Consider the following 72,089-nt stretch of genomic DNA (forward strand, 5'->3'; position numbering starts at 1 on the left):
GTAGATAGATCAGGGAACTAAGGAATTCTAGTGTTAGTCTCCGGTAAGTGACGAAATGTCTACGGATAGGAGAGGATTCCCACCCAATCTGACTCAACAAATACATGACACTTTGTCTTAGTCCAAGGGCAGTCATTGCCCAGTCATCAGCATACAGGCTAGGTAGCATCTCTCTCGTGGCTAGTTCCTCAAACTTTTGTTTCTGAGCTTTCCCTCTGAATTTGATACCCATACGATCAATTTGTCCCATCAGGTTAGTGTTAGCTAGAGAAAAAGAAAACAAGAGTTTTAGTCAGGATTTGGCCAAATGCCGAAAGAAGAAGAGAATTTTTTTTGGTAAATTAAAATAAACTAAGAAAGAATACTAAATAAAATTTAAAAGAATAATTAAGGAAGAAATGAAAATATAAATATTGGTGGGTTGTCTCCCACTAAGCGCTTTGTTTAATGTCGCAAGCTCGACATTAAAACTATCAAATATAATCTATAAATTCTGGAGGCATTTCGTCTAAGTGCAAGACTTGCGAATCTTCATTGTTTTCTGCATAGTGATAATGTTTTAGACGTTGCCCGTTTACGGTAAATGGTTCCATAGATTCGCCTTTAATTTCTACCGCTCCACTGGGAAAGACCTTGGTGATTTGAAAAGGACCTGACCATCTAGATCGTAGTTTTCCTGGGAATAACTTTAGCCTAGAGTTAAATAAAAGAACTGTATCGCCTTGTTTGAAGATTTTCCTTGATATGCGATTGTCATGCCATTGTTTTGTTCGCTCTTTGTAGATTCTGGCATTTTCGTAAGCGTCTCTTCTGAGTTCCTCTAATTCGCTTATATCAAGGATTCTCTTTTCACCGGCGGCTTTATAGTTTAAATTTAGATTTTTAATAGCCCAATAGGCTTTATGTTCTAATTCTACCGGGAGGTGGCAGGATTTTCCATAAATGAGCTTAAATGGAGTTGTCCCTATGGGAGTTTTGTAAGCAGTTCGATAAGCCCATAAAGCTTTTGGTAATTTCAACGACCAGTCTTTCCTTGAGGTGGCGTCTGTTTTTTCTAATATTTGTTTAATCTCTCTGTTAGACACTTCCGCTTGCCCACTGGTTTGAGGGTGGTAAGGTGTCGTTACTCTATGTCTTACGCCATACTTAAACAGTAGTTTTTCGAGTACCTTGGATATGAAATGCGATCCACCATCACTGACTACTATTCTTGGGACACCAAACCTTGGAAATATTATATTCTTAAAGAGTCTAGTTACTACTCGTGTGTCGTTTGTTGGAGAAGCTATAGCTTCAATCCATTTCGATACGTAGTCAACTGCCACGAGTATGTATTTGTTACCGAAAGAGGATGGAAAAGGTCCCATGAAGTCTATTCCCCACACGTCGAAAATCTCTACTTCCAAAACGCCCTTTTGTGGCATCTCGTCACGTCTAGATATGTTTCCTGTGCGTTGACATCTGTCACATTTCTTAATAGCTGCATGTACATCCTTCCATATATTTGGCCAATAAAAACCGGCTTGTAGGATTTTGGAGCAGGTCTTGGATGTACTTGCATGTCCACCATAAGGGGCGGAGTGACAGTGTTGGATTATATTTTCTACCTCTTCTTCGGGTATACACCGACGGAAAATACCATCGGGGCCTCTTTTGAAAAGTAATGGGTCATCCCAGTAATAGTGTTTTATGTCATAGAAGAATCGTTTCTTCTGCTGGTAGGATAAAGTAGGTGGAACTATTCCGGCAGCTAAATAATTGACGAGATCAGCGTACCACGGTGTAACAGATATAGCTAAGGTGGTTTCTACCTGTTTATCAGCGTTATTTTCTTCCAAAGTAGCTATAAGTTTATCGTACGAGAAATCATCGTTAATTGATGTTCTTTCCGTTTCAAGGTTCTCGAGTCTAGAGAGGTGATCTGCTACTACGTTTTCAGTTCCTTTCTTGTCTTTGATTTCCAAATCGAACTCTTGTAGCAACAGGATCCACCTTAGGAGTCTAGGTTTAGCATCTTTTTTTGTTAAGAGGTATTTGATAGCAGCGTGGTCAGTGTAGACGATTATTTTGGCTCCGACCAAGTAAGAACGAAATTTATCTAGCGCAAATACTACTGCTAGAAGTTCTTTCTCGGTTGTGGCGTAATTCATTTGTGCTTCATCCAGAGTTCTACTTGCGTAATATATAACGTGAAGCTTTTTATCCTTTCGTTGTCCTAAAACAGCACCTACAGTGTAATCACTGGCATCACACATTATTTCGAATGGTTCATTCCAAACTGGTGTCTGCATTATGGGCGCGGAGATCAGTGCTTGTTTAAGCGTTTGAAATGCTTCTAAACAGTTATTGTCGAATATGAATTCAGCATCCTTCATCAATAGCCCGGTTAAAGGTTTAGTTATTTTAGAGAAGTCTTTAATGAATCGTCGGTAAAAACTGGCATGTCCTAAGAAGCTTCGTACTTCTCTCACAGTTTTTGGGGGTTGAAGGTTTTCAATCACCTCTATTTTGGCTTTGTCTACTTCAATTCCTCTGTTCGAGATGATGTGTCCTAAAACAATTCCTTCTTGTACCATAAAGTGGCATTTTTCCCAATTAAGTACTAGGTTTACTTTTACACATCGCTCTAGAACTCTTTCTAGGTTTTCAAGGCATTCTTCAAAGCTTTGTCCGCATACGGAAAAGTCATCCATAAATACTTCCATGATGTTTTCGAGAAAATCGGCGAATATTGCCATCATGCACCTTTGGAAGGTTGCAGGAGCATTACACAAGCCAAACGGCATTCGTCTATAAGCGAAGGTACCAAAAGGACATGTGAATGTTGTCTTTTCTTGGTCATCAGGATGAATTGGTATTTGAAAGAAGCCTGAATAACCGTCTAGATAGTAGAAATGAGAGTGTTTTGCTAATCGTTCTAACATCTGGTCAATGAATGGTAAAGGGAAATGATCTTTTCGGGTTGCTTTGTTTAGTTTCCTATAGTCAATGCACATTCTCCATCCCGATTCGATTCGTTTGGTTATAGTTTCTCCTTTTTCATTTTCAATAACTGTTACACCTCCTTTCTTTGGTACTACGTGTACAGAACTAACCCATTTGCTATCAGATATAGGATATATGATACCTGCCTCTAATAACTTGGTTATTTCCTTCTTCACTACCTCACTCAGGATCGGGTTTAGTCTCCTCTGGTGTTCCCTAGAAGTTTTACAGTCTTCTTCTAGCATGATGCGGTGCATACAGATAGAAGGACTTATTCCTTTAAGATCGGTGATGTTGTATCCTAGTGCGGTTGGATATTTTCTTAAGATATGCAGGAGTTTTTCTGTTTCGAGTCTTCCTAGGTCTGCATTAACTATCACTGGTCGTTCAAGTTCTAAGTCTAGGAATTCATATCTTAGATTTTGGGAAGTGTTTTTAGGTCTAGGGTTGGTTTCTTAAGGCATTGCGTAGGATCTGGTGTTATTGCTAGACATTGGTTAAGTTTGTCTTCTACAAGATAGTCAGATGATTTGTCTTTTTCTAACTCTGTTTCTTTTATGCATTTATCGATGATATCCATGAAGTAACATGTATCTTCTATTGCAGGTGCTTTCAAAAATTGGGAAAGAATGAACTCAATTTTCTCTTCTCCTACTTCGAAGGTGAGTCGTCCTCGTTTTACGTCTATGATCGCACCGGCGGTTGCTAAGAACGGTCTTCCTAGTATGATGGGTGTAACTTCATCTTCTCTAATGTCCATAATTATAAAATCGGTTGGAATGTAGAATTGACCTATGCGCACGGGAACGTTTTCAAGAATTCCTACAGGATATCTGACGGAACGATCTGCTAGTTGCACAGACATTTTAGTTGGTCTTAGTTCTCCCATTTCCAGTTTCTTGCATATGGATAAAGGCATAACACTAACACCGGCTCCTAAATCGCATAAGGCTTTGTCAATGACAAATTTTCCTATGTGACAGGGTATAGAGAAACTACCTGGGTCTTTAAGTTTAGGAGGCATATTCTGGATTATAGCGCTACATTCAGCGGTGAGTGTGACAGTTTCGCTATCTTCAAGTTTCCTTTTATTAGAAACAATTTCCTTTAAGAATTTAGCATATGAGGGCATCTGCGTAATAGCTTCGGTAAACGGAATTGTGACGTTTAATTGTTTTAGTAGGTCAACAAATTTTTTAAATTGGCCCGCATCTTTGGTTTTAATAAGCCTTTGAGGGTAAGGGATAGGTGGTTTATAGGGTGCTGGAGGTACATAAGGTTCTTTCTTTTCTACGGTTTCCTTATTACTCTCTTCCTTTTCCTCAGGTTCACTTTCCTCAGTTGACTTTTCAGAGTTTTGGTTTTCTACCCTTGGATCAGACGGTCCTTCCACTTCCGTTCCACTTCTCAGTATAATTGCATGAGCGTGGCTTCTCGGGTTAGGTTGGGGCTGTCCAGGAAATGTACCAGTTGGGGCAGCAGTAGGTGCTTGTTGTTGAGCTACTTGTGATATTTGCGTTTCCAGCATTTTGTTATGGGTAGCCAGGGCATCTACTTTACTTGCTAGTTGTTTAATTTGTTCGCCAGTGTGTACATTCTGGTTTAAGAAATCCTTATTGGTTTGCTGTTGAGAAGCTATAAAATTTTCCATCATAATTTCCAAGTTGGATTTCCTAGGGGCGTTATTGTTAGGTGTAGATGGGATCGGCTTTTGATATCCCGGAGGTATAGCTGGGGCTTGATTTGGAGATTGTCCAGGTGCGTATAAAGCATTATTACTCTTATATGAAAAATTTGGATGATTCTTCCAATTTGAGTTATAGGTATGCGAGTAGGGACTTCCTTGAGCATAGTTTACTTGCTCCGCTTGGATTCCTGTTAGGAGTTGACAATCTGCAGGAGTGTGACCTTGGATTCCACAGACTTCGCAATTCTGAGTTATGGCAACCACAGTGGCTGGAGGTGATACATTTAAACTTTCAATTTTCTGGACCAGAGCATCCACTTTTGCATTAACATGATCAAGGTTACTTATCTCGTACATGCCAGTTTTCGTTTGAGGTTTTTCCACCATTGTTCGTTCGCTTCCCCACTGATAGTGGTTTTGGGCCATGCTTTCGATAAGTTGGTAAGCATCAGCATAAGGTTTGTTCATTAGTGCACCACCTGCGGCGGCGTCTATTGTTAACCTCGTGTTGTACAAGAGACCATTATAGAAGGTATGAATTACTAACCAGTCCTCTAAACCATGGTATGGACAAAGTCTCATCACGTCTTTGTATCTTTCCCATGCTTCGAAAAGAGACTCGTTATCTTTCTGTTTAAATCCATTTATCTGGGCTCTCAACATAGCTGTTTTGCTTGGCGGAAAATATCGGGCAAGAAAGACTTTCTTCAACTTGTTCCATGTGGTGACTGAGTTGGAAGGAAGAGACTGAAGCCATCTTCTAGCGCTATCTCTTAACGAGAAAGGAAAAAGACGAAGTCGAATTGCCTCTGAAGTGACACCATTAGCTTTAACAATATCAACGTATTGAACAAATACGGATAAATGAAGGTTTGGATCCTCGGTAGGATTTCCAGAGAATTGGTTCTGTTGCACTGCCTGCAACAGTGAAGGTTTAAGTTCGAAGTTGTTTGCTTCGATTGCGGGTGGAGCAATACTCGAATGCGGCTCATCTTGCGATGGAGCGGCGTAATCTCGAAGAGCACGAGCTGGTTCTGCCATCTCGGGTATTGAAGGGAAAATATTTTTGAAATCAGGGATTTCGCTAGGAGGGAGATTGTTTGCAGCACGATATTCCCGAATTTGTCGTAAGACTCAGAGATATAGTTCGATATCGTTGATTCGTAAGTAGTACGACTCGCCTTGTGAGCGAGTGTGTGGCATACAAATCAACGAAAGAAAGAAAAGAAAAAGAAAAGCCTTAGTCTCTACAGCGTAACAGAAGAGTTACGATATCGACTTAATAAAAGTCCCCGGCAACGGCGCCAAAAACTTGATCGCGACTTTATGAGTCGAATTTAGGGTACAAACTGCAAGTGCACAGTTCTATCGCGTAGTTTTGAAAGATATCGATCCCACAGGGACTTATGAATCGATATACCGTTTTCTAAGGTTACTTCGTAAAGCTAAGGCGGGTAATACTTTGATTGTTTGGGGAAAAGTTAAAACTAAAAATAGGATCTAAATTAAATATCAACTAAACGGATATCGGTATGTAGTTCGTCGTAATTAGGGAATCAATTCTTTGTTGGTTTCTTGGTTTTAAAATAAATCTTTTCAGTTGACACTATTGATTAAAAGTCTTATCTCAAACTCTCGCTCTGTTGAATAAACTATGATTTTATATTAACGTAGTTGTCACTTATTTGTTAAGTCAAAAACCACTTTTTGAAAACAATAGACTCCGTAGAAACTCTTTTTAAGAAAACACTAATCGTTTAAACACCCTTGTCTCAAACTCTCGCTCTGTTGACTTAGGTTATACAATTAAATTCAAATGCTTAACTCTCGTCCTCACATTCAACCTTTAAAAATACTTTTTGAAAAAGATTAGAATTTAATTTACTCTAAAAATTGCTTTCGCCCTGATCTAGAATTAATGTTCAATTTACACTGTCCAGTTAAAAACTCAAACTCTCGTTCTATTGATTTTAACTTCTTTATGTCTTTTACTTTCGTACAAAAACCTTGTTATTAAACCTGTAAGTTGAGACCGTAAAAAGAGTGATTTTATTCTAAACTTAATTAAACCAACTTAGTTGTGATTCCTTTATTCCGCTTACTCTACATACCGATACCTAAATAAATTAGCCAAACATGCTAAACAGATCTAAATAATTATCATGCATACACAGGTTCATCTCAGGCAAATAATATAAATCAACAATAAAGCAGGGCATGTATAAATTCAAACAATAATTAAAGAACCTGAGTAATTAATAGCAGTCTTGAACATCCACCACAGACTGGTTGGATTGTTGTTCTTGAGTTCTTCAATCAGACAGAAAAATAAAAGTGAAGGAATAAAAATCTAGGGTCTAACGTAAGGTTAGATCTAGTGAAAGGTACACAATAGTTTCCGGTTTAGAAACTATTGTGCGAAAATTAATTAATTGCTGGAAAAGAAAATAGAAATTGCAAAGGAAAAAAAAATAAAGACTGTAAAAATAATGCTGTAAAATATGCTTGCACTGCTGGAAGAGAAAAGCGCGGAAAAGAGAAACGGCCGAGGAAGCAAAAAAAAAAGGAAGGACGTAGGGTTTTGCCAAAAGCTACTATTTATATTAGTCACTTTTGTAACTGCTTCCAAAGGTTTTCCGTGTACATAGCCTTCACGTTGCAAACGGTCAAGCGTAACAATAGGCCTCAACGTCTTTGTTGCGCTTCTGGAGCCAAAAATATAGGAGAATGGTGTGACGTCCGTCACACCATGTGTTACGCTCGTAACACAAGTGGGCAGAGCGTGACGCTCGTCACAGCCTGTGTGACGCTCATCACAGGCGTAGCGCCTGTGCTTTTTGGGCTGGGCTTTGGCTTTTGATATTTGCTTCTTTTCATTCCTTTTTCACCTCCTTTTCTTCCTTTTTCACTTCCTTTTCAAATAAGCTACCTGAGACAAATAGAAAGAAAATACCGAGTAATATCGCGTAAAATGAAATAAACTGAAGTAAATAATAATATAATTTAATTAAATCGAGTCCTAGAATGTGATATTATTTCATGTTATCACCACCTCTCAAATATCCGTTGATGATGCAATCCAAAACTTTATCATCAAGCTGAATTAGTTTGATTTATGCAATATACAAAGCTTTGGCGACATTCGAATAAGAGTAAGTTTCAATTTTCCTACAATAGACTTGAAATTCTAGTTATCAGACTTTAGATGTCACACGGGTTGTTATGACATCCAATTCTGCACAGACAGGAATTATGCAGAACTTAAATGTAAGTGCAGTAAATAACACAAGTAATTGTTTACCCAATTCAGTCCAACATGACCTACATCTGGGGGCTACCAAGCCAGGGAGGAAATCCACTATTAGTAGTATCAATTCAAAGCTAAACTCACCCGTTTACAACTTATCACTTAATCCCTACCCAATGCAATTTCAATCTTAACCTAAGATCAGAGTTCCTACTCACTCCCCCTCAATCACCTCAGTGATTACTATCTTTAAACACTATTAAAGACAAGTTGAAGTCACACTTCAAAAACTCTTGATTGTGCTTCACAACTTTAATCAAGATACACAGCACTCACGCTTAAAAGCTTTGAGTGACACAACACTTACAACTCAATGAACACCCTATACCAAAACAATCATCAACGTGATGATGACTTGGCTTACAAGATATGTCTAATACAAGACTCACAAAAATACAACAGTGAAGTATGATGGACACACTTAATCTTCACGCCTCAAAATCCCCGAGACTGAATGAAGGAACGCCTTCCTTTTTATATTGCAGTACCTGGGCTTTTGCACATGTATTCTCCTGAATTTAAGGTCACACGAGTTCCCATAAATTCAACATTTAGGTTACTAACAAATAGGCTATTTGTTAGGTTCATTAAATGTAACTTGGTTGTTGATTTCCTGGATTTTCTCTAAGCTGTTGACTTCCTGAAGAATAGCCCAAGAAAAGCTGAAACAGAAAACTGAACAACCTACAATATAGCATACGCTGTCAGGAATGAATGTCACGACATTCAGCTTGACATCAAGGTCCATATACTGAGTCTGTTTTTCCAGAAAACAGACTGTACAATTTTGCTGACCTGTACATGATCAAAATGACCATACTACAGTAACAGCTTACATTAATAAATGTTAAAGTGTCCAACTTAACATTTACACATTTGGCCTTAAGTTAGTTCTGTTAATCTCTCGAAGAACTAACTAAGTTACATACTGAAGTATAGCAGAACACCACTCTATCTAATTTTCAGTAGCTGCTGTTAATGATGAATGTCATAACATCCAATTTGACATTCAGTCAGTAGGCCTTATGCCAGGTCTGGTCTTCCCTTGATAACCAGACTGGAAATACATACTAAGTTCTAACAGAACACCAGCTGTTCTATTCCTTAGTATTTGTTGATAGGTATGAATGTCACAGCATCCAGTTTGACATTCAATAATTCCTGTGTTAGCTAGTCCTGCAGTAACTACAATGTAGTCACACATACATGTCATGACATCAGCCAAGACATTAGTAACCAACTAGTGTTTTACCATATAATGCAGCCAATTAAGCACCTACAAACTCCCCCTTTGGCAAATTTTTGGCTAAAACACTTTGATCCCCATAACAGAGTTCATAGCAGCGGAATCACACACCTAGCAGGAAATAAGCCTAGCTAATACACTCAGAGTGGCAGCACACTCACACACATGGAAGTTAAATAAAAACTTCACAAAGCAGCTAAACTTCAACACACAACAGCTGCAGGGGAGGGAATCTGTCATGAGAGTCTGTTGTAGAGACCCACTCTGTTTGTCAGGGGTTTATTACTCCCCCTTTTTGTCAAAAATGTTGCCAAAGCCAACAACATAACCAGAGAATAATGACAGAGTTACAGGCTTGGTTTTACTTCACAGTTTCAACCAAGTTTAGCATCCACTTGATCTTGCTTCACAGCTTTGATCAAGTAATCACCCACTTTTGCTTCACAGTAGGTACCACCATATCAGATGCCATAATTTTGTTTCTGACATCCAGAACCACTCCTGCATGGACAACATCCTTGAACTCCTGCAGGTACATTGGCCTTCTCACAGTAGGGTGTCTCCTTACCCTCTTGTATCCACCCTTGTTGCAAGTAGTATAGCTATGATCTGTTGACCAATCATAGCCTAGTACAAATTGTTTAATAGGCAGAGATATTAAACAATTTATCCCAAACATCAATGGTTGCTATAAGGTCTCAGAGAGACATATTCCCAGTTTGCTCCTTAAGTTTTCAAACTGAGTAGCATCCAGAGCCTTTGTAAATATGTCAGCCAATTGAAGGTCCGTGGCTACATGTTCCAAAGTGATCACCTTGTCTTCCACCAGATCTCTGATGAAGTGGTGCCTAATGTCAATATGTTTGGTCCGGCTGTGTTGGATGGGATTCTTGGAGATATTGATGGCACTGAGATTATCACAGAATAATGTCATGACATTTTGAGTGACATTGTACTCAGTGAGCATCTGTTTCATCCAAACCAGTTGGGAACAACTGCTACCAGCAGCTATGTATTCAGCCTCTGCAGTGGACAGAGAGACACAATTCTGCTTCTTGCTGAACCACGATATGAGGTTGTCTCCTAAGAAGAAACATCCACCTGATGTGCTTTTTCTGTCATCAGCACACCCAGCCCAGTCAGCATCACAGTACCCAGATAGGACAGGCTCAGAACCATGTGAATACAGCATCCCATAGTCACACGTCCCATTGATGTACTTGAGAATCCTTTTGACTTGATTCAAGTGGCTCACCTTAGGCTCTGCTTGGTATCTAGCACATACTCCAACTGCATAAGAAATGTCAGGTCTACTTGCAGTTAGGTAAAGTAGGCTTCCTATCATGCTTCTATACAAGCATTGATCAACACCAGGGCCTCCTTCGTCTTTGGTTAACTTCAGATGAGTAGGCGCAGGAGTCCTCTTGTGCCTAGCATTATCCATACCAAACTTCTTAACTATGTTCTTGGCATACTTGCTTTGGGAGAGAAACATAGAGTCCTCCATTTGGTTTACTTGCATTCCAAGGAAATAGGTCAGTTCTCCAACTAAACTCATTTCAAACTCGGATTGCATCTGGTGAACAAATTATTGAACCATTTGTTCTGACATTCCACCAAAGACTATATCATCCACATAGATTTGAGCTATCATGATTTTGCCGTCTTCATCCTTCACAAATAAGGTTTTATCTATTCCACCTTTTCTGTATCCATTTGAGGTCAGAAATTCGTTCAACCTTTCATACCATGCTCTAGGTGCTTGTTTCAACCCATACAAGGCTTTCCTCAGCCTGTATACATGCTTAGGTTGGTTAGGATCACAGAACCCTTTAGGTTGTTCCACAAAGACTTCTTCATTCAAGTAGCCATTCAGGAATGCACTCTTCACATCCATTTGGAATAACTTAAACTTCAGGATGCATGATACCCCTAACAGCAATCTGATGGACTCAAGCCTAGCCACAGGAGCAAATGTTTCATCAAAATCTACCCCTTCAACTTGAGTGTATCCTTGAGCTACTAGTCTTGCTTTATTCCTATTAATTACTCCTTTCTCATCAGATTTGTTTTTTTAGATCCACTTGGTACCAATGATGTTGGTCCCTTCAGGTCTTGGAACTAGCTCCCATACTTCATTCCTTTTGAACTGCTCAAGTTCCTCTTGCATGGCATTGATCCAGTACTCGTCAGTCAGGGCTTCTTTCACATTCTTTGGTTCAACTTTGGATACAAAGCAGGAATTTGAGCTTATTCCCCGTGACCTGGTAGTCACACCACTGTTAGGATCCCCTATGATAAGATCCTTAGGGTGGTCTTTCTGAATTCTGATAGATGGCATTTTGGTGGTTGCATCTACTTCACATTCAGGAGGAGGTTCCTGTACTTCTTCAGACTTGACTTGAATGTCAGTTGAACTGTCAAGGAATGTTTCAACATCCTCTATGACATCGATCCCTTCCTCTTTATCATCCACAATAACATTTATGGATTCCATCAGGACATTGGTCCTGTAGTTCAACACTCTGTAGGCTCTGCTGTTGGTGGAGTATCCTAGAAATATACCCTCATCACTTTTGGGATCCAGCTTCCTTCTCTGTTCACGATCTGTGAGGATGTAGCATTTACTTCCAAAGATGTGAAAGTACTTCACAGTGGGTTTTCTGCCTTTCCATATTTCATACAGAGTGGAGGAGGTTCCTTTTCTCAAGGTGACTCTGTTGTGAACATAGCACGCGGTATTCATTGCTTCAGCCCAAAAGTGCATGGGGAGCTTCTTTGCATGAATCATTGCCCTGGCAGATTCTTGAATAGTTCTATTTTTTCTTTCAACTATTCCATTCTGCTGAGGGGTTATAGGGGAGGAGAACTCATGACTTATTCCTTCAGATGAGCAAAACTCATCAAACTTGGAATTCTTGAACTCCGTACCATGATCACTTCTAATCCTGACCACACAACTGGTCTTTTCCCTTTGAAGTCTTATGCACAGATCTTTGAAGACATCAAATGTATCTGACTTCTCTCTGATGAAGCTTATCCACGTGTATCTGGAATGGTCATCAACCACCACGTAGGCATATCTCTTTCCACCAAGACTTTCAACCTGCATAGGTCCCATTAAGTCTATATGCAACAGTTCCAGAACTCTGGAAGTTGTAGGATGTCCCAGCTTCGGATGTGACATCTTGGTTTGCTTGCCCACCTGGCATTCTCCACAGACTCTTCCTTCGTCAATAAGCAGCTTTGGGATCCCTCTGACTGCTTCCTTGGATATAATCTTCTTCATTCCCCGTAAGTGGAGATGTCCAAGTCGTCTATGCCACAGCTTCACCTCTTGTTCTTCCTTGGCTGAGGAGCACATTATGGAAAAGTTAGAGACTTGAGGTTCCCACAGATAACAGTTATCTTTGGACCTGGTTCCTCTCATAACTTCCTGAGTGTCACCATTTGTCACAATGCATAGCTCCTTAGTAAACTGAACATGGAACCCTTGATCACACAGCTGGCTTATGCTGATGAGGTTTGCAGTTAGTCCTCTTACTAACAACACATTATTCAGTTTTGGAACTCCAGAGCAGTCCAGCTTACCCACACCTTTTATTTTTCCTTTGGCACCATCACCAAAGGTCACATAGCTGGTAGTGTGAGGTTGAATATCTACCAGTAGATTTTCCATACCAGTCATATGTCTTGAGCATCCACTGTCAAAGTACCAGTCTTCTCTGGTAGAGGCCCTTAGAGCAGTGTGTGCTATCCTAGCATACCATTGTTGCTTCTTGATGGGAACATAATGCTTATATGGTTTATGCTTAGGCCTGACATGCGAGGCTTGGTTAGGGAAACCATGAATCCAGTAGCAAAAGGCTTTTATATGACCAAGTCTACCACAGTGGTGACACCTCCACGCCTGGTATTTCCTCTTCTGATGATCATTCATCCTAGTTCCTCGATGTTGAGACATTGGCTTTGACTTCTGCTTGACCTTCTGAACTTTAGCCTTTGGGCGTTTGTGTTCAACTGAGGATCTTTTCCCAAATCCTAGGCCAGATTTGGTTCCAGACTGCTGTCCCACCTTTAGAATCTCTTCCAAGGTGTCAGTTCCCTTATTCATCATTCTGATGGACTTAGTCATCTGATTCAGCTTTGAAGTCAGCAATGCTATCTCACCATTTAGACCCTCTATGATAGACAGTTGCTTCTGTCTCTCATCTTCCAGTTCCTTGATGAGTTTCTTCTGCTTTTCTCCTTGTGCACGCACTTCTGCACTGGTGGTACACAGCTTCTTATAGGCTGCAGCAAGTTCATCAAAGGTCAGTTCATCTGCACTTGAGTCATCATCAGATGCACAAACACTGGTTAGTGCAGTGACATGTTTGGCAGATTCTCCTTCAGATTCACTCTCAGAATCTCCTTCAGACCAAGTGATAGTTAGCCCCTTCTTTTGCATCTTGAGATAAGTAGGACATTCAGCTCTGACGTGTCCATACCCTTCACAACCATGACACTGGATTCCCTTGCCTTGGTTGAACTTTTCATCAGAAGTTGATCTTTTCCTGATGTCAGACGGGATGTTCTTGACATTAGGTCTCCCTCTTTGATCAATCTTCTTCACGAACTTGTTGAACTGCCTTCCAAGCATGGCTAAGGCTTCTGATATACTGTCATCACCTTCAGTATATTCTACTTCTGACTCTTCTTCAGCATTAGATACAAAAGCTACGCTTTTGTTCTTCTTTTCAGTATTCTCACACAAGCCCATTTCAAAGGTTTGGAGAGAACCAATGAGCTCATCTACCTTCATATTGCATATGTCCTGTGCCTCCTCTATGGCTGTGACCTTCATAGCAAACCTTTTAGGCAAGGACCTGAGAATCTTTCTTACAAGTTTCTCTTCAGCCATTTTCTCACCTAGTCCACCAGAGGTGTTTCCAATTTCAAGAATATTCATGTGAAAGTCATGAATAGTCTCATCCTCTTTCATCCTCAGATTTTCAAACTTGGTGGTCAGCATCTGAAGTTTGGACATCTTCACCTTGGAAGTACCTTCATGAGTTACCTTGAGGGTATCCCAAACTTCCTTAGCTAGTTCACAGTGGTGCACCAGCCTGAAGATGTTCTTACTGATTCCATTGAACAATGCATTCAAGGCCTTGGAATTTCCAAGAGCTAGTGCCTCTTGCTCCTTGTCCCACTCTTCTTCAGGAATCTGCTCACTGCCTCCATCTTCACCTGTCCTCATTGGATGTTCCCATCCTTTGTTGACAGCTCTCCAGACTTTGCTATCTAGAGACCTTAAGAAGGCTATCATACGAGGCTTCCACTCATCATAATTAGAGCCATCCAACATGGGTGGTCTATTTGAGTGTCTTATATCCTTGTCCATGGTACTAGAAAGTAACTTCCCTAGATCTCACCCAGAAATTCACAGGCAGGGTGCCTGCTCTGATGCCAATTGAAATTCTAGTTATCAGACTTTAGATGTCACACGGGTTGTTATGACATCCAATTCTGCACAGACAAGAATTATGCAGAACTTAAATGTAAGTGCAGTAAATAACACAAGTAATTGTTTACCCAGTTCAGTCCAACATGACCTACATCTGGGGGCTACCATGCCAGGGAGGAAATCCACTATTAGTAGTATCAATTCAAAGCTAAACTCACCCGTTTACAACTTATCACTTAATCCCTACCCAATGCAATTTCAATCTTAACCTAAGATCAGAGTTCCTACTCACTCCCCCTCAATCACCTCAGTGATTACTATCTTTAAACACTATTAAAGACAAGTTGAAGTCACACTTCAAAAACTCTTGATTGTGCTTCACAGCTTTAATCAAGATACACAGCACTCACGCTTAAAAGCTTTGAGTGACACAACACTTACAACTCAATGAACACCCTATACCAAAACAATCATCAACGTGATGATGGCTTGGCTTACAAGATATGTCTAATACAAGACTCACAAAAATACAGCAGTGAAGTATGATGGACACACTTAATCTTCACGCCTCAAAATCCCCGAGACTGAATGAAGGAACGCCTTCCTTTTTATATTGCAGTACCTGGGCTTTTGCACCTGTATTCTCCTGAATTTAAGGTCACACGAGTTCCCATAAATTCAACATTTAGGTTACTAACAAATAGGCTACTATTTAGGTTCATTAAATGTAACTTGGTTGTTGATTTCCTGGATTTTCTCTAAGCTGTTGACTTCCTGAAGAATAGCCCAAGAAAAGCTGAAACAGAAAACTGAACAACCTACAATATAGCATACGCTGTCAGGAATGAATGTCACGACATTCAGCTTGACATCAAGGTCCATATGCTGAGTCTGTTTTTCCAGAAAACAGACTGTACAATTTTGCTGACCTGTACATGATCAAAATGACCATACTACAGTAACAGCTTACATTAATAAATGTTAAAGTGTCCAACTTAACATTTACACATTTGGCCTTAAGTTAGTTCTGTTAATCTCTCGAAGAACTAACTAAGTTACATACTGAAGTATAGCAGAACACCACTCTGTCTAATTTTCAGTAGCTGCTGTTAATGATGAATGTCATAACATCCAATTTGACATTCAGTCAGTAGGCCTTATGCCAGGTCTGGTCTTCCCTTGATAACCAGACTGGAAATACATACTAAGTTCTAACAGAACACCAGCTGTTCTATTCCTTAGTATTTGTTGACAGGTATGAATGTCACAGCATCCAGTTTGACATTCAATAATTCCTGTGTTAGCTAGTCCTGCAGTAACTACAATGTAGTCACACATACATGTCATGACATCAGCCAAGACATTAGTAACCAGCTAGTGTTTTACCATATAATGCAGCCAATTAAGCACCTACAAGACTATCATCATTACTACAAATAAAACATTCTATGACAAAGCTTCCACCTTGTCCAACAATTAACCGATGTATATTTCCTAGTGTCACCATGTTTATTTTTTTTAAATACAACCTATTCCCCTGGTTTATCTACTAATCGAGGGAGTAGATATTTCAAAGAACTCGCTTCAAATCATATTTACTGCATTTTATGTTTTTTTTTATTCTTCAATTGGCTTAGGGAGCAAAACTTACATTTTTTTAGTTGACGTCTTACGCTCTTCCCTTTATTTATTCATTTTAAATTACGAAAGTACTATTTGTTGGATGAAAAAGAAATACTCATGATATAATCAAAAATATTGATTTTGTTAATTTTTTTACTTAAATGAGCATTGTTCTTTAATTTTTTTGTTTGTTTTTATGTTAGTGTTTTCCCTCGGTGATTTACCCAACCGAGAGGTAATATCATTTGCATGAGTTTTCCAAAATGACATTTTTCTATTTTATATATATTTTAAGTTAATTTATTCCCTCGGTTGTACCTTATTTCGTACATGAAAGTTATTTTGCATGAATACTTACATAACTGGACTGTAACTTTTAATTTACCTATCAATAGTCCTCAATTCATCTTCATTCTCTTAATAAAGACCTTAGGCGATTTTCATCTTCATCAAAACACTCTAAACTTAGATTCTATCATCTCTTTCAATACAACTGTTTCAACATTAACTCTTCCAACCAAAGTCCAACGAAGCTTCGCCATCACACTTTTGGTAGGTAACTCACTTTATCCTCTTAGGAATGTTAGTTTTGTTTTTTGAATTTCTTATTTCTTATATGTTATGTTTAGAGAGTTTATTCTGATTATGTTGATAAGAATAAGTTATTTTGATAGAAATTTTGTTTTTCTTGATAGTGTCACTGACCACTGGTTTGGTTTCAAGTAAAATGTTGACGTTGTTGATTTTGTTTCAAGTTAAATATTCCTAGGAAGTGTTGACGTTGTTGATGTTCAAAAGAGCATATGTACCATGAGTATAGTATAGTTATATGCATTAGTTTCCTTAGCAGATATATGTCAAAAGACTATATGTACCATGTTATTGTTGTTGTTGATTAGTGTTGCTTACAAAGAGATGAGAAATTTGACCAACACCTCTCTTATAACATTTTCTAATACTAAAAGTAAAATAAAAATTAGAGGTGCCACAATGATGGCCAAAGTGTCAAAATCCAACGAAAGTGGTGTTTGCTTCCTAGTTTATTTTTCTCCAATAACGGGTAAGGCTTATGGGGAACATGCTGATAGTTTTAGGAGTTACGTGTTGGTAAACGATAGAATCCAAGTTGTCATTTTGATAGATAATTGACACGAGGTATCTGATGAATTGAAATATTAATTATGATCTAATATTACATTATTTATTTTAAATATTATGCTTTGTTTTACAAGTTTATATGACTATTTATTTTTCTGGTTTAATATTAATATCAACTATTTTTTCTAAATGTAGGAAGTGTTTATTGTTCAGAACGATGATAAGCTGAAAAAAGAAACAAATTACATATGTTGGTGAGCGTTGGAGGGCCTTTAAGACACATCTCACAAATGATTATATTAAAAAAACAAAGCTTGAATTAGCGCTTTCATATGTGATGTATCCATTTATTGATAAAGATATGTGGGAGAAATTTGTCAAGTCTCACAGAACTCATGAATTTTTGGCTAAGAGGCAAAAAGGAAAGGGGATTAGGGAAAGAAATATATATCCATAGATTGTCTTAAGGAGGATATGATAAACTAGAATAGATAATGATTAAATAAAAAATAAAACAAATAAAACTAGAGATGAGAGATCCTTCTAGAAGCCTTAATCGTAACACATCTCCACCATCACACCATGAGAAATAAAAGAGGGCACATCAAAGACCAAGATGCAGCCTCACATCAGATGCTACATGCAAAGTTGCTAAAAAGATTGATAGATACCTACAAATGAATTCAAATGATCATATAATATTCTCTCGAAATATTCGCATTCATACAGAACCCTAAAAAATAATCAAATTGTCTCAAAATATTATCTAATGTTCTAATATGCATAATCCCATTGATATCAAATAAATTTTAATAGAAATTAAAGGTATTGTAAGAGTACAAAGAGAAGAAACAATAACATATATAATTTCTCTAGAAGCACATGAGAGGCACATTGATATCACACAACCTGCTTTAGAACATAATAAAGAATTATGTTGGAATATGGAAAAGAGAAGAAATAATAATAAAGTTCACAATTAAAAATGATGAGACATAGTTTATATGCCAAACAGACTCTTAAAATTTATTCTAAACATGCTCTGAATGAAACCGCTTAAGTCAGTGTTTTATCTTCTAGCAAGGTTAAAATGTGGACGGTTCGAGATTCGAGTGATTCCAACCCTTCAAATATCCAAATAACCTAGTTGATTTACAAATTAACAAGTACACAACAACAACTAAAAAATATAAAACATATAACAAACGATAAACATCTCTACGAATCCTTACATGACAACAACTAAACAATAAACCTGATGCATAATGCAACACCACCCCAACAAAAACCAGTGTAAAACATGTGTATGAAATAAATAAAACAACCATCTCTAATACCTACTGTAAGACCCCAATTTTGACCCTAATATCCCTCATGCTATCTCATCATTTGCATTGGCTTTGGGATCAAACCTTGACATCCTCCTTACCCCTCATTCATTGGGTTTGAATTGGGAGAGATCACAAAGCATATTTGATTGTATCATACTTTGTTTTTCATTATTTACTAACCAAAATGCCAAAAAACATGTCTATGTATAACTTTGTTTCTTTTGTAGGTAGTGTGTGCATCCACCAATGCCTCATCAAGCTCATATCTAGGGTTTGAGACCCTCAGTGTAAGGAGATCAATCAAGGAATGGTTCAAATTATTGGTGTAAGCCCTAGAGGCCAATAATTTTGATACTTGTATCGAATTATTTATTAATAATAAAAGGCTTTTTCTTTATTATGTTTGTTTAATAAAGTCCCTAGAATAGCTAGTCCGTTTAATGTATCAAGTGTGATTTAATCATGAGATCACATTAAACATAGGGACACTATTCTTAAAGTATCCGTAGTCGAGCTTTATTGTGAAATGGGATAACATTAAAGCATTAAGACTATTATGTATATATACTGATGATCACATCTCATGGATCATGGATAAGGAGTTATCAAGTCTTAAACATAGGTATGAATATTAAGAGTAATATTTATACTGGATTGACCCGCTATGAGAATACTATATAGAATGTTATGCAAAGTGTCATAAGTTATTCTCATGGTGATAATGGTGTATACTACCCTTCGACCTGAAACCACTATGGACCCTAGATGTAGAGCCGAGTGCCTTATTACTGATCAAACATTGTCCGTAACTGGATGACCATAAAGACAGTTGATGGGTACTCCACGAAGCATGCTAAGGGACATGAGTGACCTAGATGAAATTTGCCCATCCTGCGTAACAGGATAAATGTATATGGGCCTAATATTGAACTAGACAAGGATGACACGGTCTATGCCTTGTGTTCAATATAGACATAAGGGCAAAAGGGTAATTATACGCATAAGTATTATCACAGAAGGATTTTTCAGATCACATGACATTTTCGTGTCTTGGGTAGCAATGACGTGTTGCTAGATACCGCTCACTGTTTATTATGTTAAATACGTGATTTAATATAATTGCCAATGCCGCGAAAACCTACAGGGTCACACACAAAAGGACGGATTGATGAGAGATAGAGTAACTAAGGAATACCGCAATGTATGGTGCACTTAAGTGAATTATAGAACATCGTAAGGTACGGTGTACTTAAGTAGAATACGAAATATGATAAGGTACCACGCGCTTAAGTGATTTTGGCATATTATAAGATATGAGCCACATACACTTGAGTGGGCTTTTTAGCTTGCAGCCCACACAAGTGGTTCTATAAATAGAACCCTTGTGTAGAAGCATTTGTGCAGTTGCAATTTCGTTTCTCTCTCTCTCTCTCTCTCTCTCTCTCTCTCTCTCTCACTCTCACTCAAAGCCTTCATTCGTAGCAGCTAGCACTGAGATTGAAGGAATCCGTTCATGTGGACTGAGTAGAGGCGTTGTCATCGTTCAACGTTTGTGATCGCTTCGTAGACCTGCATCAAAGGTTACAATCGCCACAAGAGGTAACGATTCTATCACTGATCATGCCCATTTGTAAGGATCACTAAAGGAGAAATTTTAAATTCCGCTACGTTTTGGATCACTCTTCTCCTTCACAAATTGGTTCTATACATCATATATGGATCCCCATTATCTTCACTTATCATTTTGATCAAGAATTCATCAAGAGCTTGAAGCTTGTTTGCCTTGGAAGCCCTAATTCATCTGAGTATCTTGTGTGACTTCCTCAACAAGTTTCTTCAACAATTGATCAAATATTTCAAGGTATACTTTATATTACATCATATTATACATATATTATCCTCCATGAGTCTAAAAGATCAAGATTACTTCAAGTTTGCAAGTAGGTTCAAAGAGGTTGACCAGAGAAAGTCAACTGGTCAAAACTGGGGTTCCCTAGACCCTATCTCCTACAATATGTTTCATATGAAATTATTCCAAGAGTAAAGTTATTCCTTATTAAATTACAAACAACTTTCATGTTGAGGTCAAGAGCTAGTTTTTCTTGGAAAGTCATTTTTTATGGTGAAATATTATAGGTCATTTTGTTTGTGCCCTAGTTAGAAGGTCAACTTCCAAGGACCATAACTTGCTCAATTTTTATGATATTAATGCCATCTAAGTTTCATCCTCTCCAACTTTTATTGTTCGATAAACTTCAAATTCAATTTGGAAGGGCATGTTCCAAGAGGAAACATTATAGGTCATTATGGGCCATTACCATTGAACAGACAATTTTCCTCAACTTCTAAAATGAATAACCCCTTCATGAAAAATCCAAATGAGATCAAATATATGACTAAATTTAAGAGGTTTGAAAGAGATACAACTTTTATGAAGGAACTTCTTCCATTTGAAGCTCATAGCAAAAGTTGTTCAAGGTGGAAGAAGTGAACATTTGACTTTTAAATTTTTTTTAATTATGTTTTATTTCCCAAACTTTCACCTCAAAATTCATCATGATACAAACTTCAAATGGAAAAGTGTTCAACATGAAAGTTGTTCCCCTTGATCTCACCTTTCCAAAAACTCCAAAATCACTTCATTTGGACAAGGTTTGAATGACTTGCGCGTGGTTACTCTTCATGGTTCCATTTGGATGAATCTCATGGTCACTTCTCAATTTCGAATGCACAACTTCATGTCACACTTTCAGAATCACTCATGATCATTTTTGGACCTTTTGACATCATTTCATGGGCCTATCATACACCCATGCAAGCATGAACATGAGAATTGTTATTTTTGGCATTTGAATGGAAATCAATTACCAAACCTATAAATACATTGCCTCCTGCTCAGAATTGAGGTCACCTTGCCCAAGCTTTGCTCCTGTAACCTTCCCTTCACCATTAGAGGATAATCTTGAAGGTTTTCAAATTGAAAATCGAGTTTCAATTTCAATTCTGTTTTGAAGTTGAAACTCCAAGAATCCAAGCCATTTGAGCTCTCAATTCACCTCCTGCAATCAAGTGGAAGCAAGCTCAAGCCAATTGAGATCCATATCGAGATTCATCACTGCAAACAGAAGATGAAATTTGTCAAACTTTATCTCTTTGATTTCTCTCTCAATTCTTCACCATTCTCTTTGATTTTTGGTTGGCTGAAGTCCTACCAATGTAGGCAACATGATTGAGTTGCTTTAAGGTCAAATCGAAGTAACTCAGATCATGAACCTCAAATTTCAAATCCATGTATCTTTCAATATACTTGGAAATGAAAGAAATGGAGGTCAGATTCGTGCTTCTGAGCATTTTCCCATGAAATCATGTCCTTACTTTTTATTTTGGTGGTGGTTTATGGTGGACCAGTCCGATGAGGTCACCGGAAAAGATGGCCGAAGCTAGGGCTCCGGTGGTGTGTTGGCATTTTCTAGACCATCTAATCATGAATCCACGTTCTAATCCTGGCCTTTGCTTCTGAATACCACGCGTGTACACGCGTTGACTGGGGTGTTGGATGGAAGCGCGCGCTTGGCCATCAGATCTGCCACCCCAATTAATGAGGGACATCTGATGGCCCTTGTTTTTTTTAATTTCATTTTATTTTCTGATTTTTCATTTAATCCCTTTATTTTGTTTAAATCATATTAATTTCATTTTTAATCCAAAAAATATGGGACTTTCACAAAAAATATTTAAATATTTTTTTCTTCCATATTTTGAATTAAAATTATTTTTTTGTAATTTTGGTATTTTTCATTAATTAAATGTTTTAGTGTATCTTTTTAATTGTTTAAAAATACTTCTAAAAATTGTGAATTTTTTTGTCTAAGGTCCTTTGACCTTGTTTGACCTAGGATAAATCCCTTGGCCATTTATTTGGTGTTTTGAAGAAATTTTAGGTTTTGACCAAATAAAAATGCATTTTAATTCATTTTTTATTGATTTAATGTTTAAAAATATTGTTGAGCCATTTTATGGTCTTGTGATGTTTGACTTTTTGTTTGGACCTTGGTCATGGTTGATTTGACTTTTGTTGGATCAAAACCATTGAATTTAGGGGATTAATGAAATATACATTCCATCTCCCAAAATGGATGGATGATTTTGATTTGATGAAATTCCTCTCATGATCAATTTGTGTTTCTATCTTCCCCTCCCTCTTCATCTTCATCCCTATTATTTCCCATTCCCTCATTTGACTAATGAAATCTCTAATGTCTAAAGGCTAATTGGTTCATCAATGACCTTGTGTCAGATGAATCAATACAAGTATGACTGAGATAGGTCCCTCCCTTTTGGTTTTTTCTTTCAGTGTGTAGTATGTTTTAGGAGTTTGGTTCTTTGTACCAAAGATCTAACATGCATTAACACCTATATTTTTATTTCCCGACCTCATATAGTTATGACTTCTACATAAGTCCAATTACGATTGCTTAACATAGAGCTAAATTTGACCCTCAAGGCATATCATTCTAGTAAGTGAGGTTGTAAGTCTCCCATTCTTTATGGCATTGTATGGAGACTTTACCTTTTTTCCTTTCATGGGAGCTAGTGGCATACTTGTTGAATTATCCAAGTTGGAGCCTTTCTCATGGAAGATGTCTTGGTTTAAGGATTCATACTTGTGAATGAATGGTTGAGTGTTCTCCAAAGAATGACTTAATCAATTAAAAATCACCACTAATAATTGACTAACTTTTGACTAACATTTAGCTAACTCTTATTAATATTGGTTTACTTTCAAGTCATTTACTATTATGCAATTTAAATTCCAGTAATTTATCATCCATTTCCATTTACATTTCATATAACTTGTTTATGTTTATGTCATTTTCACTTTGCTCATTTGAGCCATATCTTATGATTGTATATATTGTTTATGTGTTTTGATTTTGTTTGTGGTCTTAGGACCTTAAAATACCTAATAACAACAAAAACCCTAAAAAAACATCTGGTGGACTGTTGAACTTTGATATGAACTTTTGGACTTAGGATTAGGCAACATTCCCTGTGCTAAAAGGACTTGGCAAATACCAACATCTTAAGACCAAGCTATTTTGAATTGTGCCTTAATCTGATACAAGACTTGGGGATCTCTTTGATTCATATGCTACTTTGTCTCTGTGCTTAATTATTATTTTGTTATTGCCTATGTCTAATGTTTTGTTCTGAGTTAATCAAGGAATATTTCATCTGATACATGGGAAGACAATGAAGACTACTAGCTATTGGAGTTGCTTGCTTGAATGGGCCATCTTTATTTGATGCCTTGATCTTCATGATGTCTGGTTATTGCTTATTGCTTATTGACTATTGCTTGATTAAAGTCCAAAGGAAAATGGATTGCTATATGACATTCTTGTCTGTTGGATTGCATCCCATTGGTCAGATCCTTTCAATCCTTAACTTTTAAATTTGTGCTTAGGATAACCTCCTCATCTCCCCCACTTCTTAAATTTCAAAACCTCTGCCTCTTTTCAAAAGCTTTTCTTTGCTTATGATTTCAAACTTAGACATGTTTTAATGATTAGAAACTTTGGCCTTATGCCATTGAATTTTTGAACTTCTTTTCTTAAATCAAATTTATAAATAAACTTAACCATCTTGACTTAAATTTCAAAAGACAAAAAATAACTAACAACTCCATTCAAACTTTTGGCCCTTTGTGCCCTTTCTTATTAAACTATTGTAAAAAGCAAATTCACCAATTTATTTGAAATTTTTACCACGAACTACGAGGTTTTGATCCCTCATTTTTATGTTGGTACATAGGCACAAGACCGAAGGTCTTGTCAAACACAAAAATATAATTAATGAATTCTTTTCTCATCCCCACACTTTATTTTTATCAAACATCATTTATACCAAAAACATATGCACATATAAAAAAGGGCTCCCTAGGAGTACCTAGGACAATTTGGGTGCTAACACCTTCCCTCTGTGTAACCAACCCCCTTACCTGTTATCTCTGGCATTTTATTAGTTTTGATTTGAAAACTTCTTATTTTTGGGTTTTGTTCGTACTTTTCCCTTTTCCTTTGGAAACAATAAAAACACGGTGGCGACTCTAGTTTTATTGACGTTAAGCTTATCCATAACTTGATGGTCATGAATTTACCGCTACACCTACTACTACTAATATATTGGAGAACATCACAACATCTTTTATTCAGATGTATGAAATAGATAAAAAACCAATTCTGATACCTTCTTGACCAAAAGTAGAAGAAAATGAAGGATAATAGGGTTTTGATATACTAACTTGTTGTGAGCTTTAATTTAGAAGCAGAAAAGCAGACTCGATATCCTCTCTAAATTCAAAAGCCTCTGCATTTTCTTTCTCATGATGATAAGCAGAAAAGCCCATAAGTAGAGAAGAAAACTCGATATCCTCTCCAAATTCAGAAGCCTCTGCGTTTTGTGTTGTGTTTTTCACTTTGTGGTTCCAACTTTTATTCTGTTTTCGTCTTTCCCAACCCTTTACGTTTTTCAATGTGTTTTCTTCTTCCCTATATTTCCCCAATTAATCGGCTAACGTAAAAAATTGGATGGCCAACAGTTATGAAACAATCGCACACCTAGAAACCCTAAAGATAATTAGGGGGTGATGGGTGGGAAACCATCACAACTTCAGTACAAGGGCGGTTGGAGTACCTAATGTCACGACCTTTATAAAGAGAGATTGTCTACCTTAAATGTATTTGGAGGGTTTAGGGGGATGACAGGTGAAACAAACATTGTAACTTAGGTTTTAAGGAGGTTGGGGTACCAACCGTCGCGACTTTTTTATTATTTTTTTAAAATAAAATGGCGGTTGTCCAAAACCGTCCTAGAAACCGCCACAATCGAAGAAGGAGACCAAATATCATGTAATCGTCGCAACCTATGTGTCATAAAACCCTAATTTTATTATAGTGTATGTAATTCAAGGAACATTTCTATGATTCAGATGCTTATAGGCGGACCCTTGACGAAGTAACTTTTCCTTGTCTTTCATTGGTTGAGACTCAATGCCTCTCTTCTAGGTTTCTACATTCAGAAGTGGATATTGTGGTTGTGGAAATTGATGGGTCCAATTGTTTGGGTCCTTATGGTTTCAATTTCTCAATCTATAAGAAATCCAAGGGATTAATCAAGGATGAGGTTTATATGATGTTTGACCATTTTTTTTAGAATGGCGTGCAAAGTAACAATTTGACATTATTTTTCCATCTCTCTTATCCCCGAAGGTTGAGTCACCTTTAGAGTTGGAATAGTTTAGACTAATTTTCCTTCTTGGGTCTCTGTATAACTTTATGGACATGTTGTTGGAAGTTATGTTCGCTAGGATTTTATGGAAACTTATCTCACCATAGCAATCGACTTTTATTCAAGGGAGGCAGTTGGTGGATGAAGAAATTGGTCAATATGAGGTGGTATATCTTGCTAAGGTGTCTAAGAATGAGTATATGTTGGTCTTTATTGAATTATATGTTGAGGAGATTTGGGTTTGATAATTGTTGAAAAACTTGGATTCATGCTTGCATTTTTATGGGTAGTCTCTTTGTATTGGTGAATAGATCATCTACCGAGGATATTAGTATTGAATATGGTTTGGATCAAGAAGATCCTTTGGCCCCCTTTCTTTTTCTTCTGGTGGTGGAGGGTCTTAGTGAAACCCTAAAAAGACTTGTGGTGTTGTAGTGGGAGACTTCAAAGTTTGTTATAGAGATTATAAGTTTTCTTGGGTTGGTTGTTTACTACATGAAGTTTATCAAAGGATTTTAGAAGTTAGCATTTACTTTAACTCATTTGAGTCGAAAAAGTCAAGCTTATGTTTGAATGTGCATTGTGGAAAGATTTTTCAAGAACTCAAGAAGAAGTTGATATTTGCGCTAGTTTTCATTTTTCCAAATCCAAGTGAATCCTTTGTTGTGCATTGTGATGCTTCTAAGATGGGTTTAGGTGGCGTTTTGATGCAGAATAGTCAGGTTGTGGCTTATGCTTCTAGATAGTTCAAAGTTCATGAGAGGAATTATCCCATGCATGATCTAAAGTTGGCAGACGTGGTGTTTGTGTTGAAAATTTGGAGGCATTATATGTTTGGCTCCATATTTGAAGTGTTCAGTGACCACATGAGTTTGAAGTACTTGTTCGATCAGAAAGAATTTGAATATGAGGCAGAGGAAATGGATCTAATTTCTGAATGATTGTGATTTTGACTTGATTTAGCATATGGGGAAAGCCAATGTTGTAGATGATAAGTTAAGTAGGAAGTAGTTGCATATGTCGATGTTGATGGTTCGAGAATTAGAACTGATAGTTTCGTATGTGAAGAGACTCCTAACAGTCTAAAGTTGGACATATTGAAGCTGACTAGTGATATCCTTGAAGAGATCAGAGAAGGTCGGAAAGTTGATTTGGTATTAGTTGACCGAATTGTGTTAATTAATAAAGGTAAATGTGGTCTGAGTATTCATATGTGCCCGAGCTTATAAGAAGTATTCTTGAGGAAGTTCATATAAGTGGTCTGAGTATTCATCTTGATGCCACTAAGATGTATCAGGATTTGAAGAATTTTTTTTGGTGGCCAAGAATGAAGAAGGAAGTAGCTGAGTTTGTTTATGCTTGTTTGACTGGTCAGAAGTCAAGGATTGAACATAAGAAGTCGTTAGGTCTGATGTAACCATTGAGCATCCCTGAGTAGAAATAGGATAGTATTTCAATGGATTTTGTGACAAGTTTTCTTAAGACGAAGAAGGGATGTGATTCCATTTGAGTTATTGTTGATAGACTGACTAAATCGGCTGATTTCATTCCGATTAAGATCAGTTATCCTTTGTAGAAGTTAGCTGAGTTGCATCTTAAGAAGATTGTTAGCTTGTACGGTGTTTTGTCGAGCATTGTTTCAGATAGAGATCTGAGGTTCACGTCGAGGTTTGACAGAGTTTACAGGAAGCTTTGGATACTAAGCTGAAGTTAAGTTATGTCTATCATCCACAGACGCATGGTCAAACAGAGAGAACCATTCAATCCCTAGAGGATTTATTGAGGGCTTATATGGTTGAACAATGAGGTACTTGGGATAGCTACTTTTTGTTGATTGAGTTCACTTACAATAAAAATTTCCATTCAAGTATCAGAATGGTGTCGTTTGAGGTGTTATATGGTAGGAGGTGTAAGACACATTTGTGTTGGTATGAATCAGGTGAGAGTGTGATGCTTGGACCAGAGGTTATGGAATAAACTTTTGAGAAGATCAAGATGATCCATGAGAAGATGAAAGCTTCACATAGTCATTAGAAGAGTTACCATGATAAGAGGAGGAAAGCACATGAGTTCCAAGAGGGAGATAATGTGTTTTTGCGAGTTACACCAGTAAATGATTGTGGTCGAGCTTTGAAGTCTCGAAAGCTCACGCCACATTTTTTGTTGGTCCATATCAGATCTTGCAGAGGATTACCTTTCCACCGCCACTTGCTAATCTTCATAATGTGCTTCATGTGTCTTAATTGAGAAGATACATTTTGGATCCGTCTCACGTGATCCAAGTGGACGATGTGCAAGTGAGAAAGAATCAGACTATTGAGGCATTTCCCATACAAATAAAGGATCATGAGGTGAAGCAGTTATGTGGTAAGTAGATTTCCTTGGTGAATATATTGTTGGAAGGAACCGCTGGTGGAAGTATGGCATGGGAGTTGGAGAGTCAGATGAAAGAGTTGTATTCAACTTTGTTTCCTTCAAATAATTTTTGAGGCAAAAGTTCTCTAAGTGAAGGAGAGTTGTAACACCCCAAAATTGGATTAAATTATTTAATCATATTTTAATTAATTAATTAATATTTAGTGTATTTTAATTAAATACATATGGTGATTTCTATGTGCATTAGGTGGTGTTTGGATGGATAATATTCTTTTATAAGATTTTGGATGGTAAGAATAATTCTATTTATTTAATTAAAATAATAGAGTTAGAATATTAGAAGAAATAATTAGGAATATATTATTGGTAATATTAAAATTAAATTAGAGTTAAGGAGGGTATTGTGGTGAATAGGAAAGTAAGTGAGCGCATATTGGGAAACATAACTTTAAGGATAATTAGGTTACTAATAAAAATATTAGTATAAAAGTTTTGGGATTATTCTATGTAAATGGAATTTTGGAGAAGGAAGAGGCTATGGCTAGGAGAACATCCATTGTTAGAGCTTGAACGTGTTTTGCTGAAAAATCCGAGGTAAGGAGAGATTACTCCTAATATGGTGTAGATTGCATGATTGGATAAAGGGAAATCCTTAATACCATTAAGATTTTTTCATAACTTTTTTCCTTTTGTTGAATGATTAATGAACATGAATGAAGTTCTGAAATAGTATGAATTGTATGATGTATTATATGATTTTCGTGCACTCTTTTATCATGGAATTTATATGCTCTTGTCAATGATGTTGGTATGAATTGGTGTTCATATGTGTGTGATGAATAAAGTATGTTGAAAGTCCATGATTAATATAATAAAATGTATGTTAATTGATGGATAAATTATGTGTTGTTATTAGACACCGTTTTCTTAATTGTTGTTGTTTGATTTGGTATGGGAAGTGAAAATCGGAGTTTTGAATCTAACTCCAAGGCCAAAATGCTGAATTTCTGTTCTGCTCCAGGGTGATGCGCATCACCCTCTTGACGACCAGATCATCATGGCTTTGGAGGCACTGACGAGCGTCAGCTGCCTGACAGGTAGACCGTCATGGTCCTTAGGTGTAATTTTGAGGGGCGAGCCTCGTGGTGATGATGTGTCATGGTGACGTGGACAGTGACGGGTGTCACCTAGGTGAAGGGTAGCCCACCATACTTTTAGAATGAGTGTTGTTTGCTCTGTTGCTTGGCATTGAATGCCGGTTTCGATGTTTGATGTTGTGATATGATTAGGCTACTATTTGGTCATTGTTTAGAGGTATTTAATGTTGTTTATCATGTTATGTTGAATTAATTGACTTGTTGTGTATGTAGAATGATGTTGTTCATAATGGTGATAATTGTGTGGTGATATTTTGCTGATAATGCATGTTGTTGAAAGTCATGCATCATGATGTACGGGTTTCAATCTAGTTTTTGTGTGCTTTGGTCCGATGGTGTGGATTCGGGAGCGAATAGTTGGTTCTATATGAGAATCGGTGAAACGTTACATATGGTGATAATAGCAAATTGGTGTGCTCTGGTACTATGGTGGGAATTCATGAGCGAGATGAACCAGTGTTGTCCATAATGGTACCACATGCATTGTAGAGTCATGGTGTTGAGTACATTGCATTCATTGTTTTCATATGTGTTGACCAGTTATGGTGATATTGGTGGTTGAGAATACTTTGGTGATGTATGCAATTGAATTGTGTTTAATGTTTGTTGATGTTTGTTTAGGCTAGACTTGCATACTTTTTCACCATTATATATTATGAGCTTATTGTCACCCCTTTGTTGTTTGTGTGATTTTGTACTTCTTTTTGGAGTACATACGAGCAGATAACTAAGTAGCCGTTTAGAAATTGAAGATTGGCATTTAGGATATTCTTCTTTTCTTGTTTTGTATGATGTTTTAGATTCTATTGCTCTGATATGTAACACTAAGAGGGTGAATGATTTATTTTATTAATTGTTATTCTTTGCGATGTTGTTGATCTTAAAGGGCAATTTGGCATATCTATGTTTTATGCTATGAGACATAATTAAGTTACTTCAATTGATTTGTTTTATGCTATGAGAATAACAAGTATGTAATCATCATTTATTTTTCATCCAATTAAGTATACATACATGCATGTATAGCACATTTTGTTTTATTTATGGTTTTATTAGGAAGCAGTGCTAGAATTTCTTATTATTACAAAGAGTGATTCATTGACCTTAGCAATTAACAAAGACATAGTTAACCGTAAGGTGACCCGCCTGGTAGCCAGCTCCATTTGTATCAATTTGATTGAAGACATTCACATCCAAGTCCAGTCCACCATTAGAGCATTGATCCACTATTCTCACTGTTACCTGAGCTCCAGTTGCAGTGTTTGTCACCTGCATCATCATTCACTCTTTCACTAACTAATTCAAACTAATGAAGTTCATGCACATTTCAACAAATAACCTAACTACAATAAAAGCTACAACATTAGAGAAGTGGCCATACCCTCAAGCATTTGCCGCAAGAATCTCTGCCTGTAGGTCCGGCGGGTCCACAAAAGGCAGTCCAACCATATTGGCTACGCCATGACAAAGGCTGGTTAGCATCCCAGGTAGCACAGTACACACTGGCTCTGTTGTAATCCCAGTTTATGTTCTGAGGGTTGTAGTTATTGTATGTTGCTCTTACGTTGTTTGCACTCTGACCACTCACTAACATTGTTGTTCCCATCAGGAGGAAACAAAGTACCAACAAGCTTAAACTTCTCTGTGTGCTCTCCATTTTCTAGTTATGTGATTGTTTGTTTGTGTGTGTTTCATAATAGAGGCTGGTGTGCGAATTTATAGACTTGGAGAAAGATAAAGGTCACACGATACTATTTATATTCTACTCGTAATTAATGTGAAGTCCAACAATGCATTTGAACCGTTACCATGTTTGCTTTGATTTTTATTTAGCGTGTAGTATTTGATTTTGTATGTGTTGATTTTTCTTAGTCTATGCATTTATATGTGAATCAATGATGCATAAGTTCGGGTGCAGTATTGCGGGTACTATATTGGTAAGTTAATAAAATATAAGAGTTTTTTTATTAAATGATTTAGTGGAGAATTATATTGTTAGGTTTATAATAAAATATTATTATAGAAGTCTTAGAAAACTAAACAATAATGTTAAAATATAATAACAAATAAATTAAAATATATAAATATGTTATATTATTATTTTAAAAAAAGAAAAAAAATATTTAAAAAATAAATAATAATAAAATATGAAATACAACGAGTACAATATGTATATCCGATAAAGTGCGTACTCGATACCGATATTTTATCAAGTACTCGTACTTCTCAGATGTGAATAGAAAATAAGAACAAAATTGTATCAAGAAAAAAGAAAACAAGAAGAAAAAAAGTATTTTAAAAAATGCAAATCAAAAAGAGATTTTCTTAAAAAAATAATCATTATTTTCAAAAATAATATATTTTAAAAAAATTATCAATATAACCACTTTTTTAAAAAAATTATCCCTCTAAAGTATGCGTCATTTGTATGACGCATGCATGTGGTACTTGCACTAAGACGCTACTAGGAATACCGTTAGCATGCAGATCAAGTCAATGCAATTGAAGCATACATTATGACATTAAGAGCATGAGTCATTGCATGTGATGCATGTTTTGATTATATATATTTTTAATTTTTTAAGTTATAATTATATAAAATTGAAATAAAAAGGAAAATGAAAAATAATTAATAATATTATGTTATAAAGCTAAAAATACACAACAATTGACAAGAAAACCAATGACCTGCCCGATCGAAATACCCTGTTCCACATTCCGGTGTGTTAGCCTGCCTTCGAGGTCTCCCACGATTTCTCTGAGGTGTTTGGGATCTTTGAGTGTTGACATGATGCAATGGTGACTGGTGTGAAAGTCTTGTAGAAGGCTCAGCGGTATTTAACAAATTTGCCATCACTTCTCCCCAATAGCTGAGGGATTGCTACCAACGGCGTTGCCGTAATTGAGTTCGATGCCCATGTTGTCGTAGTTGGGTCGTTGTGGTTGGGTTGTTTATAGACGGTATGGTTGCCCGAAGTGGGACATTAAATCGTCTTGGAAATGAAGCAACGGTTTTTGTGGTGGTAAGAAAGTCAAACAATGGTTGGGTGATGTGGCGGTGGGGTATTTGAGTGTTCATTGGTAGGGGGCTATGGTGGAATGAGGTGGAATCATATGAATTATCGGGACTATAAACAAATGTGGTGGCTGCGTATGGTTGTTGGTTGTATGGTTTTGGTTCCTGATTTTGTGTTTGGGTGTGTGGCATGAATTGGTTGCGAGGTTGGGTGTTTGATGGTTGGGTGTATATGATATGGTGACGGCGTGAGGTTGGTCATTGGGTTTGGGTGGGTTGACATTGTTCTTGGGTTTGGTAGTGGTGCGGGGTTGGTTGTTGGGCGGGGATTTGTTGTTGGGCGTATGATGAAGAAGCTCGTTGGTATGGATCAATCAAATACCTTGGTTCAGACACAAACTGTGGCGTTGTAACCGTCCTAAACCAAGTGATATAATGTTGAGTTGGTCTAACACCATGTATAATTGGTTGGTTTAAGATATGCTGACGTCGATTCCTCCAATGACGACACATCTCTCTAGCGAAGTCTCTCCAATCTGAATAATTCCATTGGCCATCGACTATTTGTTGATGCCAATCTCCCGAATATGCCGGAGGTTATGGAATTTATTGTTGTGTGTCGAACTGCAGTTTTACACGGTCACTCTGGTGCATCTCCACAGTAGTAAACCGAATGATTGGTGTTTTCGTTTTCCAAACTGCATCATCATTGTGGTTAACCTAATGGTCAAGACCTAGATACGACCTCCAGATAAACTGTATAAGAAATTGACATGATTAGAGGCTATGTAATTTGATAATTTTTTAAAATCAAAAGTAGAGTTGTTAAGTAGTAATACATCGTCTGGTCCAATGTGGTCTAAAAGATTGTGATAGACTACTACAACGTGTTTGGGACAACTATTGTAGTTCATCCCCAGAACTAGCCACCTAGAACGAAAAGATTGAAAATATATTACTTACAGTCAGTTGTATTATAAAGTCTAACATATTAAAAGATTTAAGATAAACTTGCTTTGTTGCGTAGGGGAATGTGAATGACTTCTCGTTGACCGAGGAGAGTAACGACATTCTCAACCAACCCTATGCTTGTAGCAAATAGGCGCAAGAATAAAACATACAAGTATTTTTTTGTTGCACTTTTACACAACGAACTATATAGATGGGACAAAACAGTTGAACCTCAACTATATGCGCCTACTTTATTTATGTTTTGTAACAACGGAAAATACATAATATTTACCGTATTACTAGTACTTTCAGGAAATAAAAAATTATCAAATAGAATCATAATATAACAACGAGCTTTAATTATCTTTTCATGTTTCCAGCCCGGGCATAACCGTACAAAATGTCTCAGTGTTGGAACAAGCAGAACAATATAATTTTAATTGTAATCCTTTTGCTTTATATTAAAACAACATTCATTTCATAAATATCATAAAATTCAGTTACAATAACTTGAAAACAACATTAAACAATAATTAAACAACAACACAAGCAACTACAACAATTAAACAACAACACAAACAAATACAACAGCTAAACAACATAACTATGCGATTACAACCATCAAATTAATTTTGTGAGAACTACACATCATCATGTGAACATCTTTGTCAGTTTTACCATTCACCCAGAAATAAACTTCTCCATTTTGGTTGGACGTGATATCAGACCTTTGAATTCTTCTGATCTTTTCACTCTCTACAATGTCTTCATCTAACCAACAGAGCAATGCCATGTTAAGATGTTCGAGCGTCTCTATATTCCATAATCGGATCTTCATCGAACGTCCCGAGTTCAATCTTCAATGCATGCGCCAATTGCATTGGCTTGAGCTGCATGCAGGCGCCACTAAGCATGACGCCTTAGTTCAATTAGCTAAAGCATGTGTCATTTGGTATGGTCGTCTGCTATACCTGAATAATTGTTTTATTTGAAAAATAGTTATATTAATAATTATTTTGAAAAGTATGTTATTTTGGTATTCTTTTTAAACATAATGTTATTTAAAAAAAAACTCAAAAAAAAGATTGTTTCAAATTTCAATAATTACTTATTATTTTTACCTAAAACAAATTGGGAACACTACTAAAGATTCTTTGACTTTATGATGAATTCGTTGTTTCTTATTACAAGTGGTGAAATCTCCCACTCTATAAATAATATATATAAATTTATGATTTTAAAGTATAATTAATTTGTCGTATATATAAACTTTTTTAATGAGTTTTGCTGTCTTTATTATCAACATATTCCTATTTATTTTATATTATTTTTATAATCAACAATAAATTATCATAAAAATATAAGCTAACTTTTTTTCTAATATAACAAACTTGTAAATATAATAGTTATTAACAAATTTAATATTATTATCAATTTTTTTAATTATTGTGATTTTGTTCAATTGGAATTTTAGTTAGCGATGAATAAATGTAGTAATTTAGATGAGTGTATTTTTTTAATTTATAATTTTTAGTTTGCATTCAACCTTTATAAAAATACATGGTTCTTAGCCAAACGTCACCGAAAAGAAACCATCTTTCAAATATTTTCACACTTTTCTATCACTCTCCTTACTAAATTAAAAGTTTTGTAGGACTAGAAAAAATTAGAGATCAAAGGTTCTTCATGGACAAACAAAGATCACTTTTAGTTAAGATCTCAAGAAATCCCCCCTTCTTGCAACCTCCCCTTCTCACCCACCAATCCGTTTTAAAATTGGGAGATGGAATAAACACTACTATGGATATCTGCTTCCATGATGATTTTTACAGAGGGAATTTCAACTTCAATAGGCAAAACAACCTATATTCCATATACAAGCGAATAAGGAGTTGTCCCATTAGAAGTGTGTACTGAAGTTCTATAGCCATGCAAAGCAAAAGGAAACATCTCGTGCCAGTCCTTATACGTCTTGACCATCTTCTGGACAATTCTCTTGATGTTCTTGTTAGTTGATTTGACGACGCCATTCATCTTGGGTCGGTATGGTGAAGAGTTGTGATGCACGACCTTGAATTCTTGGCACAACTCACTCATCATTTTGTTGTTGAGGTTACTGGCATTGTTAATAATAAACTTGCTAGGCACACTGTAGTGACATATTATTTCTTTCTTTATGAATCGTGTAAGCACTTGTCTTATAATATTCGCATAGGAAGCAACTTCAATCCACTTTGTGAGGTAGTCAATGGAAAGTACGATGAAACGATGACCATTAGAAGCCTTCGATTCGATCATGTCAATACCCTACATAGAGAAGGGCCATGGAGAAATCAAAACATTCAATGGAGTCGAAGGAACACAGATCTTGTCACCAAATATCTTGTATTTGTGACATCTTTTGACAAAGTTGTAATAGTCGACCTACATGGTTGTCCAATAATAACCAGCCCGAAGGATCTTTTTGGCCATGGCGGGCCCTTTAGCATGTACACCTTCACAACCCTCGTGGATGGACCTTATGATCGTGTTTGCTTCGTGTCTATCCATGCATTTGAGCAACATGGAATCATAATTCCTCTTGTACAAGACATTCCCATTTACAAAGAACTTAGCATAAAATCTTCTCAAAGCCTTCTTCTCAGTGATGGATGCTTTCTTGGGATACTCTTGTTTTTATAGATATCTCTTGATGTCATAGAACCAAGGCTTATCGTCAGACTCGACCTTCATTGCTAGACAGTGCGCTGGTTCATCCAAGTGGTTAATGCGAATGTCATGTGCTTCATTCTTCCACTTGACTTTAAACATGGATGCCAAAGTAGCTAGAGCATCGACTAACTGATTCTCTTTCCTTGAGATATAGTGAAAAGTGATTTCATAAAAATAGGGAATCAACTTCACCACGTGTTCTCTGTATGGAATCAACTTCCTATCCCGAGTTTCCCAGTCTCCTCGAACTTGAATGATCACTAAAGTAGAGTCTCCATACACTTCAATAATCTTGATTCTTAAGTCAATAACTGCTTTAATACCATAGATACATGCTTCATATTCTTCCATGTTATTGGTGCAATCAAAGCATAATCTGGTGGTGAATGGAATGTGAAAACCAGTCGGAGATGTGATAATTGCTCATATCCCGTGACCTTTTGCATTAAAGGCGCCGTCGAACACGAGCGTTCATCATGATCCTGGTTTGGATCCTTCGTCAGGACCTGTGATATTTTAATCTCGAATGAACTAGATGTCCTCATTAGGAAAGTCAAACATCATCGATTTATAACCCTCTACGGGTTGATGGGCAAGGTAGTCAGCCAAGACGCTCCCTTTGATAGCTTTCTGGGTTACACATTGTATGTCGTACTCGGTTAATAGCATTTGCCTTTGAGAAATTCTCCCACTGACAACGGGCTTCTAAAAAATGTACTTTATTGGATCCATTTTGGATATTAAAAAAGTTGTATGGCAAATCATATATTGTCTTAGGCGTCGAGCTGCCCAAGTTAAAGCACAACAAGTCTTATCCAATAGTGAGTATCTGGTCTACACTCGGTGAACTTCTTTCTCAAGTAATAAATATCATGCTCTTTTCGGCCCATGTCATCATGTTGACCCAATACACAACCCATTGATTCATCCAACACGGTAAGATACATGATTAGTTGCCTACCAGGAACATGCAATTTCAAGATTGATGGGTCTTGCAAGTATTGTTTTATTTTGTCAAATGCCTCTTGATAATCATTGTTCCATACGATCTCTTGATTCTTTCTTAAAAATTTGAAAATTATTTCACAGGTAGTCGTCAAATGAGAGATGAACCGTGAAATGCAGTTAAGTCATCCAAGGAAACCTCAGACTTCTTTCTATGTTTTGGGAGCTGGCGTGTCTTGAATTTCTCTGACTTTATCAGTGTGAGTGCAACTTTCATTAGATATGTTTTGTATGATGTCAAAACGAGGATACTTTAGCGTAAATGTATACTGGACGGTATCCTCTGAATCTCTATGTGCATCTTAACATTATGAAGCATAAAAGTATTTGGAAACAATGTGGGAAATGTCTCATGCATCAAACATGCATGAAAAATCAATTTTAGTGAAAAATAGTAGTACAGGTCGACACATAGAACTCTAGGTCTACCTATGAAAAATGTTTGTAGCTATAGGTCGACACATAGAACTACAGGTTGACCTATGGAAAATGTTTCTTGGTTAAAGGTCGACACATGAAGTCTATAGATCGACACATATGCTGCTGTATTAAAGCTTGTGGCCTCTGTTTCATGTGTCGAGTCTTCTGGTCGACACATAGGGAACACATATTTGTCATAGATCGACACATGATCTTGGATAGGTAGACATATGCATCGAACAGGTCAACACATAACCTATATAGGTCGACCTATCCGATACATTTCTTCAAAAAATCATATTTTTCTATACTCCTTTGCATTTTCCTTTTTCCCTAAATCACTCATGCATATAAATACTCCATACATGCATCATTCTCTAGTAAGGTTTCTAGAGTGAGTAAAACCTACATGAATCCAGGATTTCAAAGCATCTCATCATCTTCAATTCAATCTATGCATACACACAATCAAATTACACATAATCATTTTTTGATTGGGTGTCATCTAGATTAAAGTTGAAAACATCCAATTAGGTTTGTTGTACCAAGAATATTGGGTTGCGATCTTGAGGGATTCAAATAAGAAAACTGGTTTGGGGGTTTCCTTCAAGATCTTTAAGGTTTAAAGGTTTTTTGACAAGATTGTGCAATTCAGATTCGATTGAGTGAAAGCCTTGAGACTAGGTGTGCCAGCAAGGGACTAGCGTTAAACGGTCGATCGTGTTGATAAATCTTGGGTTCAACAAGTGTGCGCTTGGGATTAATTTAGCCGAGTGAAAGCCTTGAGACAAGGAGGTCGTGCAAGGAAGTAGTAACAACAGGTGAATTGAAGTGACATTGTTGGTGACTTGATCAATCTTTGATCAAGTTTTTTGGAGGTGCTAGAGTCAAGAACAAACTTAGGATTTGTGAGATTTGATTTCTCACCTTTGGTATCCATACATTTGCAAAGTAAGATTTAGTATATTAATATCTCAATTCGAATTCGAATTGAGGGCAGACGTACCCATAGCGAGGTCAATTGGGGAACTTCCTAAATAAATACTTATGTACTCTCTCTCTCTCACTATATATATATATATATATATATATATATATATATTATATATATATATAATATATATATATATATATATATATATTTTTTCGATTCGCAAATTTTCGATTTCTTTGATCCCAGGATCAACACAATTTGGATCATAATTTTGATTACATTTTAAATCTTATGTTTGTTTTATTGATCATTAACATTTGGTTGTGATTGTACTTCTTAGAACAACAAACACCACATAAAATTCCAAACTTTGTTTTTCGCACACCAAGTGTTTGACAAATTGTTTGACTTAGTTTTTCGTGTGTGGATATCGTTGGAGATAGACTTTTCCTATTGTAGAGTATTCAACTAGTTGTGCTTAATTGTTGTTGATTGACTTGTGGATTATTATCATTCTACTGGTACTATTACGTATATCCAGGCTTTTCAATAGTAGGTTCAATTAGACGATTTTGGATCCAGAAATATTAAAACGTTCTTCCGCGCTTAAAATTTTCTAAATCAAACTTTTAAGTAAATTTTTAACTTGGGATCTATTCACCCCCCTCTAGATCTAGGCCTATCGTCTAAAAAATGGTATCACGAGCTCCCGTTGTTTCCGGTTGTAAGATTTGCTTATTACATAATGGCTACCGAACCTGAAGGAGCGTATAAGAGAGCAGCTATTTTCACCGGCAAAAATCATGTCTATTGGAAAACTTGTATGTGTATCCATATCAACTCTGTTGATAAGGGCGTGGGGACGTCATCACCAATGGTCCTAATCAAATTACAATGACCAATGGCGAAAGCGTCATCGTACCAAAACTGAAAAATCAATGGAATGATAATGTTAAGAAATTGTGGTCTCATTATTGGGAAGCATAAAATATTCTCATATCTGCATTAGGTGTTGATGAGTATTATCGTGTCTCTCATTGTAAAACCGCCAAGGCTATGTGGAACGCATCCGAAGTTGCCCGTGAGGGAACTAATGAAGTCAAACAAGCTAGGATCAACACATTGAACCAAGAGTTTGAACTATTTCTTATGAAGGATGGTGAAACCATTGCCGACATGCAAAAGAGATTCACATGTATTATTAACAGATTGAACGCTCAAGGTAATCCTATCTCCAATGCTATTGCTACTAACAAGGTTTTAAGATGTCTTAATAGGGAATGACAACCAAAGGTGACCGCTATCAAAGAGGCGGATAATCTTAAAGCACTTAATCTTCCTACTTTGTTTGGTAAATTGGAAGAACATGAGCAAGAACTCACTTGCTTGGAAACACTTGAAAAAGAATATGAAAAATATGATGAAGAAAGAGAAAGGTAAAGACAAGGTGGAAGAGAAGAAGTCCATTTCTCTAAATACTTCTAGTTTCAAGTCCTCAAAGAATGAGCCTAGTGAGTATTGTAACACCTTAAACCCCGAATAATAGATTTTAAATAAAAATAACAGGAAAAGGATGTTACTACATCATAAATACTTCATAAACCATAAAACAACAGATGTTGCACAATGGAAATTTACTTAGAAACGCCATAAAATATGTCTGAATAAAACTGAATCAATACATCATAATCAAAATCTCATAATAGTTGATTACAAACAAATCAAAGTAATGCAAACGAACGCCCTTATCCCCATTGTTACAGATAAGAGAATTCTTATTCGAAAACTAGAATATAAGGAAGATAAAAGTCTACTGAGAGGCAATAGCCATCTCACTGCAACAACGAAATGCAGTCCTGCTAATCACCTGTGCAAAGCACACCACAAAACCAACAAACAAGAAAGGGGTGAGAATATACTTACATATAGTAACAATGTGATTTCAGCAACAGAATGACATTAAGAAACATAACAATCATACATAAATGATATATATATATATATATCTATCAATTACAATCACAAACACACATCACAACAAAATGCAATGTTATGATCCATCAACTCCATCACTTATATGTATATGGTACCAAAAACATATTGTCGAATCAGAGGTATGTTACTGATTTTATTCCACTAGTCTTTGGTCCTTCCCACCTAGATCAACGATCCTCACCAATGGATCTAAGACTCGCCCATGGTCTTTTCCACCAAGACCAACGATCCCCACCAATGGATCTGAGGCCACCAAAATGGACCGAAGTCCCACCTAAACTCCAAACTACATGAATGCATGGTAATATGAATCACGAATATGCATTTCATGGACAAACATCATAATTCACCAAAATTATGTGTAATAATTCTTATAAACACCAAAATTATCCCAAAGGATATCACCAAAATAAGTTTCATTCACGAACCACAAATTATCCAATAAGGATCACCCAAATTCAAATCAACTAAAATTTTGTTTATTAAATACTATATTCACTTTCCTTACACCCAAAATTATTTAGTTAATTATATTCATAAAAGTGAGTTAAACATACTAATATTTTTATAATATTTTATAAAAGATATATTTAATTACTTTAAGACTATTTTATCACAATTTCAACTAAGAAAAAATATTTTGTTAGTTTTAACTTTATTAAAAATATATATATTATTATTCACCCGAAAGATTAAACAAAATTTAAAATTTATTATAATCAAAATGTTTAATCCTTATAGCATTGCCAAATGTCTTTAAATACATAAAACAAATAAAACATAAATTGTTGAAATTTTAGAAAATAGTAAAATGTTGTTTTAGGAACTTAAACGAGCTTAAACGGCTTAAAAACTGAATAATCAGTGTTAACAGTGAGTTTGACTTCTAACCGTTTTGAAGCGCGACTTCTCCTCCGATACGTGCAACCAACCCTCCTACCTCAGGTTTTCCAAGTTTCCGCCTCCCAATGTTGAATTCTTACAACATACAATTCCTAATGACAAACTCCCAAAAATTATGATTTTCACCCCAAGATTAATTTTAGAGCTTTTAGATTTTTTCCAAACATTCAGGGACCGATACTTTTTAATAAAACAATCACAAACCTTCAATTTTATATTATATTATACTGTGATTTAACATCAAAATTCAATTTTATTAACAAATCACCAAAAACCATTTTATCCATCCAAACACATATCAAAAATCATATCGATCACCAAAAGTGATATCGATCACCAAAAATCACATCGATCACCAAAAACCATATCGATTTCAATATAAAAATATATTATTCATAAAAAATCATACATACCAAAGGGGTTAGGCCAAACCCCATATGGTCAGAGCAATACTTGTATTTTGATTTGATACATTTCACAGATATGAAAAATAAGCGTTGATGAGAGGGTAAGGGAACCCTCATCATTCTGCTGCCTAAAACCCACCCTATAGTAAGCAATCTCCCTCCTTACCTTATCGATTGAGCTTTCAATGTCTTGATGTTCCTCCCTCTCCAAATCGCTGCCTCATGATCACTCCCAAAATGGTCTCCACAAACTCAAATGCACCGTTTAACGATATGCTTCAAACCTTCATTTTCCCCTCACTGTCCGACTATTCTTACGATATATATTATATTTAACCCAATTAAATATTAATTCCCAAATATTTAATCCCAAACTAAATATTTATTAATAAAATAAAATATATCTTAAATTAAATAATTATTCAATTAAGCATAACACCTTTAATATTTAAATAAAATATTTATTTTATTTTAAAAGGAAAATATATTTTTAACATAAGGTGTCATCCTATATTTAAATAATTAAATAATTATTAATATAAACCTCAAATAATTATTATCGTTATTTTAAATAGTTAAATAAAATATGCCGCTCTTAATCAAATATTTTAATAATTATTAACTTATTAAAATATCCTCGAATACTCTAAAACTTCATAAAACACCCCAAAACACACCAATATCACATAAATAAATTATCAAATAATTCATAAAATGTTATAATTAAATAAAAAAACAACTAAATGACTTAGGGGCGTTACAAGTATGAAGAAAGGGATGACAAGATCTCTGATGATGATGATGATGTTGGGCTATTTGTTAATAGATACTAAAGGTATATTCGAAAGAACAAGGTCAATCACTCTGAAGAAAACTTAGCAAAATTTAGAAGGGAGTCCAAGTCTTAAAAAGATGGTGAGAATAGGAAAGGTAAATTTAGAAGCTATTATTATAATTATGATGAAATTGGTCACTATAGACCAAAATATCCCATGATTAAGAAAGACAAAGAAAGAGGGCATCACAAGAAGCCTAGTAAATCTAGAAGAGCTTATGTAGATTATGAGAGTGCAAGTGATTCCTCAAGCGATGAAAGCTCCACTTCAAGTGTAAAATCAGCCCGGATTTATCTTATGGCTAATGGAAGGAAGAAGAAATAAGTTGAATATCTTGAATCTATCGAAAAGACGTGGTATCTTGATAGTGGATGTTCGAGGCATATGACGAGTGGCATATCACTTTTCATTGATTTTGTACCAAAGAAAAATGGATTCGTCACTTATGAAGATAACAACATATGAGTTATTCTTGGAAAAGATAGTGTAGGTAATTCCTCATCTACTACTATCTCCGATGTAATGCTTGTTGGTGGTCTTAAACACAACCTTCTTAGCATTAGCCAACTTTGTGACAAGGGTTTTAAAGTCATTTTCACTAATACTTGTTATTTATTTGAGCATAATGAGAAGAAGGATTGTGTGTTTAAGGTCTTGAGAGTAAATAATACTTATATGCTAAATTTAGATGATGTGTCTTTAGTTGGTACTAAGTGCCTTTCTACCATGAATAAAAACTCTTGGTTGTGGCATAGGCGCTTAGCTCATATTAACTTTGACTTACTAAACAAGGTAACCTCAAAGGGTCTAGTCATTGGTCTTCCTAAAATGAAGTTCACAAAAGATCACTTATGTGAAACATGTCAAACGGGGAAGCAAACAAAGGTCTCTTTTAAATCAAAAAATGTTATTTCAACATCTAGGCCTCTTGAACTTCTTCATATGGACCTCTTCGATCCTTCTAGGACCAAAATCTTAGGTGGACACTATTATGGCTTTGTTATAGTTGGTGATTATTCTAGATTTTGTTTGGTTATGTTTTTGTCTAGCAAATATAAGACCTACCCGACTTTCAAATAATTTGTTAGATTGTTCCCAAATAAAAAGAATTTGAAAATTGTTTCCATTCGAAGTGATCATAGAGGAGAGTTTGAAAATCTTCTTTTTGAAAAGTATTGTGATAAACATGGTATTGAGCATAACTTCTCGGCTCCTAGTACTCCATAACAAAATAGGGTTATGGAGCGTAAAAACCGAGTTTTAAAGGAGTTAGCAAGGACGATGCTTAAGGAAGGTAATTTACCAAAGTACGTCTAGGCCGATGCTATTAGCACGACATGTTATGTTTTGAATAAGATATTGATACGTCATATTCTAAACAAAATCCCCTATGAATTACTTATAGGTAGAAAACCTAATGTTTCTCACCTTCATGTCTTTGGATGTAAATGTTTTATTTTAAACAATGGAAAGGACAATCTAGGTAAATTCGGAGCTAAAGTCGATGAGGGTATCTTCCTCGGATACTCAAAATCTAGCAAGACATATAGGGTTTATAACAAGAGGCTACTCATTATTGAAGAGTCCGTTCATGTTTCTTTTGATGAGTCTTTTCCAAAATATGTTGGGAATGGTATGTCTTTTCATGATGAAGGTGTGTCTTTGCATGACATTCTCAATGAAGCCAATGAAACGATTGATCAACCTCAAACTGATGAAAATGAGAAAGTAGAAGATGATGATCACGAAGAGGAAAATGAGGAGAGTCCAACTGCAGTAGACAACCTTCCTTTGTCTTAGAGAACATCCAAAGATCACCTTATTGATAATATTCTTGGAGATATCACAAGAGGTGTGAAAACACGCTCTAAGATAAGTAACTTTTGTTATCACTTCGCTTTTGTGTCACAAATTAAGCCTAAAATTGATAAAGATGCATTGCTTGATGAACATTGGCTCATGGCAATGCAAGACGAGCTAAATCAATTTAAAAGGAGTGACATTTAGGACCTTGTCCCCGGTCTAAAACATCATCAAGTAATAGGCACAAGATGAGTTTTTAGGAACAAGCTTGACGAAGATGGAGTGATAACCCGAAATAAGGCACAGTTAGTCGCTCAAGGGTATAACCAAGAGGAGGGTATTGACTATGAGGAGACTTATACTCCGGTCGTCGAACTTGAGGTCATACGCCTTCTTCTTGCCTTTGCTTTCTATAAGAACTTAAAATTATTTCAAATGGATGTGAAAAGTGAATTTCTACATTGTTACATTAATGAAGAGGTGTATGTTTCTCAACCTCCCGGTTTTGAAAATCATGAGTATCCCAATCATGTTTTCAAATTAAAACGCGCTTTGCACGGTCTCAAACAAGCACCTAGGGCTTGATATGAGCAACTAAGCAAGTTTTTGACTAATCAAGGGTACTTAAGTGGAAATGTTGACACTACTCTTTTTATTAAGCGCCATGGAAGTGATACTCTTCTTGTACAAGTATATGTTGATGACATTATCTTTGGATCTACTAATATGCAACTTGTCAAAGAAATTTTTAAGCTTATGCAGAGAGAGTTTGAATTGAGCCTTATGGGAGAGCTAAATTACTTCCTAGGTCTTCAAATCAAACTACTAAATGAAGGCACATTTGTTTTTCAAACCAAGTATTGCAAGGACTTACTAAAGAGATTTGTCATCGTTGATGCAAAATCGATTGACACTCTGATGGCTACGAACGGTAACTTGGAAAGGAACAAAACTGGTAAGGATGTGGAAGTAAAGAAATATAGAGGTATGATAAGTTCTCTTCTATATCTCACTGCATCTAGGACATATAGCATGTTTATTTTTTGTATGTGTGTCCGATATCAATCGGCTCCTAAGGAATCTCATCTCAAAGCCGTTAAACGTATTTTTAGGTATCTTCATGGTACTTCAAATTATGGGCTTTGGTATTTTAAAGGGAGTGATTGTGGCTTAGTTGGTTATACCGATTCTGATTTTTCTGGTTACAAGTAGGATAGGAAAAGCAGTAGTGGGAGTTGTTACATATTTTCAAATTCCTTAGTTAGTTGGCATAGCAAGAAACAAGTTGCAGTTGCTTTGTCAACTACCGAGGCGAAATATGTGGCGGTCGATAGTTATTGTGCTCATATTTTGTGGCTTAAACAATAATTACTTGATTTTGATATAAAACTAAGTCGTATTCCGATTTTGTGGGACAACACTAGTGCCATTAACCTAACTAAGAACCCGGTGTTACATTCATGTACTAAGCACATTGAGATTCGTCATCACTTTCTACGCTATCATGTTGAAAAAGGCGACGCCATTTTTTGAGCATGTTGATAGTAAAAATCAACTAGCCGGTATTTTTACAAAACCACCTACGACCGAACCCTTCTTTAACATTCGACGGGAATTAGAAATTCTTAACATCTCAACACTTGCAAAAAATTTATGTTATTGGACTTTGAATATATCTTGTCTATCTAACATTTCTTGACAAACATACTTCATAAGAGTGCATTCTTCATCATTTCACAAGCAAGGTACTATCGTTTCATTTTCCGTTTTTGTGTGTTAGCTTTTTCTTTTCACATGTTGTTTATGGTACATCAGGTTTGACTTCCCTGATGAAGGTGTTATGTATTTAAAAGCTAAGGACTGTGATAAGCCATTGCCTGAAGAAGGACCAAAGCCTAGATCCTGGTGGGGTTTAGTGTTTGATGAAGCCGTTAATGCTTATGGTAACGGAATTGGGGAAATCATTATTACTCCTAAGGGTTCTCATATCCCTTTTACTACAAGATTGATGTTTGATTGTACGAATAATATGGCAGAATATGAAGCTTGTATCATGGATCTTGAAGAGGTCATTGATTTGAGAACTAAAATCCTTGATGTATATGGGGATTCAACCCTGGTGATTAATCAGATTAAAGGAGAATGGGAGACTTGTCATCCTGGTTTAATTCCTTACGAATATTATGCAAAGGTTGAGTTTCACCATATACCTTGTGAAGAAAATCAGATGGAGGATGCTTTGGCTACTTTGTCTTCCATGTATAAAGTAAATCGTTGGAATGACGCGCCCAATATCATGATTATGCAACTTGATAGGCATGCTCACGTGTTTGCAGTAGAAGAAGTTACATATGATAAGCCTTGGTATCATGATATTAAATGTTTCCTCCAAAGTCAGGAGTACCCGCTTGGGGCATCTAGCAAAGATAAGAAGACTTTGAGAAGACTGGCTAGAAATTATTTATGAATGAAGATGTGTTGTACAAGAGAAACTTTGACATGGTTTTACCCAGATGCGTGGATAGACACGAAGCATACATGTTAATGCAAGAAGTTCATGAAGGATCCTTTTGTACTCATGCCAATGGACATGAAATTGCTAAAAAATATGTTAAGGGAAGATTACTATTGGCTGACAATGGAATCTGATTGTTGTAAATATGTGAAGAAGTGCCATAAATGTAAGATTTATACGAATAAGATTCATGTGCCTTCGACGCTTCTCAATGTTATTTATTCTCCATGGTCTTTCTCTATGTGGGAAATCAATATGATTGGTATGATTGCACCCAAAGCTTTGAACGAACATCGTTTCATCCTGGTAGCTATTGATTACTTCACCAAATGGTTTGAAGCAACATCTTTTGCTAATGTGACCAAGTAGGTTGTGGTCCAATTTATCAAGAACCAGATTATTTGTCGATATGGTGTTCCAAGTAAGACCGTTACTAATAATTCATGGGAACCAGATTATACCCGAACGTATTGCACGCTCGAACATACAACAAAGTCTCCATCGAACTTTATTTATTCCAGAAGGAAAGGGAAAACATCGATAAAACCCAGGGGAAAGAGATATACTGGGTAAGGAAGTCGGTTATGCAAGGGGAAGGTATTAGCACCCCAAACATCCATGGGAACCATTTTGATTGTTCTCGCTCGAATAGGTGTGATATCTAAGATTACTCGCAAAAGAATGGGAAAAAAGAAAGAAATAGATAAAGTGCTCGGTGAGGATTAAGGCCCTCATGCCTACGTATCCTCATAGTGCAATGAGGAATTCGGAGCTTCATAGTTCAAAGAACTAGAGGCGGGAGATGAAAAGAAGTGTGATAGAAATATGGTATGAACCAAAGAATTGTATGATTTGAACTCCAACAAGGGGGAAAACGTGAACCCAAGAGTAAACAGGTATGAACCAACAAGTGAGGGCCTACAGCACAGTATCACTGTATTGGAACAACCGAAAAAAGAGGAATTAGGTGTTTGGGTTACGGGCCAAACCACTCTTGGTTCACAAGGAGGTACGAGATGGAGCACAAAGGTATAATGTATTTGGATCAAAGAATACTGGTATATCACATGGAGGGAAGGAAGGTAGAATAATGAATGCATCATGGAGATGAATGGAATGAAGTGACCGAAGTCACATAATTGAATATCTGGTGATAAGTGACTGAGGAAGTATTGGTTGAAATCGACAGGTGAAAGTGTATTGGAATCCATAGGAGAAATGTGATTTGTACCATAGAGATGTCTGTGTGACGGGCCAAACAACTCTAGATAGAAAGGCATACTATTCGTTAGGCGTCCTAAAAGGGTGTATATGGAATTCCAAGGAAAGTGTATTTCGACGTCAAATGAATAATGTGTCACTAGGTGAACAATTTATGATCGGAGGTAGGTAATGGATTATGAAAGATATGAGTGATGCCCTAAGGCGAAGGTGGAATAATTAAGAAGTATGCTCGCCAAGGATTTACATCCTCGTGCCTACGTATTCTCATTGTGCAATGAGAAAGTCAGAGCTATCGTAGTTCGGAACTACGAGAATGGAGAGAGAGACACACAATGGTGAAAAGTAATAACTTGTACCAACATAATGGTATCAAGGGAACCCACAACTGGAGGGAACTTGGGATCAAAGAGTAAACAAGCCTTTCAACCAAAGAAATGAGTTAAATGTCTGGGTTATGAGCCAAACAACTCTCGATTCACAAGATGAACTAGTGTTACAACGTCTCAAAGGGGTAAAAGCGATGCACGAGAGAAGGTATTGTTGTGTACAAGGCAATGATATATCACTGGATGGGGAACGAACAGTTCGAGATCAAATACAAATAGTATCTTGGATCCAAGGAAAGGATAAACTCTTAATCGAAGAGCAAAGTGGCGTCTTAGCCGAAAAAGAATGAATTAAATGTTTGGGTGACATGCCAAACAACTCTAGATTGATGAGGTGGACTGTCGTTATCGTCCTAAAAGGATAGATGTGGAGTCCAAGGAGAAGTATGATTGATATCAAAAAGATGATATTGATAGAATGGATGAAGGATGATTGATTGATAAATGGGGTAGCAATAGATAAGGTAGCTCGCGAAGAATCTGAATTCTCCTGCCTACGTATCCTTATAGTGGAATAAGGAAATCAGAGTTGTCGTAGTTCAACCCACTAGGGCTGAAAGTAAGATGATTGGAGGCAAGAAGAGATGATAGAGTTATTGGATGAGAGAATGATTAGACTTGATAGTTATAGAATAAGAATCACACTAAAGTCTTTGATTAAAGGTGGATACGATAAGCAACGAGCCAAACATCTCGCACCCAAAGATATCCAGAATGAGTGTAGGAAAGCTCCACTCTCATTCCTTCTTTACTACTTAAGGCTCATGGCATGTAACTCTCGTCTTAACTTTCACGTGGAGAGAGAAGAATATTTATTGTTGTTTCTTGTGCTGGTGAAGACCTTAGCAATCATTCTATTCGAATTGCACTAAAGTCTATGAATAGAGGTGAATATGATGAGTGTTGGGTCATTGGTCCCATACCCAAAGATACTCAGAGTGGGGGTAAGAATTCTCCAGTACCCTCGCGTTCCACAACTTATAAGAAAAGTCTTATTAAGTGGCCAAGGGTGTTTTGGTCACTACATTAGACTGTGGGGTTATACAAGTTCAAAGGATTTAATTGATCAAATTGCCTTTGATCAATTTAATCATTGGTTTATTTTGATTGGGATGACTATGTTAGCACCTAATATAATGGTTAGAATTAATCACACTAATCTAAGGGATCATGTCATGATTAGTCAAAAATTCGGTTAAGATTCTATGTACAAATTCTAAGGGAACATGTGCATGTTGTAGCACCTCAAATTTGCACCTACCTTTTGTACATACATTCTCATATTAGGTCATAGCATTAACATGGTCCACTGCATAACATTGCATTGTCCCTTTTGCCCAAATGCAAGCCATTCAGAAGAATTAGGTCAAACTGGTCAGGAGATCAGTCAGTCAAGCAAGCAAGTACAATTTCCAAGGAGGCAAGGCCCTAGGGTTGGTCCAACATGTTCAAATGACCTAGGGGTCCTTTTTAAGTGATTTGGTCAAGGTTTGATTGCTCAGAAGTCATCAGTCAGTGTGCAGTCCACCAGAAACCCTAGAAAGTCAACTGTTGGTCAACTGGGCATTTAATCAGTGATTGGATGGTGGGATTTGGTTTGAGAGGTCTCATTCATGTCCATATAGGCCTCATATAACATGTCAAACATCATCATGGAAGAATTTGAAGTCAAACAAGAAATTTCCAAAAATAGAAAGTTGACCTGTAATTGGAATTTGCCAAAAATGGAAAGTCTTGATCCTCAAAATTACATCATGATACAAGCTTCAAATGAATTTTTGCCCAACATGAAAGTTGAAGATCTTGTTCTTGCCTTTCCAAAAAGTCCAAGAAAACTCAATTCCCATTTATGGTTGGCAAGTTATGATCAAATCATTCTCAAAAATGTTTGAACTTCAAAGTGGCATATCTTCCAAACCATTTGGCCAAATTGGGTGGGTTTTTTGCTACAAGTCATATTTGATGCCCTCTTTCCAAATTTGTCATCACAATTCATCAAAAGTTTACCAATCAAAATGGCCATTTCAAAGTAGCATGAATTAAATTAAGTGAAGTGAAAAATTGGACTTTCAAAATAAGTATTTCCAACACTTTGTGCCACTTGGAATTGTCTTGAAATCACATTTGGAATTTGTTAGAGGCACAAATTCGTGCACATTCATACACCCCATGTAATTTGGCTTGGTTTTTAGCAATTGTCCAAAACATGTCATTTTAAGCAAAACCAATTACCACTTCAATTAATCATGCTTAGAAACACTAAACAGAATATATATTGTTCATTTGCATTCTGAAAAGCCCTAGCACACCTTGCCAAACGAGATCAAAAATCTCTTTCTCTCAAAAACTCACTTTTGCTCCATTTAATTTTTTTCTGAAAAACTCCAAAGCACACGAACTAGGGTTGTTTGTTTAATCACCCACCAACTTTGTTGAGGCCATTGCAAGCTTGAGACCACAACTGTAAAGCCTTTTTCATGGACTGTTTTGAAGAAGCTTCATCCATGGCAGATTTCGAGTGAAGCACAATCAAGCAAGTTTGAGCCAAATTCCTTCTTCCATTCACCTTCTGGAACTTCATTGAGCATCTGTTTCGAGCAAACGCAACCAAACAACAGCTGAATCACCACTGCACTTCAGATCAAGTGAGTTTTTGAATCTCTCTATTTGCAAAATCATGTTATACTTTAGATAGACCTTGCTTTGCTGGTTACAATGAAACTTAAATCGTGTAAAATGGTTGCATAATGAGTGAGAAACTTGGCTTTGAAGTTTGATGTTTAAACATGTTTCTGCTCGATTCTTTCTTGATAGCATGATTCAATGAAAATGAATGTTAGATTATGAATGTATGTTGCTTGCTGAGTCGAATGGTGTATTTGATTGCAAATTCTGGAAAAAAAATTTCAAGATGATGAATGATGAACACTGTAGCATGAACCCTAATTTTAAAAAATGCCCAGATCGTGTTTTGGCTTTTGGATGTTTCGTCTGCATGAGGGCACTGTTCCATTAACCCATGACCAATCAGATTGCTTCATTCCCTTAAGTGAAACGCAGCGTTTCACTTAAGGGACGAGATAATTACCACAATGCCATTCTTTGTTTATTATTTTAATTAAATCTTTTTATTTTGCAATATTCATTTCACTTTGTACACCAATCTTACAAAAATCATGAATGCTTCATTTTTAATCCAAAATTCATGGGACTTTTTGCAAAATGCTCATCTGGACCTCTAGTTTTTTATCATGATTTTTCCAGATTTTTTGCATGAGTGAATTTTTAATTGTGCTAGGGTTTGTTCATGTTGACCATTTTTTGTATACTTTGCCAAATCAATTGTGAAATGATGATGCCTTATCCAATGACTCTCAAATTTTTTGTGCTCAAACTAGACACATTCATGGTGATTTTGGTTTAGAGTTTGTGAATTTATCATTGCTGGTTTGTGAGTTATGATTTTTTGAATTAGGGTGTGACAATTTGTGTCACACCATTGATGTCCAACTTCATGATTTTATTTACCATGCCTAATGAACTCAATTTGGTCTGATTTTTTGCATGAACACACTTGTGGATGTCTAGCTTACATGTGATTTTTTATGGAATTATTGATGGCATTTCCTAATTGTTTGGAATTTTCTCCCCTGTTTGACCAAAATGTTGACTTTTATGACACTTGATGCCATATGCTTTGTGAAATTCTCATACATTATTGGATGGACATGAAATTTGACATGTGATTAGTAGACATCTTAAGGTTTATCATGGTTTTAGTCCCATTCATTTCTCATATGTTGTCACTGATTTATGATTTATTGAAGTTGGTGCGTGTTTGGTTGACTTCTTTGAGCATGTTTGAACTTGCCCTGCCTTTCTGATTTTCATTTCCCTACTTCCCATGATCCAATTGAGCTAAAATTTGGTGTGCTTATCATGTTATGGATGATGTTTGATCATGAATTATTTGAGAATTTATTGAATTGTTTATGATTGGTTTTGAGTTGAGTCTTGCTGTTGACTTCTATGAGCTTCTATATGCCATACTTTGACCTAATTTGCTTATGAAATCATAATGATGAATGATATGAACATGGAACCACTTGAGTTTGCTTCTTGATTGTTTGAATATGATTTTGATTGGATTCCACTTGCTGTTTTGACTTTCTCATCCCCATTTGACCCTAGGCTTGTCCTAGTGGTCTTGTTGCTCATGTTTGAGTTCATTTTTTCAGGTTAAGAAGCAATTGCCCAAAGAAACTTATACAAGTTGAATGAGTTTGATTTGATTATCATGACTAACTTGTTTGTTTTGTAGCTTGCTTGGCTCACATGCTTTGAGCCTTGTGCATTGCACATTTAACTGATTGTGTAGACTGTTGATCCTTATCTCATTTTGCTTTAACTTTGAATTGAATACTGATGTTGTCTGACTGGTTTCAGGTACCTTTAGTTGCTTATAGTTCTTTAAGAACTTTGCTTTGCTTTGCTTAAGAGCAATTTGCATTGAGGTATAACTTCTTTACTTCATGTAGTCTGGAAGACCTGGCCTGTTACTTGGCCAGGCAACTGTCTGAAGTCCTCCTTAAGAGGCAATGTTTGTGACTGTTTAATTTTGTCCTTGTACATATTCAAAGACCTCCTAAGGGAAGAGGCAATTGGCAGAACCCAAGGGATATGCAATCTATCCCCTGCTATTCTGTGTGTCACTCACCTTGCTCACACTACCTGTGTTGATGCATAGTGAGTAAAAACCCAAGATCTATAGAGTCTAACTTGTGGAGAGAGTTCCTACTTTCTGAACTCCCACACCTTCTGATATTCAAATGCTCTCCCTGACCAGGGATAAGAGCAATGAGGCACACCCCTCATCTCCTTTCATCCGCTTCACCTTAGCCCTTCAATGGCAAGGTTAAGAGCTAACACTACCCAGTTCCAGTGGTTTGTTTGTTGAGGTTGATATGACCCCTCGACTAAAATCTAACCTTGTTTGAGCCCATTGCTTGTGTATAGTGTGTGCTACTTGTGCTTGTGTGTTTGTTTGACTTGCTTCCTGTGCAAGTTAGGTTTAGTTTAGCTTGCTTCCTGTGCAAGTTAGGTTAGGTGTGGCTTGCTTCCTGTGCAAGTCATGTTTAGGATAGGCTTGCTTCCTGTGCAACTTAGCTAGAAACCTTGACTTAGGGATGAATTTGCATGATAACATCTAGGCTCGAGTCGTAGTCTCCCTAGTTGTGTCTCCCTCTGTTATCTGGTTAGGCTAGTCCTCTTTCCCTGCGTAGGGGAACTACGTCGCCCTGATCCTCATACCAGATGAGGTACGTAGGCAGGAGATGAGCTGATCTCTCCGGGCGCCCTTTTTGTTCTGTTTGTGTGAGTTTGTTTCTCCTTTTCTGGTTGGAGTCCGACGTAAGTCCAGCGATTGGCAGTTGGTTTCCTGTGTGGGTTTGTTTTGGTTCGGATGCTGATGTAAGTCCAGTGATTGGCATTCAGGCTCCACGTTTGCCTTTGCCAGTGTTTGTTTGTCTGCGTGTCAGCCGAGCTACGAATGCCCTGATTCTTCTTCGTCCAAGAAGATACGTATGCATAGGATGCGACATCCTAGCGAGCATGTGTCGTTTCCCAGTCCGAACTACTTCGACTCTGATGTCTATGCCTGATAGACTAAGTAGGCCCAGGATGCGGTATCCTGCCGAGTCAGTCTTGTCTGTTTTCTTGTGTCTCTTTCAGCCAGTATGTGTGTGTGAGCAGTGTTTTAGCAACCATTTTCCTTCCTATTGTGCGTGGATCCCGTCGAGTACGACGGATGCGTAGGGGTGCTAATACATTCCCTTCGCATAACCGACTCCCGATCCCATTCTCTTTGGTCGCGAGACCATGCTTTTTCCAGGTTTACTCTGAGCGTTTCCTTTCCCTCTTTTGGGATAAATAACGTACGGTGGCGGCTCTGTTGTTCTTGTTTTCCCGCCGGTTTTTCGCGTGATGCGACACATGTTAATCAAAGTCTTGATCAAAAATCTATGTTAATTCTATTCCTAAGGGAGCATGGAAATTACATGAGCAAAATGTCCAAAATTACCCCTAAAGGGTATGATCTTTTGTAAAATTTAATGGTTATTTAATCTAAAATTCTAATTATGCAAATTCTAGTGGTACCCCTAATTGATCTGATTAATCTAAATTCTATCAATCAAAGTTAATCAATAAAACCAAATAACAAACAAAACAAATAAAATAGTGAGCCTTTGTAAAACAGAGGGGATGTTGGCCTGATTTGGATGTGCAGGAAAAAGAGAGCAAACAGAGTCCAATATGCATGGGCTTCAGGTGCCAAAGCCCAATGCAGAATAATCCCTTTTCAGCCAAGGGGTGCAGCAGTAAAAATGGAATGAGACAGTACTGTATTGGGCTTAGAATGTGACAAGCCCAATCAGAAAATAAGCCAAAAGATTGGGAGATGTGTTGGGAAAAACCAGAAAAATTTAAATGTCTTACGCGCCTTTTCAATGACAGTTCAGGTTGCCGGTGCCGGAGCTCCACAGCGGACCGCCGCGCCGGAAATCGCTTCCGGCGGAGGCGACTATCGGAAATGGAAAGCGGAGACACCTCCATCTTCGTCTCCACCTCTTAAATAAGGATCTACCCTTTAAATCCTCTAATTTCTGTCCTAACTCCAATAATGAGACCGAATCCTCAAGAATCCCTAAGAACTTAGATCCAAAAAACTCCTCCATGAACAAGAATCGAAGCTCCTCATGATAGGGGTTTGTAATAGCATGGTGTAATGTTCAGCATAACAACCAAAATGCAATGAAAAAAAGGGACCTACCTCCGAGGCTGAGAATTTCTCCGGCGAGTGTTGATCGGAGAAGATGATGATGATGGAAAATCACTTGTACAAGAAGGTGAATTATTTCCTTTATCTTCCTCTGACTTACTTGTTTTTTGAATCTTCTTATTCATAAATATTGTGGTATGATGAGGTTTAGCTCACTCTTCTTGAAGCTCCAATGTGAAGCTTCAATGGAGTTTTGAGGAAATTGAGCTTTGAGTGTGAGAGGGAGAGGGTTCAGAAATTGTAGAGAATTGAAGGTGGTGAATGCAAAAGTGCTGCTAGTAGAGAAAAGTGAAAAATTAAATTGTGGTGAAGATGATAATTTATAGAGATTAGGATTGAGATCAATGAGGCTTGGAGTTAGTTAAAAGAGGTTTGGAGTTAGTTGGAATGAACTCAATGCGTTTAGGTAGTTAACTCACTGAGGTGGAAGTTAGTTAATTTAGTGGAAATGTGCTCAAGTGATTATTTATGACTGGTTATTGCAGGTGACAATTTGAATGAAATCAGCTTATCATGACTTGTATCTGTAGGTTAACAGTGGTTGTGTTGTGTTATGTGATTTTGGCTTTGGTTATGATTGTGCAAGTTGAAGTGCTTGTGGATTTTACTGCACTTGGTTTTCTGTAGAATCATTGTATTCACAATGCATGTGGTCGAAGCTTGATGAAGTCCCGAACCTCGGAGTGTCTTCGAGTGCCCACGACTCTCCCGATGTTCATGCAGGTGTCTACTTGCCTTGGATTGTAGGCCTCAATGATGGATGATCAAGTTTCAACCCAAAAATTCCCCTCTAACATTAATAGTGCAAAAATCATGCAAAACAACCTATGAGTCGACTCAAACAAGGAATGAGTCAACTCAAACAGTGATTTTCCCAAGGTTGAGTCGACCTGGGAGTTGACCTGTCCGGACTTGCGACGAAATGATTGAAAGAAAAAATGGAAATGAGTCGACACAAGTGACGGGTGAGTCGACTCAATCATGGATTTCCATCATTGAGTCGACCGGTAGCTCGACCTGTTCCGACCCGAGGGAACCATGTTGAAAGAAAAAAGGAGCATGAGTCAATGCAAAGAGTGAGTGAGTCGACCGGTGGGTCGACCTGTTCAGACCCGGGGGTTTTGCGCTGAGTCATGAGTCGACTCATAGGGCTAAAAACGTCCAAAAATGAGTTTTTTTTTGCAATGTTACTCCTTTTTTGCACCTTTTTTGTACGTAGTGAATATTTTAGGGATAAAGATGAAAGAAATTGACCAATTGAATGAAAACGCCTTGACTTAATACATGATCATGACCAAAAGACTCGAGCACCAAACACAAGAGGCTAAGTGCGACATACTGGGATGACACGAGATTAGGGTTTTGGAGGCCTCGGTGTCTCGGGGCAACCCCAAACCAATCATTTCTAGTTGTTGCACGAACAAATCAAAGCCCTTCAAGCCAAACACTTAAAATCCATGGTGATGAATGATGCTTATGCATGAGTTAATAATGCATGCGGATGAACCCTAGTTGAACAGTTAGATGGAGATGTGAAGAAAAGGGGAGGGAAAATTTTGGGGTACTACAACTGCCCCTATTTAATCTTCTTGAACCTGAATACAGGAATTGTGGAAGCTTTTTAGGTATTCAAGGTAGAAGAGGATTAAATACTAACGTATCCAAAAATTTGACCGATGAGGGTAGATGTGATGTTATGAGAATTTTGTGGTTTGCCAAGATAGGGTTGGGCTTTGGGTTAGTCAACAATTTTGATTTTTTTCCTTTTCTTGCTTGCAAGGATTCATACTATGTGTCACACCCCAAATTTTACCCTTAGATTTCATAATCATTTTCATCCTAGACATCATTCATGCATAGCTAACCTCAAGATTAAGATATGTATGGTTTGTTTCATATGTGAATTAGGGTTTCCCTCAAAGAGCTCAAAGGATTGATCAGTCAAAGTTTTGGATTAATCATCAATAAATCAGAAGTGCATCAAGCTTCACTTTCATATGGCTCACTAATTAGGGTTTCTCAACAACATTCAGTTTCATTTGAGAATTTTGATCAAGACATGATAACAAGCCTTGAGAGATGGATCAACACACTAAAGTACATCTTAGAGCCCATCCATGATGTTCAATTGGCTCAAGAGTTTGAATTCATTGAAGATCAAGAAATTCAAATTCATCTGATACACAACCACTGCACTACAAAGTCAAACCTTTGACTTTGGAGATTTATGGTCAAATATGAACTTATCAAGTTAAATTTAATGATTATATATTTAATTTATGAATTTGATCAATAAAAATTAAATGAGGTTACTTGCAAAAAGGGCAATCTTGAAAACATTGAAAATTTCACCAAGTATCCAAATTTCATGTTCAAGTGCACTACTTTCTCAATCCATAACTTCCAATCCGAGCAACCATTTTCTTTTCTACAAAGCTCAAATGAAAGCTCTTGTTCCATAATTAAACTTTGTCATAGAGGGTTTATTCCCTAAAAATGCAAAGATTTTGAGTTATGAGGACATAAAGTTGGTGTCTCAAGTTGAAACACTTAGAAAATTTTCAAGTCAGCTTGGATCCCTAAAAAGTGATAAACTTTACAGCCAATTTTCATCATGATCCACTTTGATTCAGAAAAAAATCAAAACATGAAAGTTGTAGAGCATGTTGGGGGATTTTTAAAAACTACAAGTACATTTTTTTCCCAGGCATGAGCTGTGAGTTTCGAAAATGGGAAGTTGGGGTTCCAAACTGGAATTTTAAGTCATGTTCATGATGAATTTTTGGAGGAAAACCATTTCAAATGTGAAAATATCTTGATTTCAGGTCCTCTTGTGTATAAATCTCTCCATAATCAGATGTTTATATGAATCCTAAGTTCATTACACAAGGAGTTGATGTTTTGTCCATTGCATTATACCATTTATGGGTGAATTTGTAAAATGTCACATTACTACTTTGATAAAGCAAGCTTTATGTCAACAACTCACTCTTTCACCCTTGAAACTTGTCCCTAAAGATCAAAAACAATCTTAAGAGGTCAGAAGCAACCTTGTAGAAGCTAGGGAAATATGATAAACTCCTTGAAACTCAACTATTCATGCAAACTTCTCATTCATTCTCAACCAAAACCATAACTTCACAACTTTTGTTTCTAATCAGTTCCAATCCTCACTCTTTTCCTATAAATAGAGGGATCTCTTAAGCCTCAAAAGACACAACAATAACCCCTCAACACTTCATCAAACTCCCATTCCATTAGAATTTGCAAAAACACACTATTTTTGCAAGTTCTTTAACCAAACTTATTCTCCACGTGTATCTTTCAAACAAATACCACAAATCATCTCTAGACACCATTTAGAGCTTGTTTAATCACTTGAACAAGTTCTGTAACCTCTATTTTATCATTCACCATTTCACTTTTTCATTTTGCAAGAAAATTTGTGTGAGATAATACAAGTTGTTTTTGGCCATTCTCATTGTTCAAACATATCCTTAAGGACCAACAAGGTTGCTAGAATCTCTCTCTTATCTCTGTAGTAGCTAAGAAGAAGCATTTGACTTTCTCCAATAGGTAAGTGCACTTACACTTGAAAACTCTTATTCATGCATCATTCTTGAATATTTATTGAAGTAAAAATGTAGTACATAATGCGTTTGTTGTATGTTTGCTACTGTATGCATTATACCATACTCATGCATTGAGATTTTATTGTTTGGAAATTAAAAGTGAAATTATGGTTTTTGCCTTGGCACTCTTTGTACATTGAGTTTTAGGATGAGATAATGATACCATTAGATTCCTTGAGAAAATTAGAGCAATTTAGGTTCTTACGGCTTTTAATTTCATGGAAAATTGAGAGAGTTATGGTTGTTTGAAGTTTTGAGAAAAAAATTAAAAGAAGCATGCAAGAACACGAGGAAGAAGATGATGAATTGGTGTCATTTTCCAATTTCTGAAATCGTTTTATTATATATATTAATGTTTGTAAATAAGTCAATGGATGTATCACCGCCACAACGGTTAGAGTGTGTGTGTTATTTTTATTCATTGTTTTTTTGCCTATTTATTTATGTTATTTTTCATAACTTCAAAGACTCATAACTTGATGATCCCCGAGCCTTTTTGAGCCACTCTTTTTGCTATATGTTCATAATTTTGTCTATTTTATGATGGTGAAAAGAAATTCCAGAATTGATTTATTTTTAACATACTTATACTTGTCTAAAGTTGGTACCTTTTTAGGATTGTTTTAGGGTTTCAAATGACTTTCTTTGATTGATACTTTAATTTTTCTTGATCACCATGACTTGTATGAATGTTTTGCATCATATATGAACTTTGTTTGATGTTTTTAATATTTTCCTTTTGGTTTTGACCTAATTTTGACTTACAATAATGTATGCTTACATGTTTATGTGCTTTGAACTTTTGTTACTATGCCATGAACTTTTGTGTGTTTATTTTGCCATGGATCCATGATTAGCATGTCATTCTTTCATGTCTTTTTGAACCTTTGTGTGCATTTGTGCCATTGTGCTTGTTTATTATTTATGTGTTTGCAAATTCTTTAAACTTGTGATAACATGTCTTTGTATGACTTGTACGTTTACATGTTCAAACTTTTTTTGTGATGTGGAACCTTTGATTGTGATCATATTGAACCTTAACATGCATGTCTTGAATACCTTAACTTTTTTTCATGATTAAGTTGATGTTATATCCAAACCATGTCTTACTTCATGCATATACATGTTTATTCATACTTATTATGACATCCATATACATGTTCATGTTTTGTTATGTCATTCATTTTTATTTCTTCATGATGATATATCCATGTAATTCATATTCATGTTAACTTTATACATATTTGATTGATGTTATTGTATATTTGTTCATAATCACATGTTCTACATATGTGTTTACATACCATGCTTGATATTGTTATGATCATGCTTCCATATATTTGTTAATGTCATGTATGAACATCTTCTTCATTTGCTTATCTTTGTGGATGTAATGTTTGAACATCTTCTTCATATTTGTTTGTCCTTGTTGATGTCATGCTTGAACATCTTCTTTACCATTTATTTATCTTTGTTGATGTCATGTTTGAACATTTTCTTTATCATGTGCTTATATTTGTTGATGTTATGTATTAACATCTTCTTCATTTGCTTATCTTTGTGGATATAATGTTTGAACATCTTCTTTACCATTTGTTTATCTTTGTTGATATCATGTTTGAACATTTTCTTTATCATGTGATTATATTTGTTGATGTCATGTATGAACATCTTCTTCATTTGCTTATATTTGTGAATGTAATGTTTGAACATCTTCTTTACCATTTGTTTATCTTTGTTGATGTCATGTTTGAACATTTTCTTTGTCATGTGCTTATATTTGTTGATGTCATGTATGAACATATTCTTCATTTGCTTATCTATGTGGATGTAATGTTTGAACATCTTCTTCATATTTGTTTGTCCTTGTTGATGTCATGCTTGAACATATTCTTTACCATTTGTTTATCTTTGTTGATGTCATGCTTGAACATCTTCTTTATCATGTGCTTATATTTGTTGATGTCATGCTTGAACATCTTCTTCATCTTGCTTATATCTTATTTATATTTTTGCCTAAATCCAAGGGAAAGACCTCTTTATTGACTTCATGTCATAGGTAGTATAGAAATCCCTAGTTTCCCTTTGACCTTGTTAGAGTCATTTTTACTTTCAACTTATATTTAAGTAATAGTTATTTGGTAACTCTTGTAAGTATGTTTATTATGAACACTTACTTCCCCCTTTGGGACCTTGATCACTGTTGATTGTAATTTTAAGTGTCGGGTTTTTGTTATCGTATCCACAGGGGATTGTAAGATATCACCGCCTTTCGATGGTTGTATTAATTCTTAACTTAAGGTAACAATAGGGTTTTGGTGTTTGTCACGGTGTCTTGCATAAAATGTAATAAAATGCGGTAAAAGTTTTGGTTTGAATATTTGAGAAATATTGTCAAAGTTAGGGTTCAACGATCACTTTGCATGTATTTGTTCGGTCAACAATCTTATAAACTCCTTTAGATGATAAATTATTTCACAAAGTCCTCCCAATGTGTTTCTCTCGAACACACATTGTGAGTTTTCCCATTTTGATCCATTGTTTATCTCTAACACAATCTATCAAAATGACAACTTTTTGGTTCAACCTTATGGTGAACAAAATCATTCATTACTATCTCTAGCTAACAAACAAGATTGGATGAAAACCTAGGTTAAGAGTTGGTAAACATCTCTCGATCATAAACCAACACAAAGAGTTTTGAATAAGAACAAAGTTTTCATCATAGATTCACCATTAAAGAGTTTACAAATGAAGATCCTTACATTTACACACAAAGCTAATGATCATCTACATCTAACCTTGACAAATGGAGGACTTAGCTACTCATTTTCATGGTAGCTTGGTCGGCAAGTTTCGGAAGAAGGTTGATCAACATCCAAGTCGAATAATCAAGATTGGATGGGAATCCACCTTCTTTTGTGAAAGATGGTTAAGAGATGAAGAGAAATGAAATCTAGGTCAAAAAGATCCTTGGAACAATGCTGTAAAAATATCTGGAAAAAGTACAAAAGTATGGAAAAACTAGGTATGGCTCCAAAAAGTGGCACTTGCTACTTATAGAGCAGCTACTGGGCTGTCATGCTTGCTAGGCGAGCAGACTGCTTCGCCTAGCGAACCCCTAAATTAGGCACCTGAGGCACCTGCGCCCAGAGAAACAGTCTTTCCCAGACTGTCATGTTCGCCTAGCGAACAAAACCTTCGCCTAGCGAAGGACACGCTTCAACCTTAGCCCCAACGAGGTTGAGAGGTTTTGCTACTGGAATGCTCGCTGGGAACTCGCTAGAGCCTCGCCTAGCGAGTGAGTGTTGGCTGCGCTTTTCACCAAGTCTGGACGTGTTCGCCAGACACCTCGCTGGAAGCTCGCCTAGCGAGTGTGGTCATGTTTGCCTCTATTAAATACTGGAGCTTTTCGCTGCACGCTCGCTGGACGCTCGCCTAGCGAGTCCTTCGCCACAGCCCTCGCCTAGCGAGGAAGCTGATGAATGCTTGTTTCATTTGATCCCTTTGCCACATTTCTTGTGTCTTCATTTTCTATTATTTCATGCCTAATTCCTGCATAATAACACACAAATCAAAGGGACCAAGATAGATTATCATTGTATTGCATTTCATCTGAAACAAAGGTGGTTTCGACATTTTAGCAAGGAAATAGAGTGAAAGATGCCCACATATGATAGCTCAAATAAGCACTTTTGGGCATCTAACAACTCTCCCCAACTAGATTCTTGCTTGTCCTCAAGCAAAGTATGCCCCTTGAAGGACAAGAGGATTTGCTTTAAGAAAAAGGTTTCTCCGAAGTTGGATAAAACGGCTCAAACACAAGCGAATCAGCATATACAAGTTTCCAACGGTTCGAATAAAATAATACACAAGAACTAAAACTTAATAGCAATGCGAAATATTTATCTATCTACAACAATATTATTCTGAATGAATCACCCTATCTCTCCTCTTCGAATAAGGAATGAAGAAATTACGCGTTTGCAACCGCGAGAATAATCTCACTCTCTAACAAATAATGAAGAAATCAATTCGATTCATACAATGTCTAACAATTATAAATGGTAATGTGGAAGCACGAAGATCACTAAGGGCTTTTCGGTTGAAGCTTGGTTAGGTTAACAAACAAGGGTCATTTCTAAGGCCATTGAAAACAAAATTGCCGATGCAAAAGAGACATTCACTGTACATTATTCACACATCTCGACTTCGTTCCATTTGTTTCTTATTTGAAACCTTCACAACTCTTATTTCACAACTCAATTTTTATTTTTCACTATTTTTCTTCCAAGCAAGCATTCATTTTCATTCTTTCTATTTTTGTTCTTTTCTTTCACATCATATTTACAAAACAGATGTTTCTTTTCTATATTTTTATTTTCAATGCTTGCTCGGTTTTTTTTTTTTTTTAAGAGTTGTGGTACTTACCGATTCTCCCCAACTTATTTCTTACTCACCCTAAGTGAATGCTCTTAACTTTTTACGGCAAAAGAACAATAATCAAGATTTTCCGGGTTGTAAAAAAAAGATTTTTGAAATCTCGCTTTATTTCAAGCTGAGATTCAACTGTTTAAGCTCAAAGGGGTTAACGAATACTCTCTCTGCTCACAGGTAAGTTATATTTGGAACTGGTTGTGCTCGATAGAAAACAAGTGCCTTGATCATTTCTAATTGCTTCCACATATTCACAATAATAGAAGACAAAGCATGAATCAAATGAATCAACAAAACTTATTAGAATCCAACATTTAAGTGTACAATGGAGGTTTCCTCATAATTTGTGGTTTTAAGTCCTAGATGAAACATTCATTCAATTATGTTGCAAAAAGACAATACTCAATTACAAAAAAGAGTAAAGTTCTAAGTGCATTCTAAAATTCTAGCCGAAGGTAACCATGTACCTTAGCCTCATTCACTTGTTTATTCTTATCATTACCATCCAAGCTCGGATGCACCTTCATTGGGTACTTCTTTGAGGAGCAACCAATCTAGAAGGTTTGCCACTCAACCAACCAAAAATTTATTAAACAAACAAAATTCAAAACATAAATAATAATAATACTTCAAAATATAAAATTGTTCATGGGGGACAAAACACCCCAAAAGTACAAAACCAAAATCAAAATACAGAATCCGAAAATACAATAGAAATAAACATAAAAACTGAAAAATACAATAACTTAACCCTCCAAGGGCTCAGAATCCTCCTCGCTACCGGCTTCAGAACCGGTAGCCTCATCATCATCATCATCAGCTGCAGCACCTGAAGACGCACCAGCGCCCGCCCCCTCACCATACACAGGCCTGTCCACAGGCCAGTTTGCGTTAAGCAGAAACTGCTCACGCGTCATCAATGAATGAGCACCGGTGGGGTCAGAGTGAGTTGTTTGTGAGAGAGATGAAAATGAGAGAGTGAGGTGAGTGCTCGGTTAAATTGCCTCAGCAGAGTTGCAAAAACAGAAAAGTTGTGTTTGGGCCAAAATGAGTGGCCTGCTGAGATTTAAAATAAGTGCTGTCAAGCAGCGCTCGCTGTTGCTTCGCCTAGCGAGCAGCTAGCGAATCAGCTCGCTACTGCCTCGCCTAGCGAGCATCAAGCGAGCATGACAGCAATTGCCTTTTCAAAGGCAGCAATCCAGGTACATTCAGCATGGTTCTAACACTTGGAAACCCAATACAACAGAACAGGAAAACAGTAAATACTTACAATGTTGGGGTGCCTCCCAACAAGCGCTTGTTTAACGTCGGCTAAGCTCGACGGTGCGATGCTCACAGAGGAGCATCCAAAGGAATTGCACAGCTCTCGCGATCCACATGACCGCCGAGATAAACTTTCAAACGTTGGCCATTCACGGTCCAACTATCCTTCTTTTCTAGGTCCTCAATGACAATAGCTCCGTACTCCTTGACGTCTTTGACCCGAAATGGCCCGGACCATTTTGATTTCAACTTTCCAGGGAATAACTTCAACCTGGAATTGAACAAGAGGACCAACTGTCCCGACACAAATTCTTTCTTTCGGAGCTTCTTGTCATGGTACTTTTTAACCTTGTCTTTGTACAACCAACTTGAGTGATATGCGGCATTGCGCATCTCTTCCAACTCAAGCAGTTGCACCTTCCTTTTCTCACCGGCCAAATCATTTTCAAAATTTAAAAATTTCAGGGCCCACAAGGCTTTGTGCTCCAATTCCACCGGCAAATGGCAAGTTTTACCAAACACCAATTGAAAAGGAGTTAGGCCAATTGGAGCTTTGAAGGCGGTACGGTATGCCCATAACGCTTCATCCAATTTTTGGGACCACTCTTTTTTCGAATTTGACACAGTTTTTTCGAGGATTCTCTTAATCTCACGATTAGAGACCTCGGCTTGCCCATTAGCCTGAGGGTGATACGGAGTTGTCACCCTATGTGATACACCGTAATGTTTTAAAATGCTTTCCAACGGTGCATTACAAAAGTGTGATCCTCCGTCACTTATCAACACTTGGGGGGTTCCGAAACGGGAAAATATGTTTTTCTTCAAAAAATTTATCACCGTTTTCGCGTCCGCCCGAGGTGAGGCAATCGCCTCAACCCACTTAGAAACGTAATCAACTGCGACAAGCATATACTTGTTCCAATAAGAGGGCGGGAATGGTCCTACAAAATCGATGCCCCAACAATCAAATACTTCGACTTCTTGGATATTTTGGAGAGGCATCTCATCTCTCTTACCAATCCCTCCGCTTCTCTGGCAACTATCACAACTTTGCGCATGGGTATGTGCGTCTTTGAAAATAGTGGGCCAGTAAAATCCCGATTGAAGGATTTTAGTGGCCGTTCTCACACCATTATAATGCCCGCCGTAAGGCGAGTTGTGACAATGCCAAAGGATGCTCTGCGCTTCATCGCTAGTAACGCATCTCCTTAATAGGTTATCACTACCCAACTTAAACAAGTACGGGTCATCCCAAACATAATACTTGGCATCCGAAAGAAACTTCCTTTTTTGGTTCGAAGTTAGGTCGGGAGGCACAAAACCACTAGCCTTGTGGTTCGCAAAGTCTGCAAACCACGGCCTAACTTGAACTTTAAACAGTTTTTCATCAGGAAATTCTTCCCGGATTTCCTTCTCTGACGCTGTAACCTCCACATTCACTAAGCGGGATAAATGATCCGCCACCAAATTTTCCGATCCTTTCTTGTCTTTAATTTCCACATCAAATTCTTATAACAAGAGGATCCAACGGATGAGCCTTTGCTTCGAATCCGGTTTGGTGAGCAGATATTTGATCGCCGCGTGGTCGGTATACACTACGACTTTAGACCCTATAAGATAAGACCTAAACTTTTCAAGCGCGTACACTATTGCAAGTAGTTCTTTCTCCGTGGTGGCATAGTTTATTTGAGCCTCGTTAAGAACCTTACTTGCATAATGTATCGCATGAAATTTTTTATCTTTTCTTTGGCCAAGTACCGCTCCAACTGTGTAGTCGCTCGCATCACACATTAGTTCAAAATTTTCATTCCAATTGGGAGCGACTATAATTGGAGCGGTAACCAATTTTTCTTTTAAAGTCTCAAAAGCTTGCAAACAATCATCGGTTAAGAGAAATACCTGGTCCTTAGCTAGCAAATTGCTCAAAGGCTTAGCCACCTTTGAGAAGTCCTTGATAAAGCGCCGATAGAACCCGGCGTGCCCCAAAAAGCTTCGGATGCCCTTCACATTCACCGGAGGAGGTAACTTTTCTATCACTTCAAGCCCCCTTGAAGAGACTTTGTGGCCAAGCACGATCCCCTCGGTCACCATGAAGTGACATTTCTCCCAATTAAGCACCAGATTGGTCTTCACACATCTTTCCAACACCGTTTTCAAGTTTGCCAAGCATAGACTAAAAGACCCACCAAATACCGAGAAGTCATCCATGAAGACTTCCATTGTTTTCTCTATCAGATCGGCAAAAATGGCTTGCACACATCGTTGGAAAGTCGCCGGTGCATTGCACAGCCCAAAGGGCATTTTTCGGTATGCGAACACTCCAAACGGACACGTGAAAGCCGTCTTCTCATGATCGGCCGGGTCAACCGCAATTTGGTTATACCCGGAGTAGCCGTCCAAGAAACAACAATATTGTTGGCCCGAGAGTCTTTCGAGCATTTGATCCATGAATGGGAGTGGAAAATGGTCCTTTCGAGTCGCGGTATTCAACCGCCTATAATCAATACACATTCTCCACCCCGTTGCAACTTTAGTAGGGATCAATTCATCTTTGTCATTCCGGATCACGGTAATTCCACCTTTCTTCGGAACCACATGCACGGGACTAATCCATGGACTATCCGAGATCGGGTAAATCATCCCCGCATCCAACAGCTTCACAACTTCCTTTCGAACAACCTCCTTCATGGTAGGATTTAAGCGGCGTTGTGGTTGAGCTACCGGCTTGAAATTCTCTTCCATCAAAATCTTGTGCATGCAATAGGAGGGGCTAATTCCTTTTAGATCGAAAAGAGTCCAACCCATGGCTTCTTGATTTTTCTTTAGCACATGGATCAAGCGGGCTTCTTCATCATTTGTCAAAAGGTTGCTTATGATGACCGGCTTTGCTTCGGTCTCATCTAGGAATACATACTTCAAAGTAGAAGGTAGTATTTTCAATTCAATAGGCGCTTTTTCGTCTATAACCTCCTTCTTCAAGTCTTCTTCCTTAACTTCCCACAGTTGTAGTTCTTCTAAACTATCAAGTTCCTTTAAGCATTCCTCAAGAGCTTGCTCTTCTTCAACGGTGAAAACCTCCAATGAGTCGTCAAGAGCTAACTCCATAGGAGATATCTCGTGAATATGCTTAGAAACCTCCAAAACTGCTTCTTCAATCACATCGATGCGAAAGCTATCATTTCTATCTTTTGAATGCTTCATTGCTTCGAATAGATCGAATGTTACTTCCTCATTTTGGACTCTCACCTTCATTAAACCGTCATCAACATCTATCATCATTCGTGCGGTTTTCATGAACGGTCGGCCCAAGATGAGCGGAGCATCATCATCTTCTTCCATGTCAATAACAATAAAATCGACCGGGAAAAAGAATTTGTTGACTTTAACCAAAACATCTTGGGCTACGCCATGAGGATGGGTTGTCGATTTATCCGCCAATTGCAACGTCATTCGGATGGACTTAATTTCGATGTTGCCAAGCCTCTTTATAATAGACAAAGGTATAAGATTAATGCTTGACCCCAAGTCAATTAGTCCCTTCCCGACATAGATATCTCCAATTTTAACTGGCAAAGTAACTCTTCCCGGATCAACCTCTTTTTTTGGAAGCGTCCTTTGAATAATGGCACTACAGCTCGCATCAAGGACGATGGTCTCCGGTTCCGTATACCTCCCCTTTTTTGTAAGTATGTCCTTCATGAACTTGGCATACTTGGGCATTTGCTCCAAGGCTTTGGCAAACGGAATGTTTATTTGTAATTGTTTAAAAATATCCATGAACCGGGCGTAATGCCGTTCATTCTCCCTTTTGGACGGGGCATGAGGATAAGGGAGGTTTTGGATTGGAGTAGTGCTCACTACCTCCTTTCCCTTTGCAACTCTAGAACTCCTCCATCTAGGCTTTTTCACTTCCTCCCCCTTTACTTCATCACTCGTATTTTTCTCAATCTCCACACTTTTTTCTTTTCAACTTCACCATTCTTTTCGTTATTTTCAACTTCTTCCTCCTCATTCCACTCCCCCACTTCACCATCATTATTTTCCTCCACTATTTCCTCCTCATTTTCTTTCTTTTTCTCTCTTTGTTCACTCTCAACTCTTTTGTTATTCTCACTCATTAACTCCTTCCCACTTCTCGTCATGATCGCCTTACAATGCTCCTTAGGATTTGTTTGCATATTTGCCGAAAAGGAAGGACCGGTTTGTTGTTCCGCGAGTTGCTTAGCAAGTTGCCCAACTTGAGTCTCGAGATTTTTTATGGCCGCGTCATTGCTCTTTTGGTTAGCCATTGACATTTGCATGAATTGCGTCAATGTCTCTTCCAACTTAGAAGTTACGACCGGCGGTTGTTGAGATTGATAAGGATTTTGGGGAGGGTTTTGACGGCTAGAAGAACCACCTCCATAACCTTGGTTATGGTAATAGTTACTCCTAGGTTGGAACCCTTGGTTCCCTTGGAGATGTTGTTGATTTTGAGGGTGTGGTTGATAAGGTTGTTGTTGTTGTTGTGGTCTCGGTTGGTAGTCCCTTTGGTTTGCCATGTAGTTTACATCTTCGAACCCCGAAGGTGGACAGAATCCGGTGTCATGCTCACCTTTGCAAAGTTCACAACAAGCTATTTGTTTAGCTTTAGACGGTTCTCTCAACTCTTTAATTTGTTCGTTAAGAGTTCCACTTGTTGTGAGACGAGCTTGTTTTGGGCAAGGATGGCATCGTTCGTCCCTAGCTCAAGCACTCCCGGCTTTTTCAAAGAGTTGCCTCGACTTTGACTCTGAAGATCATTTAGAGCCATTCGATTTATGATATTTGTAGCTTCTTCGGCACTTTTTGACAATAAAGAGCCACCCGAGGTAGCATCCAACAACGTCTTGCAATTTGGTTGAAGTCCATTTTTGAAGATATGGATTTGAGTCAATTCATCAAATCCATGCCCTTTACACTTCCGCAACATGGATTTGAATCTTTCCCACGCTTCATTTAAGGATTCATTGATTCCTTGTGCAAACACCGAGATGGCCGTCTTGGATTCCATGAACCGGTTATGGGAGAAGAATCTTTCGATGAATTTCTCTTCTAACACGTTCCAGTCTGTCATGACGGCTGGTGTTTGGTCTAAGTACCAATCTTTTGCATTGCCGAGCAAAGCGTGGGGAAATAATTTTCTGAATAACGGGAGCTCTTGAGCCTGATCCACTCCGGCCGCCAATGCTATCTCATAAAATTTTGTGAGGAAAGCAAAGGGATCTTCATGGTCCATTCCGGTGAATGGACTTCCATATAATAAATTGAGAGTTCCCGTTTTCATCTCAGCTTGCCTTCCCGTGTGGTTGGCAAACTGAGTGGTGTTTCTTGGACTGTTTATGCATGGAGTAGAAATAGGCGGTTGTGGTGGTGGCTCCATGTTAGGTATGAATGGTGGTGGATTTGTGGTAGAAGAACTTTCTCCTTGCTCTTGACGTTGTCTAGCCTGTTGCCTCCTACGTCTCGTTTTGCTATTGAGCCTCCTTGCGGTTCTCTCGATCTCAGGATCAAAAAGAAGTTCGTCCACAGGGATTTGCCCTCGCATAAAACGTAAGCTGCACACTAAACCAAACAGATTACAAGCACAAGTCAAAAATTCGAAAGCTAAAAATTAAGCAACCATTGCGATGCTCGCAATATCAATTTACATTCCCCGGCAACGGCGCCATTTTGTTGATTGTAATTTTAAGTATCGGGTTTTTGTTATCGTATCCACAGGGATTGTAAGATATCACCACCTTTTGATGGTTGTATTAATTCTTAACTTAAGGTAACAATAGGGTTTTGGTGTTTGTCACGGTGTCTTGCATAAAATGTAATAAAATGCGGTAAAAGTTTTGGTTTGAATATTTGAGAAATATTGTCAAAGTTAGGGTTCAACGATCACTTTGCATGTATTTGTTCGGTCAACAATCTTATAAACTCCTTTAGATGATAAATTATTTCACAAAGTCCTCCCAATGTGTTTCTCTCGAACACACATTGTGAGTTTTCCCATTTTGATCCATTGTTTATCTCTAACACAATCTATCAAAATGACAACTTTTTGGTTCAACCTTATGGTGAACAAAATCATTCATTACTATCTCTAGCTAACAAACAAGATTGGATGAAAACCTAGGTTAAGAGTTGGTAAACATCTCTCGATCATAAACCAACACAAAGAGTTTTGAATAAGAACAAAATTTTCATCATAGATTCACCATTAAAGAGTTTACAAATGAAGATCCTTACATTTACACACAAAGCTAATGATCATCTACATCTAACCTTGACAAATGGAGGACTTAGCTACTCATTTTCATGGTAGCTTGGTCGGCAAGTTTCGGAAGAAGGTTGATCAACATCCAAGTCGAATAATCAAGATTGGATGGGAATCCACCTTCTTTTTGTGAAAGATGGTTAAGAGATGAAGAGAAATGAAATCTAGGTCAAAAAGATCCTTGGAACAATGCTGTAAAAATATCTGGAAAAAGTACAAAAGTATGGAAAAACTAGGTATGGCTCCAAAAAGTGGCACTTGCTACTTATAGAGCAGCTACTGGGCTGTCATGCTTGCTAGGCGAGCAGACTGCTTCGCCTAGCGAACCCCTAAATTAGGCACCTGAGGCACCTGCGCCCAGAGAAACAGTCTTTCCCAGACTGTCATGTTCGCCTAGCGAACAAAACCTTCGCCTAGCGAAGGACACGCTTCAACCTTAGCCCCAACGAGGTTGAGAGGTTTTGCTACTGGAATGCTCGCTGGGAACTCGCTAGAGCCTCGCCTAGCGAGTGAGTGTTGGCTGCGCTTTTCACCAAGTCTGGACGTGTTCGCCAGACACCTCGCTGGAAGCTCGCCTAGCGAGTGTGGTCATGTTTGCCTCTATTAAATACTGGAGCTTTTCGCTGCACGCTCGCTGGACGCTCGCCTAGCGAGTCCTTCGCCACAGCCCTCGCCTAGCGAGGAAGCTGATGAATGCTTGTTTCATTTGATCCCTTTGCCACATTTCTTGTGTCTTCATTTTCTATTATTTCATGCCTAATTCCTGCATAATAACACACAAATCAAAGGGACCAAGATAGATTATCATTGTATTGCATTTCATCTGAAACAAATGTGGTTTCGACATTTTAGCAAGGAAATAGAGTGAAAGATGGCCACATATGATAGCTCAAATAAGCACTTTTGGGCATCTAACAATCACTACCAAGTGTTTTTTCACCCTTAGTTAGGTAAACTACAGTTGCTCTAATTCCATCCTT

At 37.2% G+C, this 72,089-nt stretch overlaps 1 protein-coding gene and 1 non-coding gene across 2 annotated transcripts; one reads left to right on the plus strand and one right to left on the minus strand.

Annotated features, from left to right (window-relative positions):
* Positions 1–5,228: 5,228 nt before the first annotated feature.
* Positions 5,229–5,335, plus strand: LOC127099137 (small nucleolar RNA R71). Its single transcript, XR_007793686.1, has one exon. It is a non-coding gene; the product is annotated as a small nucleolar RNA R71 (small nucleolar RNA).
* A 25,185-nt stretch (positions 5,336–30,520) lies between these two features.
* On the minus strand, positions 30,521–31,270 carry LOC127098245 (pathogenesis-related protein PR-4). The gene is made up of 2 exons (XM_051036780.1): positions 30,931–31,270; positions 30,521–30,818 (listed from the first exon to the last, which is right to left on the minus strand). Exons 1-2 carry the CDS (start codon positions 31,204–31,206, stop codon positions 30,654–30,656), a joined length of 441 nt encoding a protein of 146 aa, XP_050892737.1. The 5' UTR covers positions 31,207–31,270; the 3' UTR covers positions 30,521–30,653.
* Between the last annotated feature and the right edge of the window lie 40,819 nt (positions 31,271–72,089).

The sequence above is a fragment of the Lathyrus oleraceus genome, chromosome 6, assembly GCF_024323335.1.
Source record: "Lathyrus oleraceus cultivar Zhongwan6 chromosome 6, CAAS_Psat_ZW6_1.0, whole genome shotgun sequence".
Taxonomy (NCBI): Eukaryota; Viridiplantae; Streptophyta; class Magnoliopsida; order Fabales; family Fabaceae; genus Lathyrus; species Lathyrus oleraceus.

Bases quoted from the DNA above. Each gene is read 5' to 3' on its own strand.
- LOC127098245 (XM_051036780.1), bottom strand. From the start codon at position 31,206: ATGGAGAGCACACAGAGAAGTTTAAGCTTGTTGGTACTTTGTTTCCTC. The intron at 30,819-30,930 runs GTATGGCCACTT...ATGATGATGCAG, and splicing joins CTTGCGGCAAATGCTTGAGG to GTGACAAACACTGCAACTGG.